The 72,089-nt window shown below is 37.8% G+C and overlaps 1 protein-coding gene across 2 annotated transcripts; it reads right to left on the reverse strand.

Annotated features, from left to right (window-relative positions):
• Window positions 1-21,715: 21,715 nt before the first annotated feature.
• Window positions 21,716-48,816, reverse strand: LOC121319712 (epigen-like). 2 transcript variants are annotated; one of them, XM_041257427.1, is made up of 5 exons: window positions 48,646-48,816; window positions 46,999-47,109; window positions 31,721-31,841; window positions 31,382-31,534; window positions 21,716-22,652 (listed from the first exon to the last, which is right to left on the reverse strand). In XM_041257427.1, exons 1-5 carry the CDS (start codon window positions 48,680-48,682, stop codon window positions 22,598-22,600), a joined length of 477 nt encoding a protein of 158 aa, XP_041113361.1. In that variant the 5' UTR covers window positions 48,683-48,816; the 3' UTR covers window positions 21,716-22,597. The 2 variants fall into 2 exon arrangements, with proteins under 2 accessions (XP_041113361.1, XP_041113352.1); XM_041257418.1 differs by having other exon boundaries at window positions 46,999-47,112; window positions 48,646-48,815.
• Between the last annotated feature and the right edge of the window lie 23,273 nt (window positions 48,817-72,089).

The raw sequence follows: 72,089 nt of genomic DNA on the forward strand, positions 1-72,089 counted from the left end.
TCATTTAGGGGATTAAATATCCAAATTGGTTTTAAAGAGTTCTGTCTCCATCTAATGGACAAGTTATTGTTGGTGTTCATTTAAGCCAATATTTTAACAAAGCAATGGTGTCCTATATGAGACCCCATTATGTAAACTTCTCTGTGGGTGCAAAACAGGGTTTTATCATACAGTACAGTAAGCCAAATACAAATTGGACACATTTGATGAGATCATCTTCAATATGTAATCTGCAGACCTGTATATGAAGGACTACAGATCAATTATTCATTGTAGTTATACCTTAGTTTTAAATCATTACAAATAGACCCAAATATAATGGAACAATCGACATAATTGGACTGCTCCCCTGATTCCTGCATTATTGTTTCTTTCACTGTATTTGCTCCTGTGATGCCAAGTCTTTTTAGCAGCTAGCTACTTATTGATCTTCTATAGATGAGTTTGCAAATTTGTACCCATACTTTCAAGTGCCTAAATCTATAAAATGCTAGATTTTAAGCTGCTCCACACACATGTGCACAAACACACTACACACTTTTAAATGCTTTTATATTGCTGTGTCATCCTTAATCCATAAAAAAAAAACAGATATGTAGACTTAAATATTGGCATATAATGACCACTGGTGGTATATATCACTATATGCGGGAAAACAATATATAAATAAACAGAAACACACTAGAATGCAGATTAGCCAAACACAGTAGAATACAATTACTTCAAATGTTTACTATTATTTAAAAAGCACAAATTCAAAATGATATATAAAAGAAAAGATAGAGTATCGATGTGGGAATAAATATTGAACCCCCAAAAATTACCGCAGAATATCACTTTGATTTCTGTAAAGACTACAATATATCTTACTTGGTTATTTTTTTTTTCTCACTGTAAATTGCTTATTTGTAATTTATCTGCAAGAGAAACTGAAACAAAATCTTCTCATAGATAGTAAGCTTGTTGTTTTTATTGGTACGGAAATTACAATTGAACTAAAAACAAAACAACAAAACCATATAAGAACTTCAGAAGGACTACTGTTCTGTACGTAGTCTAGCTTACATTTTCTTTCAGAACTGTACTGTCATAAAAGAAAATGTGCTTACTATGTGTGTGTGTGTGCATTAGTTTGTAATTTACGTGGTAGACTGAGGCTCCTGTCTCTTCGGGGGCGTTACATGTACATAGTCAGTGTTGCGTGTCTATTTGTTTACTGTGTGTGAGTTTTTAGTAGGGTGGAGAAAAAAATGCCTTACTGTTTTTTTATTGATATCGGCGTTTATTCGAGGGCGCCTCTATTATAAAGCTGATATATGACTGCGGCGTCAATACGAGGGTGTCTTTAATACAAGGGTGGCGCCAAATTGGAGTAATACGGTACTTTTTATTATACACAATAAAACTATTGTTGCTTATTTAAAAGGGCACTTTAATTTAGGAAGAAATAAAGGCAGGTGAATATACAAATACATAAATACTGGTCTCACTTGATATTAATGACACCTGAGTGAACAATCCCCTTTTCTATCGTAATAAGTGCAAGCGAGGAAAATGGTGAATAAAGTAAAAAAATCTACATAGTTTACAAACCCATTGCTCACTGAAAAAATATGCAACAACTAGCGTACTATGGTGCATATGACCCACACAAAGCCTAGTAACATACATGTCAAGATTAAGTCTAATTATGAGTTCTACTTATATCGTGCTAGCCAATAGAAATACATTAATAATTGACAGAGGGTGACTGAAGGTTATAGAAGTGCTTGGAATAAATATAGAATCCCAGCCCATAACCTGAAAATGGATGGGATTCTGACATGTTAGCCAATAGCAATACAGTAGAACTTGGAAAGGATGTTAAGTTTGAAAATGTATGAGACAGGCGGTAGAGGCTAAAGGGAAGCCGCTAGCAATACACAGTTAACACAGATCAGGATGGTTACGTGCTGTGATTATTTAAAAATGTAAAATTACACGTAGGCATAAGCCCGATTCACACAGGACTACAAGCAGTTCCAGCTTTTACAATAAACCATAATAAAATATTAAAATTGTACCATCTATCCTGAGATTTTACAGTTCAGTAAAACACAATGATTCGGCATAACCATTTGGGGATCGGGCAAAAATACAAAATATAATCGGCAATTCTAAAAAAATTGATGCTTTGAACAGTGCATTTGAAGGTAGGTATGGAAATACATATCACTCAAGTGACAATATGGTTATTCTAGCCTTTGGAAAAGAAGATACAATGAAATTTGTTATTTATATCAGGTTCCCTGTTTATGAATCATGCACAAAAGCACCTTCTCTGGCCACATCCCATTTAATTTTGAATTTTGCGACTTTTCTTGATGAAAACTAATCCACGTCTGGGAGATTACTAGATGTCCTCTGATTTTGACCAACTCTGAGGAAACCTGTTTTTCAGTCCTGTGCGAATCATGCTTTAGCCTCATAGCCTCTCATGACGAGCTACCACCAATCAAGGGTATTAAAGTTATGATTAAGACCAATCTAACTCTATAACCACCTGTTGTACTTCTGTAGCACCTTTCATGTTTATGCATCTTAAGCCAATTTACAAACATGAATATACTTACCACATCATTATCGTACATTTAAAGATCTGTTCAGCTGGGAAAAGGCTGAAGGCTTGACTTCAGTCTATAAATCACACCAATATGCAATGGTTATTATAATGTAGGTGTGCATAAATCTAGTTCTCCTGGTCTGAAGTTTAAAGATTAACTCCCTTATTATTAATGTCCTTTAAAATAAAAATCCAGTTCACATGTTCTTGACATAAAGAAAAACACAAAGTGGTGCTGGATCCTCCACTGTTTATATTTTTACTTTTTGTGTAATTATTATACAGTGCTATTATACTATTCAATAATTCACAAATCCAGTTAATCCACAATTAGTCAGTGTTGACAGTAGACTGTACATGTACTATAGTTGTACTATATAAGGGCCCTTCACCAATTCAAAGTAAGACAGATGGTAGTTATGCACTGTGAATAACTTTTGTTTGAGGGGAAATAAATGTTTTTTTTACTGCTCTTTGCTCCTTGGCCACAAACAAATTATATTTCACAGAATAGGATGTGCTATTATATTTGTTTTCACATCTTACACAATATAACAAAAGTGTGGAAGTAGAAGAAAGTTCGTCAGGAATAAAAAAAACTATGTATATTTATATTTAAAATAAGTAATTTATAAAGTGGGTTAATTTTTTAGTATACTTTCAGAGCAGTCATGCTCAGGCAAAATAAGCTCATGGGTTTTTAGTGAACACATGACAGTACAGGATTTTTTTTTTTCTAACTGCATAATGATCAAAGCTGTTGTATGAGTTTTGAGAATATGATGAGGAAAAAAATTATCTGATCCGTGCGTATGCAGAAATTCTTGCACAGTCATGTAATCACTAACAACCAATCAGAGCCCTTCGTTTGCATATGACACTTTTTAAGTAATCAATGACAAATGACAGAGTGTGCAGTACACTACACACCCTGTTGTGTGATTGCTTATGTGCCAATTGCAATATATCCCTCATAAAAGCATAGTTAAATATCTGGCTCTTGAGATTGTGTGGAAGACTGTAACTGCTTTGGACTGAATAATACCTCATTAAACCAAATCACACGGTACTAAGGCCTTTTCAAGCTGCTGGCCTAGCCATATATAGAGAGGGTACATAAGCAGGACCAGCCATATTGAATAGCCATTTTGAGACATGATTTGAATGGAATGAGGAATCTGAGTCCTAGGGAGTTAGACATTTTTCACAGACAGGTAGACAGTTATTGAGAAAAAAAATAACTCTACTGTCAATCAATAGAACCAGAACCATTCAATATAATTGCAAACATCATAAAGGGAAAGGTGAAACATGTCTGAAGCTACTTATTTGCTAATGAACACCTTTTAAATGATACTACTGTTAAACAAAATGCTGTTTGCAATAATATGTGCAAGTATCTTGTTTTATAATGATTATTTTCCTGCACTGAACCAGAAACAACTTGTGAAACATATTGCTTCAGTCAGTCTATTAATCTTGGAGAAATAAAAAGTAAACTATAGTACATCTGAATCTAAGCATACTTTATATTTGTCAATTTTATTTAACTGAACATAGAATATTTGCTCCTAAAATGTGAGCTCCATATACCATGTCAAAATATATTGTTAAAACAGTCATATAAAAAGTTGAAAGTACAGATAAGCAAAGTTTTCTTAAATAAGAGTGTTTTTAGGTTTGTTGAGGTTTTGGGTGAGACTGTAAATGGCAGGGCGTAGCTTTGCATAACAAAACATTCCTATGTGATGCAAATAGAAGCTGACGATTTGTAACTGATGTGATGCAGTGTAGGTTCATGAGAAAATATTACAGATGCTATAACTAGTAGCATGCTGTATATTGTGTATACTTAAGGCAGTAAGATCCGCCACTATCCCTATCATTAAAATAGACCCTCAAGCTGTAATCTGATAGGCTGCAGTTTACAGCATTCAAAGTAAATATACTTTATTTATTGTGTAAATGTTGTTTTTTTTTTTTTTGTTAATGTACGGTAGTATTTTCAGATAAAGGACACTAAATGCTTCTCAACTTATAGTCAACAAAATCAGTGAAACTGGCTAGTTTAATAGCATTTTTGAATAGTTTATAAATAGGTTACTACATATTAACTAACCATTAACAAAAAGTAAGAACATTTGTTAATATATATGTAGTAGATGGGACTGTGTGGCTCTACAGTCAATTGCCCTTAATTAGTCACGGAGCCGTACTAATTAAGGGCAATTGACTGCAAAGCCACACAGTCCCACCTACTACAGCAATCAGGTAAATGAGACACTTGATTCGGCACAGCTGTGGAGACACATTTGGTTGCGGTATCAGAGAGCTGCACAGTCTGCCTGAACTTTAAGGTAAGCTGGCTACATTGTAGCATTTCCCCTTTCTATATTTTTCCTTTTTATTTGTCAGATGTGCTAGGAAGGGGCATGCCATGCTAGTATTTGTGACTGCAATTGACAATATAAGTCAGAGAATACAATCACTGGCCACTTCCATTAATGAATGTTATAAGCAACCCATAATGGATCTGTACATGCTTTAGCTAGATCAGTCATAGGAAGCTGTTCACCCTTGACAATTCTCCCCACCAAAAAATACAATTAAGAGGAACAAAATGTGCAGAAGTTTTAAATCTCTCCCCTCATTTATTTCTTGAGGTGTCTCTTCTAAATATAGAGTTAAAACACACCCATTTGCACTAACCTTTTAGCGTTGGGCAACAAGGAATACCAGACACAAATGACAAAATGAAATTGACGATAATTACAATCTAATAAATGTTCTGAGTTAAAGAACAGTTCTCCTCTGTCATCACTCAGCTGTCAATATTAAAAAATAAAAAACAATTGCCTGTGAGACGATTTAATAAAAGTCTCTAATGATGGGCAGGCTGATTTCTGGTTAATCCAGGTCAGAATGCAGTACAGAGAGTCCAGACATGGACTGTCGATAAAAGAACAGAACAAATGTGTAGTCAAATGCTTCAGACCATACATCGCTGTATCTCAAAAAGTATAGCAAATTAAGGAACCACACTCGGGATACACATAGTCCCAGGGGTGCAGATGTGCAACAGGATATTTACGTTTTTTGGGGGGTCCTAGTTTACAGAAATTGAAACCCAAAGATAATGGTCTGACATCACTGCTGTCTGACGTCATTGCTAGGCTGACTGTTCCATTGCATTGAATAGGGAGACAAAAAGTTGGCATTTTTAACTGATGTTACAGAGAAAATAAACAGCCTGAACTGTGAATTTCAAGGAAAACAAAAAGCAATTGCAGACATGATTAGTGCTGTGAAGGCTTTCAAATAGAGGTTGTATTATTGGGTGCAACACAGAAAATTAATCCAGCATTTTCTATGGAGGGAAATCACTTTAAAAAATATTAGTATGCGTAAAAAGAATCTAGTTGTAATTACAGGTACAAATCAAAACTACAAGTACAACTCAATAAAAATTACGAGTACATATCACAAAGTTATGACTACGACTCAAAAAGTTATGAGTACACCTCACAAAATTATGAGTTGGATAGAGCGTGAAATCACTGTCAAAAATATGTCAGAGGTCACAGGGCAAGCTGTTGATTGGAGGAACAATCGATGAGTATTTAATAGCGCATGCATCCAGCACCTTGCTTTGCTGATATAGAAAGGAAGGAGTGGCTGCATGTTGCTGAAATTTGTAGGAGGAATTTTCAAAGCGGGAATAGCTCAACAGAGGACCAGTCTCAGGTAATGTTGTAATTATTATTATCATTATCTTTAAATCACGGTTACGTAAAACATAAACATAATATTTAGCTAACGGTGGCGTTTCTTGTATCAGCATCATATAGCTACCGGTAGATAAGCAGGCCTGCGTCAAAAGTCGTGTTGCTTAGCTTGGTACAAAATTTAAGAAAAAATAACAATAAAATGTTTTGTGTGTCTTGCACAATTAACTATTCCATTTGCATAACAAATAATTTGATATGATGCAACGATTCAACACCTGCTATGACTTTGTCTGTGTGATACACCTGGCTGAAACAAGTTAAAAGAGAATACTACAGTGTTGGTTAAAGTAAATAAATAAATTACATATCGTAAAAAAATATTTTACAAGTTGGTGGATATTATTCCAAAATGAGTGGTAAACTAATACTTTGATATTTTTATTATACACAGGATTCACAGAGGCGACATGCGCCATATTAGATTTAGATTACTCTAAATTTGTAATTAATCAAGAGAACGTCAAAATGACTTCAGCTTCAAGCATGGTTGGTATCCCATCTGAAATTGTGGACACTCTCATGTAGCTTCACAGATTGATTTGTGTTGCACTTAGCCAGCAAGAGGATTCGCCAGCCTTCAACAGGGAAGGAGGTGTGGGGCGGGGACGGCCTAAATTTGTTTTTTTTTTAAAGGAGCTTTTTGTTAGTCTCTTTGAGATACTTTTACCTGTCTCTTGCGTAGCTAACATTTTTAGGCGCATGAATGAATGTGGCATTTCAACAAGGCAAACCTTCAGTGCAATTTCAGACAGAGACCTGGACACCACTGTATCATCTATTAAAAGAAGATTTCCATGAGCTGGGTACAGAATGATAAAGGGATGTCTGCAGGCAGAAGGGTACTGGGTTCAGTCAATGCATCAAGTGGATTCTGAAGGGATTTTAGAGAGAATGACGCAAATGGGCTGCTTAGTCAGACGAACCTACTTCGTTCTGTCATTAGTCCACATTGACACAAACCACAAGCTCATCAGGTAAAAAGTAAATACCAAAATTACATGTAGATTGTTTTGTAACATGTCTGTTTTGTTATTTCATAATTTACGTTGGTTCATTAGACCAGTGTACAATGCTCCTGTAGTAAAATGCAATTTGTATACATTTGTCATGATTTGTAATATCAATTGATGTCTGTGTCAATGTGCAGATACAGTATGTATACATTATTTGATTTATTTCAGAAAACTATTTTTTCCTGGGTATAACATTGTCATATTTGGGGGAATTGATGGTTTCTCTAGAAAAGTAATTAATTAGTTTTTCCTGTTTGTCATCTCCCTCATTGTAGTATAATTGATTTATTTATTTTTTATTTGAAGATTAAGAAAACCATCACTGTCATGACAAACTGTAATACTTTAAATAAATATTGTGCAGCTGCAACCCAAATATGAAATAATAAATGTGTTATTTCTCCATCCTATTATAATTCCTTCCTTTCATAGTGCTAAGTGTTATTTGACATGTATGTCCTCAGCAATTTAAATGTTTGTTTCAGATCATCTACTTGGATGCAGCAACCAATAATAAATCGACAACTGCCCTCACATTTTTTCTGCAGTCTGTGCAGAGAAATGGTTGGCTTTCAAGGTATAGAAGTTCCACTATCGGTGTACAACTAAAGTCCCATTTAAATATAAAAGACTTTTTTACTACTAAACTAATTGTCCAAGGCTTAGGGCCTACGTAATTTTCAATAATTCTCAAGTCGAAAAATTATATATATATATATTATATATATATTATAAATAGTGGCATATTATATAATATATATATATATAGATATATATATAAGAGTGCCAGGAAATGGCTAAGCGTTGACGTCAGGGCCATGTGGCAGGAAATGGCTAAGCGGTGACGTCAGGCCAGAATGCAGGATGCAAAACAAAGGTAAATACTGCAGTTGAAAAAGTTTATTTTCAGGAACAAAAAAATAAATTAAATATTTAAACAAACAAACACTGCTCACAGAGTGAAACAAAATGATGTAAACAAAAACAAACACACAAAACACAGGTCAGGCTGGGCAATCGTCTTCACTGATCCTATACTTTACTGTACCTTTAAATTAATTTCTCCTCTCACTCTCCTGTTCTCCACTTCCGAACACCCACCACGGCGTCATTTTTACACATAACAAATACAATAAACAAAACACACAGCAGTTCGCCATCATATATACAAATACATAAATAAATAAATAAAATAAATAAATAAATAAATAAATAGGTTCCAAACAAATACGACACAGGAGCAGAAGGGGAGACCCTGTTCTAAAAATAAACAAATACAAAAAAATAAAATAATAAATAACTCCCCAATAAACAAATACGACACAGGGAGCAGAAGGGGGACCCTATTTCCTGCTGGGGAGGACGACCCCACACTCATCCTCCACATATAAACACACTTTAAAATAGCAGTGTTTTTCCTACCACCCTGCTACATATCCCTCCCCACCCTCCCCACACATGGGCCCAACTGCCGCCCACCCCCCCCCCTCAGTCTCAAACTCCCGAAGATGTTCGACGTCACTGATCCAGAATGCAGGATGCATTTAAAGGTAAAACCTGCAGTTGAATAAATCTTCTGGAACAAAAAAATCATTGGCCGGTTTCTCACAGACCAGAAAAATACTTCCCTGATCACATAACAGATAAAAAATTTCAGACTGGGAGACAGTACTTGTTCCGCCTGTAGGATATCTCCCCCAATAAATAAATTTCCACTTAAAAAATCCAGAATAAAAAATAAATTCTCACACATAAGCCCTTGGGCTTCAAGGAAACACCCTGTTCTAAAAATAAACAAATACAAATGTAAAAAAAAATAAAATGTGGCAGACGACATAAACCTCGTTCTGGACATATAAACACAGGAGCAGAGCAGGAGACCTAGGTTCTAAAAATAAACAATACAATGCAAAGCACGGTCAACTCCACTTTGGGAGGGCCAAACAGTCCCCATCCGCCATCTCCCCCCCTTTGTAGCCAAAGCCGCCTACGAATGATGAGGCCCGGCAGCTTCTTTTGTCCTTGAACAGCAGTCCTTAGCCCCCCACCCCCTTCAGCAGCCCCAGGCAACATGGGGACGTAAAATTTTATATCCCCAATTATTAATTGGTGACCTACTTATTACCCCATAATTAGTCAGAGTTGTCAGGGTTCGGAATATCAGTATCGGCAGCTCCCCTTTTCAGGGTTTCAGACACAGTACTTCATGCCGCCTGACCTCTCCCCCCTTCTTTGTAGCCAGCAGCCCACTTTTCTGAGGCGCGGCCCTGGTGCTTCCTGCAGTCCTCCTGGACTAGCAGCTACACCGGTTGAAGCAAGACCAGCAGCGACCCCGAGGGACACAAGCCAGGCAGCAGCCCCAGGCAACGCAAGACAGGCACCCCCATGCGAAGCGGGACCATCAGCACCCCCAGGCAAAGCTGGACCCTCGGCAACCCCAGGCGAAGCGGGACCCTCGGTAACCCCAGGCAAAGCGGGACCCAAGACAACCCTAGGGGATATAAGAGAGACACAGGCAGCTCCAGGCGATGTGGATCAGCTTTTACTGATATATGTTAAGGCAAGTAAACAAACGATCATTTTCAGATTTATGAAAAGCAATGGCACCCTACATTTGTTTGATTTCTGTCAGACTATACAACATAAATTTATATTATTAAAAATGAATTTGGCTGAGGGGTTACATAACAAATGGAAAATGCTTACAGATATTCATCAATGGTTTATTTTTGGCCACCACTAACCCTCGACCAGACATTGTCTTGTGGTCTGGATCAGCATGCCTTGTTCATCTGGTAGAGTTAACAGTGCCATGGGAGGATGCTGTGGATGAGGCGTATGAGAGGAAGAAACTTCAGTATGCTCAATTAGCTGCTGAAGGAGAACAGCGAGGATGGAGAGTCCGGGTTTACTCATTGGAGGTGGGTTGTTGAGGATTTGTGGCACACTCTACAACCCGGTTTCTTAGAGATGTCGGGTTCAGTGGCCAAGAGTTGCGTCGCACAGTGAATAACTTATCTGAAGTAGCAGCAACTGGTTGTGGTTGAGACGGAAAGATTCAGGCTGGGGATCTCAAGCACAATAGAAAATAAGCAACACTGATGTACGGGTAAGTAAGTTGGGCTGAGTTGAGAGGGGGGCGGAGGGGGGTGATGCTGGGGCGCCAGAATCACTGTAGAGCCCTCTTGCAGTGTCGTGGACTAGTCGACGAAACACAGAGGATGGAAGGTGCCCACTTGAAGACCCCAGAGATGTACCCTACTTAACTCAATCCAGATGGTTGTCATGCTGATGCGCTGGGGAGACCGCACTGTGGTTGATCCCCGGAGCCAAGATTGCAGCCATTGCGTGTGCTGATGCACTGGGGAGGCAAAATAAGCTGATCCCTGGAGCCAGCATTACACTTCAACCATCAACACCAGGTAGAAGGATGTCTACATCATCAGATGGAAAGAAACGCAAATGGATTGAGTTGCAGATGGATCACATTAGTTTACTGTAAATCTATGTCTTGGTTGGTGCTTCTCTTGGCGAGAGCCAAGTTCAAGTCAGCATGAAGTTTTAACATCTGCTCTCATGTAATGGAAATCATAACTTTAAAAAGACTTACCATCTCGCCAGAACACAATTCGTCATTAACCTCAATAATGTCACCCATGCAGCTACTAATATGCAGTGCCAGTATTTGCAAAGGATAATTGTTCTGGCACTTGATGCAGTTTACTTTGGGCATCTTTGCAAACTCCTTTGCACCTGGTGGCAATGGGGTAGTGTCAATTTGTTCTTGTAGGGGAGAAATGTACAAAACATTTTCCACCACTGCTGACAATTTTCAAAAGATGTCCAGTGTATCCTTCCGAGTCAGGTGAAACAACAACCAGCTTCCTTTGTCCACCACTACCTGAAAGAGTTTTAGAGTTTCTTAATACATACAGCTTCAAGCAAAGACGCTATAGTATACTTACAATTCATACAACTAAACTACATGATATATTCAGAGACCATCTTAACTAAAATTGAATAATGGAAGTGTGAAACCACAAATCTATTTTGTGAGGCGGATAATGAGTTCTTCATTAGACTTCCTATGAATGCCGTCATTAGACATGCTTTAAATGTGACCTGTGACCTCTGTGACGTATTTTTGACAGTGATTTCATGCTCTGTCCAACTCTTAATTTTGTGAGTTGTATTCGTAACTTTTCTTGAGTCACACTCGTATTTCTGATTTGTACTCGTAATATTTTGATTTGTACTCGTAATTTGTTTTGAGTTGTACTCGTATTTTTTATATTTACTTATTAATTCTTTATTAAGTACAAATTCTTTTTACGCATACAAATATTTTTGACAGTGATCTCCCTCCATAATTTTCCGAAGGGAAATGAAGCCGCTGCAGAACTTTCGGACACCAGTAGGCTGTGTGGTACAGTGGTTAAAGAAACAGCCTTATAACCAGGAGGTTTCCCCGGTTCAAATCCCAGCTCAGACACTGACTCACTGTGTGACCCTGAGCAAGTCACTGTCTGAGTGAGACGTTGTAAGTGACTCTGTAGCTGATGCGTAGTTCACACACCCTAGTCTCATATCTTGTAAAGCACTTTGTGATGGCGGTCCACTATGAAGGCGCTATATAAAAACTATTGAAAAAGTAAAATAATAATGCTATGTCTTGGCCAGATTTAGGAAAGAATTTAAGGACAGATTATATGATTTTCAGCAGCTGGAACCTTGTGTATTGTTTACTTCAAGTGGATATAAGTGACATTTCTGAACAAGTGGGGTCATTGCTTGGATTGTGCTGTACTGGAAATGGATATTCTTAATCTTCAAAACGATATTCAGTTCAATGCAAGATACCCAGTGTCTGACTTGTGGACAAGTACAGAAATCTCTGCATAGCAGCAATTTAAGTATCATCCTTATTTGGTTCTACTTATCTATGTGAATCTGCCTTTTCAGACCTTATCAAATCAAAATTTTGAACCCGCCTGAGTGACGAGTATCTAAATGACTCCATCAGGGTTGTGCTTTCTAATTACAAGCCAGATTATGCTAGGCTTGTAGACAGCATGCAGTTTCAAGTCACACATTGAAATCTAGGTAAAAATAAAATTTTTCTTTATTGTTAGCTTGTAGTTTTTTGAGGAGTGACTCGCAAATGTTTTTGCAAATCAGAAGTAGCTCTTCATAGTAAAAATGTTGGAGACCCCTGCGATAATGCATCAGTTAGGGTTAAAACTCTGCATTCCCTCCCATCCACTTATAAGCAGTGGAAGGAGCAAGGCAACACAAGCAACCACAGAGAGCCATCATCAGTTAAGACGAACGACATACAACTCTGCAGATAACATAAGAGACATCCATCATTATGGTCCACTAGGTGTATGAGATCTACTGCTATGTTAGTGTGTTAGGGGGTAGTGTATATCTGGGCACTGCTTATGTAGGTCTAGTAGGAGATGAAAGCATAACAATGGCACCGACATCGCACTGTACCTCTGAGTTCCACTGCCATGACCAATGTCCACTGTGGCATCCACATATTTGATGTGCATCAGTTTGTTAGGTGGGGGGGAGGGGGGACTGCATGCAGGGCAACATGAGGTGTATATGTATGGTCAGTCATCAGAATGACTACCAATAATGCTGTAATATGAATCTATGTCCTAGCACAGGTGTTCCCAAACTTAGCTCGCTGGCGTACCACCAGTTAAAAAAAAATATATAATCTAATGTACCACTAGCATATTTTTCATATAGCATTCTAAAATATTGTCGACATCAACATTTTGTAGCATTCAAAAGCGAATGTTACAATATTAGTTACAATATCTACAATATATAAAATGTACTATACAAAAATGATAAACGTAGCGATTTAGAGAAGTTGTCAGGCATGTCTTTATGTGAGGGGTGTGCTTGCTTGGTGGAACAGAGTTGATGGATGTGAGGTGAAATCTTGGTTAATTTCAGCTGAAGGACTGGTTCTAAGTTTAATTTTGTTCTGTACTTGTTTTTGATGGCCATTATGGCAGAAAAGCCATTCTTGCACAGGTAGGTTGTGCAGAATGGTTTCACAAATGTCAATGCCCTATCAGAAATCAGGGGGTTGCGATGCACTGAGATGCACTTTTTTGAATTCCAGATGAAGCCCACCAATATATGACAGCTCTATCAGCTCTTTCCTTTCCGTAGCGAAGAAGTCATCTGGCATGGTGTTCTCTTCAACTTGAAATGGGTCTCTGATCCAGTTTTTATTTGCTACATCTTTGGGGAAATATTCACCGAAATTTGAAATCAGACCAATGCAGTGTTCTTTAACGTCAGCAATCAGGTCTGGATGAAGTTTCAATTCAATCGAGAGGCTTGTCTTTTAAGGAGCTGCAATTTGTATTTATAGTAGGTGACGCTGAAGAAGGGAAGGTTTCATAGAATGATTTGATAAGACCTCATAGCAAATAACACATTGAGGAACTGGTTCACTTTATTCACCTCTCCAAGTAAAGCCAAATGGTAAATATCTTGGATCATATATTCTTGTTATGTTGTGCTTAACACTGGTTGTTATAGCAGATGCTTATCAAAACTGCCAAAAAGCGTACTAGGACTTGGTAAATCAACAGCTTCTTCATCGAGGTCTGATTCATCACCGCAGCAGGCCTTTGGTTTGTCTCAGAATATTTTCTCTTCAGGGTACCAAAAGTCAGCCACTTATCCATAGTAGAGAGTTTGAAATTCTATACAAACTAAATATTAACTTGTAAATTCAGTGCATACGATGCAGAAGCCATCACAAATCTAAACTGTTTTTACACATCTTGTATTCTAAGACAGCCACTAGACGGTGCTAAAAACTACAAAAAAGGATGAATTCAGCACAGATTCCCGAAGACAAATTAACACACACAAACTGCTTTGATGTGTCACTTACTTACCACTCTTCGTGTACCACTTACAGACTGCCTACGTACCACTGATGGTATGTGTACCACAGTTTGGGAACAGCTGTCCTAGCATAATTTTCTGTTGTATGGAATTGAAGATGTTCAATGGAATAATACAGTCTTTTGCGAGGGTGATAGGTCGGCATTAGCAATCATAGTAACATGGATATGGGGAATGGGAGCACTTTAAGATTAGGACACCCATGTGACAGATGTATGACACAATGATATTGTCACCTGCAAAAATGGAAGTGTATGAGGTACACTGTTATGAAACTGTTTACATGGATGAGTGGAATGTGCTGTGTTATGTTAGTTTGAGAGTTTTATACTGGATGAGCAACAGAATACCGTTTAATGGGAGGGATGGCCTCACCGTCACAGTTGTGTTGTATATGTTGTGCTGTAATACTAGTATGTTCTGTATTCTCCAGTGTTTTAGGACTATGTTGGCAAATAGCCCACACATGCATTCTGTAAATATCCATCCGTATGCAATACGTCTTACATAACCTCGGCAGCCTCCCAGTATATCCTAATAGTTTAAAATAAATTATTATTGCTAAAGGTTCCTCAACTAGCTATTAATTTAATTTTCCTTGTTAGGGTATGAATACTTTTGAATTAGCATTTTCGGAGTTTTGCAAAAATATTACTGAAATAAATAACTGCAGACAGCTATTTCTTGTAACTTTTTTCCTCATCCAAAAAAGTAAAACTTTTTTTTTTTTTCCCTACAATTCTTTGTTTTCGAGAAATTATACATTTCCACTGGGGTATGTAAACTTTTGACTACAACTGTATATATCCATTCCTTCAGCAGCTTATATGACCAGCATACATTATTTGTCAAATGATTCACTGCTATTTTTCCTCAAATAAGGCAACTTGTCAGTACATTACAGTGAAAAAAAAAAGTATGATGTTAGGGCAAATGTATACCAGAGCAAAAATAAATCAATAAATAACATATTTTTGTAGAACCTTGGTATATTTCGGGGGCTGGAGCCGGGACTCTTCCCTTGTATTATCCCACTAAAATATCTGTCTGTCAACTTTTAATTACCCGTCAGTCACCCTATTTAAACCGTAGTCAGCTTCCTAATTCTTGTCTTGCTTTTCAGTTTGTGGTTACCACGCAGACTTGCAGAACCAACCTTAAAAAAAAAACAAAAAAAACTTTGTTTTAATCAGGATAAAATGACTACTCACCCAAGGCAGCTTTCGTCTCAGATGAAAACAAATTATCCCCTCCTGGCTGTCTTCCTTTAACAAATAATCCACCAAAAAAAACTTTCAAGCAAGTCCGCCCATCCCGCTTCTCCTCCATCTGACAATGCTGCTGCTTCAACCTCTGCTTATCCAGCTGTGCCCGCTGCCATTCCTCGTCGTCGCTCTAAACACATCAGACCTCAGGAGCTTGCGTGTCTACTGCCCATTCTAACTCTTTGTGCCCAAATGCAGCCTCCTCTTCAGACTCCTCATCAGCCCCAAATTATTCTTCCCCCACTATCAACAACACTTTTTTTTTTTAAGAATCATGCATCTGCAGTATAGTCTATCCGTTCTTCAGCCATTCTTCAGCTCCACCTACTTTTTCAACAAGCATCACATATTCTGGTAGCAGATAGCTGTGCAATAATTTCAATTCCTCTGCATTTCCAAAAAATGCATTTTTTTTACATATGTGCAGTTTCTGTGGCGATGCTCATTCACGTTCCATCTGCCGTCTTCTATCTAAAAGCCATTCATCATTACTAATCGCCTCTACCCCGATCAGCATCCCGGCTCTATCAGATGCTGTTCAATATAATTTTTTTGTTAGTTATCTCATTTCTGGCCTTTCTAATTTTTTTTAATGGTTTAAATTCCATCCCTTCTTCCTCTATTGTGATAACCTCCATTCTGCTATAAAAGAACCAGAAGTCGTTGATTTTCTGATCAATTCCAAGATCTCAAAGGAATTCATGGAGGGCCCATTTCTAGCCCCTCCCTTCCCTCAATTAGGAGGAGTGGCAAAACTGTTGCAGCAGCAAAGGCCGTTCAAACTGGGCAGACACAGGGCAAATGACATTTAATAGAGAACCGTGTAAGGTACTGCACGCAGGCAATAAAAATGTCCATTATAAATACCATACGGGAGATACTGAAATTGAAGAAGAAATCTATGAAAAAGATCTAGGAATTTATTGGGGAAGCAATAAAAAAGGCCAACAAAATGCTCGGATATATAGTGAAAAGTGTTTAAATCGAGGGAAGTAATGTTAAAAGTTTACAATGCATTAGTAAGACCTCATCTAGAATATTGTGTTCAGTTCTGGTCACCTCGCTACAAAAAGGATATTGGTGCTGTAGAAAGAGTGCAAAGAAGAGTTATCAGAATTATTCCTGGTTTTAATAAAAAAAACATGTCATATGCAGACAGGCTAAAATATTTTAATATATTCAGTCTTGAACAAAGAAGCCTACGCGGCAAACTAATTCAAGCATTCGAAATTCTGAAAGATGTTGACAATGATGACCTAGGGGACTTTTTCGACCTCAAAAAAGAAACAAGGACCAGGGGTCACAAATGGATATTAGATAAAGGGGCATTCAGAACAGAAAATACGAGGCACTATGTTGTTGCAGTAATGTTGAAGCTGACACCCTGGGAAATCAGCAATCTTCCTCCTCAGCTTAAATCCACAGCCTTACTCAAAGTATTCCCTATTGTCATTGCAGCCTATCTTTGGGGCCCATTTTGGCAGAAAATAAAAATCTATCTTAATTTTTTGTGATAATCAATCTACTGTTCATATTATTAATACAGGCAGTTCCTCTTTCCCTTTAATTATGCAACTTCTCTGCCAGCTAGCCTGGATTTCAGTTATCCATAATTTTATTTTGAGAGCCCAACACCTTCCAGGTATAATTAATAACACTGCTGACGCTCTTTCTCCTTTACAGATCGCACAATTCAGATGTCTGGATCCCTAAGCTCAGCCTTTCCCTCTATCCATTCCTCCATTCAGCGAACTGGTTGAGAGCGTATTGTAGATGAAACATACCTATTGAATGCCTTGTTTAAAGATAAATAAATAAATCACTTCTATTCTTTCCACCGGTCAGAGTACAACAGACAAACCTGCTGTCTGTGTGGTTTATTGACGATAGGGTTGCTGAGGGGCTCTGCAGTGTGAAAGGAGGCCAGTGATTTGAACAAACAGGTGTGTTAGTGAATTTCTTCTGTAGCATAGGCAGATAATCTAAAACCGATAATATCAAACCCTATACATAAATATAGTTATATTTAGCTCATTTGATATTTGAATATCATAAATTGACATGATCTCATTATAGTTACATTTACTTTAATAATGTTAACCCACAGTGTCTATGAAATTCACAGATGCTAAATAGAGTTTAATGTAGCCTACTGGAGCAAAATAACTATGTCAAAACAAGCCAAAACATTAGTTAACACTGTGTCGCTGTTGCTTGATGAGGAGAATAAGTCCCTGCCAGTTTCCCATCCACACCCCTGGGTGTGTCAGAGCCAATGTGATGCCCCCTGAATGAAACAAACAACTTGAGAGTACATTGCAAACCAGGGTTATCTTTTCTTGTGTTGAAGATCTCTTAGTTATGTGCTTGTTTATTTACTGTCATTTTAGAAATACAGTAGAACCTCATTCATCCTCACCTCATTTATCCATGACTTCAATTATCTACAGCTCCCTGATGAGCTATAGCTCTGAAATACAGTATATTATTTCCAATGTAGACATAATGTCCACAGCGCTCGCAAACACATGCGCGGCGCGCACACACACACACACACACACACACACACACACACACACACACACACACACACACACACACACACACACAAAGATGCATATGTCAGACTAGAACAGTGGTTCCCAACTTTTTTCAATGTAGATTGGTCTTTGGATTTTTCCCATTGACCACTTGCCACGTATTTTTTCACAACAGCATTTTGAAATAAATTTGTATGTGGATATGTATTAGTAAAGCATTTATATAACGCACCTAACTTAATGAGATAAATGGGCTTGAATCTTTGCTAACAGTTCTTCAATTCATTTTTGTAGATAAATGGCATCTCAATTTTGTAGGACTAAGAGTTTTGTTTGAGAAAACCTCTTGACAAATAATGCACTGAGGCTTGGGTTGTCCTCGGATACAGTAAATGTAAATACAGGTGCTGGTTCCCACAACAGTTACCTCGTGTAGCAAATTAATCTATCCATTTCTAACACAATTTACTGCATGCACTGAGTTGCCAACTTTGCTCGATGTACATAAAAAAAAAAAAAAAAAAAACATTGGAATACAAAGACGAGGTAACATTGTTTCTTTGTTTGTTTGTTTGTTGGAAAGGAGAGGGTGATGCTCTTAACGTGTGCAGAGCCACGGTTCACAAAAACTCTCACTTGTTCTAATAGACAAGTCACAGGGCCTAAAATACTCTACAAATATCAGCATGCCTACCTGTCGTGTATTTCAGAAAAAATAATTAATGGATGGGTGTGGACATTTTTAAGAACTGGTTTTCCACTCATTTTATACCTGCAGTCCGATGATTTAATGAAGAGCGCGGCTTGGCACAAAAGGCACTCTTATTGCTAGACAAGGCTCCCTCGCATCCCTTTTCTAATGAACTGATACTTAATTTAAATGTTGAAGTAACGATTTCATTCTTGCCTCCTCACACAATGGCACTTATCCAGCCAATGGATCAAGATGTACTGAAGGCAGTAAAAGACCATTACAGGAAAAGGATGATGTTAATGAGTCTCACATTGAAAGATGTGGTGTTCCTGGTCTCCGAGCCATGGGACAAAGTTAAAAGGGGAATATTGTGAAGTGCTGGAAAAATATCTTGGTGAGAATTGAAGACGAGACGAACAAAAGTGTAAATGAAGATAGCAGATAGCACCATGGCAGAGTTGTGTGAAATGGCAAATCAGTTGCAACCCGAACCTCTAATGTTAGAGACATCAATATGTGGCTTGAAACAAACAGATAATGCTTACCCAGGATTTACTGTGCTCTCTGATGCAGAAATTGTGAACGGTGTCCTTAACAACAGTAACTGTGATGATGACAATGACATTGAGGAAGAAGAGACCCCAAAAACTTGTGGAGCAGACGTCAAGACAACAGCACTACAGATGCAAGGATTCATTTCTTGGTGTGAAGAGCAGTAGGATGCCTATTCTGTAAAATTTGATCTCCTGAGGCAGTTACTTAGTGAAGCCCAGCAAACATATTTTGCCTAACTGAAACTATGATGGATTTTCTGAAGGCAAAAGAACAACTTGCAGCAGTGAATTGTTAAAAAAGCTGTTATGAAAAAAAAACCCTCTTCTGTTGGCAGTGTTGGGGAGTAGCTCGCAAATAGCGATGCTACTGTAGCAATCGACTTTTTTCAGTAACGAGTTAGGCAGACATTACTAGGGCTGTGTGAGCACAGAGATCATACTAACCTTATATAAGGAGATCAGATCTGATCAAGAGCCACTTGCAGATAGGAGTCATGCACTGCCAGGCCTAGTGAACACTACATTATTTAGCACCTGGGTCATTTCATACAACCGTGTCAGCAATTGGTGGGATATCGCAACCCACGATCTCCTAGTGTTTACAGCAGGTACTGAATGCCCTGTTGAAATGCACTGGGAAGTATATCTATTAGCCCAATGAGACAGATGATATAAAAGGTGGCCATTTACGAAGTTTCTGGCTTACTAAATATATTGCAGGCTATTGATTGCACCCACGTAGCACTGTCACAACCTCAGGATAGGAAGCATTACCACTCCATTAATGTACAAATGGTGTGTGATGCAAAACTGAAGATTCTTGATGTGGTCGCCAGGATAGCGCAGCACATGAGTCGATTGGACATTGTTAATGCTTGTCATAGGTGATGCCTGTTACGGGATAAGACCCTGGCTTCTTACACCGTTGTCGGACCCCAGAACGCAGGCAGAGATTTGGTACAATGCAGCACACATGGTTACACGGTCTTTAATTAACCATACCAAAAGTTGCTTCAGATATTAAGATAGATCTGGGTGCTACAGCATAGCCTGGGGAAAGCATGTACACTCATTTTGGAATAACATAGCTGTCAACAATGGAATACTAAGGGAAAGTGATGCAAACTTTGAAAAAAGGGTGTATATGAGCAATACAGTAGCCTCATGTGCCACAGAGATAACATGGACAAAACAAAGGAGATAGCTGCTTCCACATCCAGTGCTCAAAGAATATCACAGAGCTTTTTGAGATGTTTTCTCAGGTTTTTTTCTAGGCAATAAGGCATGGGTTGTGCTGGATATTGCCACTTCTTGGTGCGTTGTGTTAGGCAAGAGGCGCAGTCAGACAATATCCAGCACAACCCAAGCCTCCAAGTGCTTTACTGCTTTTATAAAACTAATTTATAAACTTCCACAAAAGAAAATAGTCCCTATGAACGAAGAGCAATATTCAAGTAAAACATTTTCTTTTATTTTAAAAGACTTTAAATAACTATAAAAAAACAGCAAAAAAAAACCAATAACTTATTATTTTTTTTATCTATGAAGCGTACTCAGCTGAGTAACCCTAACCCTGTACTCAGCTGAAGATGCCAGCTTGTACAGAGCAATCACATTCTTTTTTTCCACTGGCATAGGGGGCAGTACGTAATTCCTTTTGGGCTGCTTATCTTCCTTTACCAATTCCACTATAATGCTGAATGTTGCCTTGGTGATGCCAAAGGACTATCCACTGCAGCTCTGAAAGAGTGATGTAGCACAGCCTCTTCCCTCAAGATGGACAAGTATGTGTCCAAACCGTCCTTTTGCTAGCCACTGGCATTAGATAACAAGGCATAAGGATTTGTGGGTAGAGGATGTTTGGAGGTTCAAGCTTCTGAAACAAAGGGAAACATGCTACGTCTCTGCTAGTTTTCAGCCATGCTGATCTACAATAACTGTATTGGTCAGTTTTATTTTATACCTCTCAGTTAAGTTTTAATAAATGAGCCATAAGATAAATTAGTTGAAACGCATCCAATACTAACGACATGCCACCCCGCCAACGATATTTAAAAAACAATTTGGGCAAGAGCAGTAAAACACATTATTAACCAACCAGGCACAAGGTATTTTGCTTTATTACAGCAGCTTAGATTTACTCGTGTGCCAGTTCTCTGCGCATGGAAACCACATTTTCACAAAATTGCACTACTTATCTTCAAAAACAGCATGAGTACTTTACGCATAGCTAATTTACATATCAACCCCCACCCGTCCCATTCATTTGCATGATGTCGGGTGAAAAACCCGATTTACTTGAGTAAAATAAACTGAGCAAATGCAAACCCCCCAAAAAACATTTTACACTAGATATTTTTCAAGCTAAAAAAAAAACATGCATGGAAACCAATGTTACATGTTTGTGCCTGTAAAGAGACTGAGTGCGCAGAAGTAAAGGAGAAGAGAGGCAGTGAAGAAAGGCAAATCAGTTGGTTAAGACATTGCAAGTAGTAATGTAAATAGCATCAAAAAACATTAAAATGTACAGTTAAAAATTAACGGAGTCAGTATAACAAAATGATGGCTGATACCAACTAAAAGGAGGAAAATAAAACTGAATATCTGACAGCTGAAGTTACAGAAAATGAGTGGTATGTACTACAAATAAAATACCCACACAGCGTCTTGTTTAAAATAGCTAACTTATTCATAGTGCAAATGATTATAAACTGGAACATATGACAAGACACTTTAATTTCTCAGTATCTTCCATGACAGCAGGTATTTTGACAGATGTTTTCTTTGATTTTGGTGGTGCAGTGATATGTGGTTAGCACAGGTGCAGTGATTTCCCTTTGTTCCTTAGTAGTTCCTAAATCATAACATTGCTTGGAACACTGATGGACCAATCATCATGAAGCATTCTAACAGTCCGTTTCATAATAAATAATGCTGTAGAGCTCTTATAAACTAATGGAGAATAACTCCATGGGTCAAAACTCCTGAATCCCTTCCCTCCCGTTGAACACATCATTTGTTTAGAGAGACATACTTTCAAAGAGCTGTCACAAATAGTCTATGTCAGGAGCTTTGTAGATCCTTTAAAAATCAAAAGTCATATAACATTGTAAACCTGGCCATGTCAAAACCTATTGAGATGAGCTGAGGATTTTACACCAATTGTTGTTCGCCAGCATCCCCTTCTATGTCTTCATACTGTGCTGTCTGGAAGACATATCTGGTATGGGGACTTTTGTTTCTTGTATCTGCAATAAAAGACAGTTACATTGTGAGGCAGAAGAACATATACTTATATCTCAGTATGGGAAAACAAGTGCTACATCCGTTCAGATTTCCTCAGTCAAACATATCAAATACACTACAAAGGTACAATGCCTATTAAACATCGGCGACTATTTGAGACTCTGCGTTTATTATGTAAGATCACTAACATCTGCAAATACTTCAAGTGCAATCATGAAAAAACTGCCTGCACACAACCTTATAGAAACGAAATAAGTAAATTACAACATTCCATCAATGTCATTAAAGGTTGTGTACCTTGGTAAACAATGATATGCAAAACGTTGGAAAATGAACACACAGAAGAGTGAATCTGTATTGCAAAGCTCAATTGCATCTACCACTGTTAGTAGTAGTAGTAATAATAATAATAATAATAATAATAATAATAATAATAATAATAAAACAGTAAAATCCACTACAGACAGCCCTGTAAATATCAGAACACAAGTGTGTATTAAGGTAGCTTTGCAGCACAATAAAAAACAAACAAACATGGTTTTAAAATAAATAAAAGCAATAAGTAAAATCTTTATTAACACATATTATATTTATTGTTCATCCTCAAAGCATGTACATTGGTAAGCATGGACAATAAATGAAAAATTAACCAGAAACTAACCTTCATTGAAAAACAACAGCACAAAACACTGTTAATATGAAAAAATGCAACCCTGAGAAGAACCCAAAAATTCTTCAGACTGTTTTTAAGATTAACAATAAAAACAATACAAGTACTGGTTTTATCACAAACCAAAGCAAAACTGACAAATTTGTTTTTATAACGTGTTGTCACAAAGACGGCTGCAGTGGGTGATGTCAGACCAGAAACCAGAAACCAGAAAATAAACAAAAGAGGTGGAGTTTGGTGAAGTTGAGCGAATGGTCTCGCTCAGCATTTAATAATGAACAGACAGACAGAAAATAAAAGTTTGGAAGACAAACAAGACACAGAACACGGCACTCGTAGCCAAAACAAAAAAAGACAAGCAAAACGGACTATACAGACAAAACACGGTGAGCTTCTATTTTAATTTTTTCTTCTTATTATTATTATTACAATTACCTCCATCTCCAATCCCGTTCTCTACTCACCGAACATACAACCCCGAGTTGGTGAAAACACATGCTGCTTTTATGCAGCTATACTGAGACTTGATTGCTAATCAGTCATTCAATTGGAGTTGAGGTACAACTGCACGTGAATTAATAAAAGTGCAATTCCCTGTGCTCATATATTATTACTTTTTACTTGCAAGTGAAGTGCTGTGCAATCCACATGCCTAAATACAAATATACATTTTAAACACTCGTGTTACACAGACCCGTTTATATCCCGTGTACTGTACACCAACATTAACACACAACATGTAACACAAAATAAACACAGGGACGGGAACTTTGCCACATATACCCCCCCTTGTGCAAAGCACACATGGCCTCAATGGCCACCTCCCCCCTTAAAATCCCAAAAGTCTCTCTCAAAGTCCTGGGCCAAGAACAGGGACTTTAAGAGGTTGATGGGCGGCAATGTTGCCAGTAGCCAGGCTGCTACTGGCCATGTTGTCAGCAGACGTGCTGACAGCTCCCAGACTGACTCCTTCAGCCGGGACAAGTCCAGCAGCGGAAAAGCTGCTGGGGTTGGTGGTCTCCAGACCTCCCCCTAGATCTCCGGCAGTGAAACTGCTGCGGGGAAAGGTGGTCTCCTGACCTCTCCCCCCTTCATAGCCAGCAGCTCCCTCTGTGGGGACTCCAGCCTCCAGAACTCCTGCAGCAAAATTGCTGCGGGGAAAGGTGGTCTCCTGACCTCTCCTCCCTTTTTCATAGCCGGCAGCTCCCTCTGGTGGGGCTCCGGCCACACTGACCCCTGCAGCCAAGCAGAGCTGACTGTGACCCCTGGCGAAGCAGTTCCAGTGACCCCAGGCAATGCGGAGCGGTAGGCAACCCAGGGTGAAGTGGAGCCGCAGGCAACCCTGGGCGAAGTGAGGTAATCATCCTTGTGCGAAGCGAGGCAGGCATCCTTGGGCGAAGGGAGGCAGGGAGTCAGGACAAGCTTGGGTGGGGGTGTTGGCCCTCTTCTCGGCTACTGCGGCCGGGCGGTTCTTTCCCGTACTTCCCTTAGCAGCCTATGCAAGGGCTGCTGAGGAGGACCAGCATCTATTCCTAGTCCTTCTGGTGAAGGGAGAGGCAGCTCCTGCTCCTCTCCCCCTGATGGTGATGGAGGCAGAGGCAGCTCCAGCTCCTCTCCTTGTGATGGTGGGGGAAGTGATACCAACAGGCATTCATCCTCTGCTGGTAGAAGAATTGATACCAGCAGGTATTCATCCTCTGCTGGTGGAAAGGGACCCAGCAGGCATTCACCCTCTGCTGGTGGACGGGGACCCAGCAGACATTCCCCTCTGTTGGTGGACGGGGACCCAGCAGGCATTCACCCTCTGCTGGTGGAAGTGGCAGAGGCAGCTGCTCTGCTCCTGGAGGAGGAGGTGGCAGAGGCAGCTCCTGCTGCTCTGTTCCTGGCGGTTGAGGTGGCGGAGGCAGAGTCAGCTCTTGCTGCTCTGCTCCTGCTAGTGGAGGAGGCGGAGGCGTGTAGTCTCCTGGCAGCGGAGTTGGGAGCGGCGTTTAGTCTACCCTTATTACAGGGGACTGGTGCGGCTCTCCCTCACTTACAGGGGACTGGTGTGGCTCTCCCTCACTTGCAGGGGAAGGTGATGGAGGCAGAGGAAGCACCTGCTCCTCTCCTCCAGGTGGTGACGGTAGGGAAAGTGATACCAGCAGGCACTCACCCTCTGCTGGTGGAGATGGGGACAGCAGGCATTCTTCCTCTGCTGGTGGAGATGGGGTCAGCAGGCATTCTTCCTCTGCTGGCGGAGGTCGCAACAGCAGTCCCTCGGGTTTTGCTTTCCCACGGTCCTCCTGTCTGGGCGCTGGATGCACGGTCTCATCCCACACAGGCATTACTTCTGTCTCTGTATATTGCATGGCGCCGATGGCAAACGTGTGCCTATACGCCCCACAGCCGGGGCACAGCTCCACTGTGAGATTCTTTAAAAATACCTCCTAACTGTCATCCCCGACTTCCTCCTGCTGTTGCTGCAGCTGCAGATTTTTCCTGCCCCTCCTTCTCCTCACCTTCTTCTCCTCGACTGGTTCCTCCTCCTCCTCTTGGAAGGGGCAGACAGCCACCACGTGCCCGTACACCCCGCAGGCAAGGCAGCCATCTCTCCAGCCTTCCATTTTTGCCTTTTTTTTTTTTTTAAAACACTGCGGTTCCCTCTCTGGTCTGCATCTAGGAGGTGCTGGTAATCCCATGATGACACTACGTGTCACAAAGATGGCTGCAGTGGGTGACGTCAGACCAGAAACCAGGAACCAGGAAATAAACAACAGGTGGAGTTTGGTGAAGCTGAGCGGAATGGTCTTGCTCAGCATTTAATAATGAACAGACAGAGAGAAAATAAAAGGTTGTAAGACAAACAAACCAAGGACACAGCATTCACAGCCCAAACAAAAAGACAAAAAAAATGGATTATACAGACAAAACACGGTAAGCTTCTATTTTAACTTCTTCTTCTTATTATTATTACAATTACCTCCGTCTCCAATCCTGTTCTCCATTCATCGAACACACAACCCTGAGTGAGTGAAAACATTCTGCTTTTATGCAGCTGTACCGAGACTTGATTGCTAATTAATCATTCAATTGGAGTTGCGGTACAACTGCACGTGAATTAATAAAAGTGCAATTCCCTATGCTGATATATTATTACTTTTTACTTTCATGTGAAGTGCTGTGCAATCCTCGTGCCTAAATACAAATATAGATTTTAAACACTTGTGTTACACAGACCTGTTTATAGCCCATGTACCAATGACTATACACCAACATTAACACACAACATACAACACAAAATACACACAGGGGCGGGCACTTTGCCATAGTGTACATTAATAAATTTGAACGCTGGAAAAGGAGCAAAATATGAATATTCAAATAAAATAAATTCTGTTCATACAAAAAAGCTTCACAACTGCTTTTAAAATGAATAACATCACTGAGTTTTCCCAGCGACATTGAGTCTTCCCAGCGACAGCGACTGGAAGTGACAGCGTGGGAGAAGTACAGGTGTGGAAAAGTGTAGAGCAGAGTAGAAGCAGTAAGAAGAAAGTACATCTTTAATTGCTTTAATCAGAAAACACAGGACTTTGGGGAAACACTGCAGCTCAAAGTCAAACAGCCGCGTGTGTTTTTCTGATAACAAACAAGCTGAAACTCAGAGCAGCTGATTCAAAATTAGTGCCGTTCTGATACATGGGCGAGGGGAGGAGCCAACAGCACAGCAGAACAATGCAGCTATAAATGAGGCAGTCTTCCCAGCAACAGAGAAGCGACAGCATGGGAGAAGTACAGGCGTGGAAAAGTGCAGAGCAGTTTAGAAGCAGTTGGAAAGCAGGTTGATGGCTGCAGAAGAAAATAAACATCAACATGGTCTGCAAGCCAGTAATCTGTGACACTTGCATGATGTGGGAAATCCGAGAAAACCCAGAAGAGCTAAACCAAGTGTACGTAAAGTGCCGCGCAATCCAGGACTTGCATAATCTAGTAAGTATGCTAGAAATGAAGCTGCAAGAAATGAGAGAGCAACAGGAACTTGAGAAGCTGGCACACCCACAATCCATGGAAGTCTGCATCACCCCTAACAGACTGAAAGCCACCAGGGAGATAGAAGGTCAGAACAGCTGGGTTCAGCTAGGCAGAAGCAGGGAAAAAAAGAAACTTCGTCAAACACAACCACCAGAAATCAAAACAACCAACAAATTTGAGTCACTTCAAAATTTTGATGAGCAAAACCAACAACAAGAAAATGAAAGGAACAACATCCAGGACCCTATTGACAGTGGTGGCCAGACAGCAAATAGAAGGAAGGTCATGATTGTTGGGGACTCCATATTGAGAAACACAGCAAGTTCAATTCACAGTTTGGACCACCTTACCACAACAATACAAACAACATTGGAAGAGACAGACCAAAATCCCTGCAAAACAAATTCAGAGAGCTAGGAAGGAAATTAAAAGACAAGACCAAAACTGTGGTATTTTCTGGTATAGTACCGGCACCTTGCAAAGGATCATATGGACAGCTGGAAATAATTAATCTAAACGCATGGCTGAAGATGTGGTGCACACGGGAAGGCTTCACCTATCTTGATCATTGGACCACATTCTACAATGAGGACTATCTGCATAGACGGGACGTACTGCACTTAAATAAAAAGGGAACCAGTCTACTTGGAGAAAAGATCCTCAAGCAGGTTCAGAAGCATTTAAACTAGAAAGGAAGGGGGGAGAAATCAACAAAAAAACAGAAGGGAGATCGCATCAAAACAAGGACAACAACTCAGGTAAGACAACCATTAAATGTATTTATCTAAATGCTAGAACTACCAGAAACAAAATTTTAGATGTGATAGGTGTTACAGAAACTTAGTTGTCTGAGAGTGATGGGGACGAATATAATATTTGTGGGTATACACTGTATAGGAAAGACAGGCAGGACAGAAGAGGAGGAGGGGTAATGCTATACATAAGAAACAGTCTTGAAGACCAGGTGTTAAACCTGGACAAAGAAAACAAAGCTGAATCAATATGGGTCATAATAACAGACAAAAATTCAAAGGGCATAATAATAGGAGCATGCTATATACCACCAGATTCAGACGGTGAGCAAAATAATTTGTTTTACAATGACATTAGAAATGCGTGTAGCAAAGGAGAAGCCATACTAATGGGTGATTTCAACTTCACCCATATAAAATGGAAAAACCCAGTGGGTAGCAGGATGGACAAAATTGAAATGGTGGAAATGACAAATGACTGCTTCCTAACACAATTTGTCAAGGCACCGACTAGAGGGGAGGCATGCCTTGATTTAGTCTTTTCAAATAACGAAGACAGAATAACTAAAACAGAGGTCAGAGAACCACTAGCAAACTCAGACCACAACATGGTCTCATTTGAAGTGCTTTTTAAAACCCCAAAAGTAATGACTAAAGCTAAGGTTTACAATTTTAGAAAAGCAAACTATGAAGGTATGAAACAGAGACTAACAGAAGTAGATTGGAGTAAAATAGAGAAAACATCCATAGAAAAAGGATGGCTGTTCTTCAAAAATGTAGTACTACAGGCGCTAAACAATTACATCCCTACATCAGACAAATCTAAATGTAAAACTAAATTGCCAAAATGGTTTAATAGATAAAAAATATTCAGCAAAAAAAGGAACTGCAAACGCAAGTCAAAAAGGAAGTTAGAAAGGCAAAGAGAGAAATAGAAATGAACATTGCTAAGGGGGCTAAAACCAATTCTAAAATGTTTTTCCAATATTACAACAGCAAGAGAACATTCAAAGAAAAGGTTAAATGTCTAAGAGATACAAATGGCAAAATCGTAGATGAAGCAAAAAAAAAAATAGCAAATATTTTAAATGATTACTTTTCACAAGTTTTTACAAAGGAGGATACGGACAACATGCCTCACATGTCATCCAGTTCCTATCCAGTTTTAAATAACTTTAGCATAACTGAGGCAGAAGTGTTAAAGGACTAGGAACTCTTAAAATAAACAAATCCCCTGGGCCGGATGAGATCCTCCCAATAGTACTCAAAGAAATGAAAGAAGTTATTTACAAACCGCTAACCAAGATCATGCAGCAGTCTCTTGACACAGGGGTGGTACCGACAGACGGAAAAATTGAAAACATAATACCGATCCACAAATAGGGAAATAAAACTGAACCAGGCAACTACAGACCAGTAAGCCTGACTTCTATTATATGCAAACTTATGGAAACTATAATAAGATCCAAAATGGAAAAGTACCTATATGGTAACAGGGTCCTGGGAGACAGTCAACATGGTTTTAGGAAAGGGAGATCGTGTCTAACTAACTTGCTTGATTTTTTTGAGGATGCAACATCGATAATGGATAATTGCAAAGCATATGACATGGTTTATTTAGATTTCCAGAAAGCTTTTGACAAAGTCCCACACAAAAGATTAATTCTCAAACTGAACGCAGTTGGGATTCAAGGAATCACATGTACATGGATTAGGGAGTGGTTAACATGTAGAAAACAGAAAGTACTGATTAGAGGAGAAACCTCAGAATGGAGTGTGGTAACCAGTGGAGTACCACAGGGATCAATATTAGGTCCTCTGCTATTCCTAATCTACATTAATGATTTAGATTCTGGTATAGTAAACAAACTTGTTAAATTTGCAGATGACACAAAAATAGGAGGAGTGGCAAACACTGTTGCAGCAGCAAAGGTCATAGACAAGATTCAGAACTGGGCAGACACATGGCAAATGACATTTAATAGAGAAAAGTGTAAGGTACTGCACGCAGGAAATAAAAAATATGCATTATAAATATCATATGGGAGATACTGAAATTGGAGAAGGTATTTATGCAAAAGACCAAGGAGTTTTTGTTGACTCAGAAATGTCTTCATCTAGACAATGTGGGGAAGCTATAAAAAAGGCCAACAAGATGCTCGGCTACATTATGAAAAGTGTTGAATTTAAATCAAGGGAAGTAATGTTAAAACTGTACAATGCATTAGTAAGACCTCATCTTGAATATTGTGTTCAGTTCTGGTCACCTCGCTATAAAAAAGATATTGCTGCTCTAGAAAGAGTGCAAAGAAGAGCGACCAGAATTATTCTGGGTTTAAGGCATGTTATATGCAGACAGGCTAAAAGAATTGAATCTGTTCAGTCAAAGAAGACTACGCGGCGACCTAATTCAAGCATTTAAAATTCAAAAAGGTATTGACAATGTCGACCCAAGGGACTTTTTTGACCTGAAAAAAGAAACAAGGACCAGGGGTCAAAAATGGAGACTAAACAAAGGGGCATTCAGAACAGAAAATAGGAGGCACTTTTTTACACAGAGAATCGTGAGGGTCTGGAATCAACTCCCCAGTAATGTTGTTGAAGCTGACACCCTGGGATCCTTCAAGAAGCTGCTTGATGAGATTCTGGGATCAATAAGCTACTAACAACCAAATGAGCAAGATGGGCCAAATGGCCTCCTCTCGTTTGTAAACTTTCTTATGTTCTTATGTTCTAAAAAAAAAAAAATGTACGCATTAGGTGTACATTAAAATAAATTACATTCAATTTAATCCTGATTCTCAGGGTTTCTTCATTGCTGCTGAAAAACAAATTGGTAAGCTCGCAGTGCAGCTCGCTCCATATGTGTGTATTGGCTGGAACATTCAATATGAACTGCATTATATTATTATTCATAACCTGGCATCTATTTCCCTGCAGCCCCCAGTGAGTACTGGAGACTGGCGATTATTTGAAGTTTTACTGTGTGTGTGTGTGTGTGTGTGTGTGTGTGTGTATATATATATATATATATATATATATATATATATATATATATATATATATTATATTATATATATAAAACACCTATAGCATGGTACTGTAATCTGAAATGATGTTTTATTTAGTCTCTGATGACAAACCTGTTGATTGTATGTTGCACCTGGATTTTGACTGGGTAGTCCAATCTATTATTAAAAATACTTGCCCATAAACACATATATAATTTTAAAAACTAATGAAGATGGTACATTTATTAATATGTTGTATTTTCTCAGCTAATTTATCACTATCTTACCTTTTTCTAATACAACAGTAGAGAATACCCATTGTGCCACCAATCAGCAAAAAAATGCCAACTCCAATGGCGATACATCTTTCATGGACTTCTTCTGTGTGAGAATCCAAAAGCAGATGGTGGCATCTTTCTCCAGTGTAGTCTTTAAGACATCTGAAAAATAAGTTAATTTCAGCAGGAAAATCAATAGCAGTAGTGCAATCTTGAGAATCCGTAATGGCAAAAGGTTTAGGTGACAACTCATACATTCATTTGTTACAGGCCTACAAATGCAATTACAAACATACATTTCTATTTTAATGAACTACACATTGGAGGATATAAATGCTGTAAGTTTACCTGCAAGTTGGTGTATTGAGTTCTCTCTGGTAACTGCAAATGCCATTTATACAGAAGCTCTGGTCATCCTCAGTACACGGACTATGAATTTCTAAAGCACGAGCTATCTCTGAACTGTTATCTGTTGGAAAGGAAAGGGGATAAAAAAAACAAACCTAGTCATAGGTTACATTATCACTCACTGGACATTCTTCCGTGCCTTTAATGTTTTAAATACTAAATTGAGAGGAATGGTAATTCCTCGGCCAAGTTATCAGCAAGAGCTGCCAGAGACTCGTTATACAACAAGGATAGTTTCCGTGTTTTCAGAGTATTGGCGCAGCAAAAGTAAATTCACCAAAAGCACCTTTTAACTTTTAATTTGTAGTTCCCAACACTCTTTTGTGAAATGTAGAAAAAAAGTAAATACCTATGTGACAGAAAGACAATGATTATTGGTGGGAAATCTCCCTCCTGACCTGTGAGGGCACTAAGTAATGGGAACAGAGTACCCTGGACTGTTTGGCCTAACACTTCATTCCTAGGGTTAAAAGGTCAGTCATCTAGAAAGGGGGCGGAGCTTCGGTGCACTAACTGATCGACCCAGAAGGGAAATGATGTGGCAGCCGTGAATTGGAGGAACGGCTGCAATCGTTTACCAAGGGGTCATGTGTGACGGTATAAACAGGGGACGAAGCAACGTAATCTGTTCCTTCATTTTGGTTAGGGAACAAATCTGTGATTTGTGTGGAAAAAGTATCACGAGTGTTTGTTTTTTTGTCTCTATTTGTTTCTTGTTATTAGTAGATGGCTAACATGTTCCGGAGCTGTCACCAAGGACCAGCACAAACCTGGAACAGAACTGCAATTGTATCACAAAACCTGTATTTGCACCATGAGCACTAATTCACTCACTAACGGACATGTGTATGTGTTTTATGTTTTGTGTGGGTGTACAAAGAACAGGACTATTATTTCGGGACAAATCCAGGGATTATTAGCTTCATTTATTGTTTACTGTTTGTTTTGCCATCAGGCACTGGCTTTACAAACCCATTAAAGAACATTGCACCTGGATTATAATTCTCTGTCTGTTTCTTGATCACCTGTACACTGTTAACCACTTTGCCACAACCTGTCATACAGTAAGAGAAATAAGTCACCAAAGTAAGGTAAGAATTTGAAACCCCACTGCCTTTTAAAATACTAGTTTAAAAACACGTACACAACAGAATGGAGACCAAAAGCGCAGGCAGGGAGATCCGCCTTTAAATTTGGCAGCTCTTTTTTTCTGTCTTCTTACCTCCTGCCGAATCAGGGTCCAATTCCTTTACTACTGCTGGCTACACATTCAGCCTCTACTCCGAACAAAACCGGGTTCACTTCACAATGGACAAATCAATCTCTCGAATGGATGAAATCAGGAATACTTATACCAGGTGCTCAGCTTCTCCAAATCAATCAATTTACACTTATGCGAACAGGGGAGCATTAACCGGTTAGTGTAATCAGTGCAAATCTACAAAAAGTAATGTGCCAAAATAAACATGCTTTAAACAAGGTGATAAAATCAAAAAGACATCATTAAATAAAAAGTGAATATACTACAATAATTAATCAAACGTGCCTATTTTAATGCAATGTGAGCAATCCCATTACATTCACCCCAGCTGAAAGTCTCACATTAAAAAAAGGAAAACCTGCAACTCCCTACCTTTCACCAATCTCCTATTTGTACCTCCCATAAGCTGAGCACCCCACCTTCCAATTTATTACAACAGAAGTGCCCAATTTCACCCTCACTCAACCCATAAATACAAACAATCAAACCCACACATACCATTAAAACAGTCTGCCAGAGGAGCCCAATAAAACAACAATACAACTAAAACACAGGAGCGGTCCTTGGGTGCCTCTAGCTCTCGCAGCCTATGTCTGGGTCTCTCCCAGTTTCCCCAGTGCTCTCGTCTCGGCACCTGCCTGTTCCTGGAACCACTCCTGCAATAATACACTCCTCTGACAAGACAAAATTAAACGTAAAGTAAAAGAAAGACATTGCCACGACCGTGCTTTCTGTCCTCATAAATCAGCAGCCCACATTGCAGAACGCTCACAGCAATGGGGGCAGAGTTCTTCCCCCCCACTTCACAACACAACCACTGCACAACGCAAGAGATGCAAACTACGTATCTTCCTTCTGTAGATAGCCCTTTTTTATTCCTTCGCAGCCTTGTGTGCATTACACTTAAGCAAAAAACAAACAAAAAAAAGTCCACAAATAACATTTACAAAAAGCGGTTAATGTTGTTGTTTACTATTCAAATGAGAACAAAGTTTTAATCAGCCTATCAGTGCGTCTTTACTGCTTTTCTGTGACCTGTATTGTGCAGTAGTGGGTGGGACAAAAGTTGGTGCTGAATTGTTTTCATTTAGATTGCTAAAATCTAGTTTTCAGCATTGGAGTTGGAGGTAAAGTAGAAAAGGACGACAGAAAAAACAAAGTATATTTCAGCTAATGATCATTTCAAGATATTTCCTAAAGAAACTGTACATGCAGACTGAGGTCATTGTTTTCTATACGGAACAAAAATATAAATGCAACATGTAAAGTGTTGGTCCCATGTTTCATGAGCTGAAATAAAAGATCCCAGAAATTTTTCATATGCACAAAAAGCTTATTTCTCTCAAATTTTGTGCACAAATTTGTTTACATCCCTGTTAGTGAGCATTTCTCCTTTGCCAAGATAATCCATCCACCTGACAGATGTGGCATATCAAGAAGCTGATTAAACAGCATGATCATTACACAGGTGCACCTTGTGCTGGGGACAATAAAATCCACTCTAAAATGTGCAGTTTTGTCACACAACACAATGCCACAGATGTCTCAAGTTTTGAGGGAGCGTGCTATTGGCATGCTGACTGCAGGAATGTCCACCAGAGCTGTTGCCAGAGAATTGAATGTTCATTTCTCTACCATAAGCCGCATCCAACGTCGTTTTAGAGAATTTGGCAGTATGTCCAACCGGCCTCACAACCACAGACCACGTGTAACCACACCAGCCCACGACCTCCCTTTTCGGCTTCTTCACCTGCGGGATAGTCTGAGACCAGCCACTCGGACAGCTGATAAAACTGTGGGTTTGCACAACCAAAGAATTTCTGCACAAACTGTCAGAAACCGACTCAGGGAAGCTCATCTCTCATGCTCGTAGTCCTCACCAGGGTCTTGACCTGACTGCAGTTCGGCGTTGTAACCGACTTCAGTGGGCAAATGCTCACCTTCGATGGCCACTGGCACACTGGAGAAGTGTGCTTTTCACGGATGAATCCCGGTTTCAACTGTACTGGGCAGATGGCAGACAGCGAGTATGGCGTTGTGTGGGCGAGCAGTTTGCTGATGTCAACGTTGTGAACAGAGTGCCCCATGGTGGCGGTGGGGTTATGGTATGGGCAGGCAAAAGCTACGGACAAGAACACAATTATATTTTACCGATAACAATTTGAATGCACAGAGATATCATTGTCGTGCCATTCATTCGACGCCTTCACCTCATGTTTCAGCATGATAATGCACGCCCCCATGTCGCAAAGATCTGTACACAATTCCTGGAAGCTGAAAATGCCCCAGTTCTTCCATGGCCTGCATACTCACCAGGCATGTCACCCATTGAGCATGTTTGGGATGCTCTGGATCAACGCGTACAACAGCGTGTTCCAGTTCCTGCCAATATCCAGCAACTTCGCACAGCCATTGAAGAGGAGTGGGACAACATTCCACAGGCCACAATCAACAGCCTGATCAACTCTATGTGAAGGAGTTGTGTTGATCTGCATGAGGCAAATGGTGGTCACACCAGAAACTGACTGGTTTTCTGATCCACGCCCCTACCATTTTTTTAAGGTATCTGTGACCAACAGATGCATATCTGTATTCCCAGTCATGTGAAATCCATAGATTAGTGCCTTATGAATTTATTTCAATTGACTGATTTCCTAAGATGAACTGTAACTCAGTAACATCTTTGAAATTGTTGCATGCTGCATTTATATTTTTGCTCATTATATATCTTAATGTGTCAGGAGAAAATACGAATGATTGCTATTTAGCTTCAGAATCACAACAAAAGGCTACTAGAGGCTGCTGAGCAGAACGTAAAATAAACAGCTTTCAGAAACCAAACTGGAAAGTCAGCCCAGACAACAAGTATTCCTGTCTGCAAGTTAAATCAGTATTAAAATGATCTAGCACAGCCACCTCGCCTCAACCTGCTGCTCACTTTTTCGCAGTTGGAATTTTAGACCCGAATACCCAGGTTTTCTTTGTTTTGACTCAGTAAAATATTACTATTACTAGTAAAATAAATTATCGGATGGGAAAGTAACACGACAGTGAACGTGCTGCATACATTGCCTTTATTAAAGTATGGCAGATGCCCTGCGGTAACTGAGTTTTGGGGCTGTTTCTATATCTGTATAACTTTTTAACTTGGCAAAGCTTTGCCTTACACTTCCAATCAATTCAGTGGATGTAGACAATGTATGGTCAACTGCAGGGGGATGCTGCATGCTTGCCTTTAACAAATGACAGTATTCTGTTTTAGTAAGGAAGCAAGTATCACTATTTTTTAGGCTTTATAGTGTTCTGAAATACTGTCTATTTAGGTTTATTTAATGTATAAACAGCGAAATCCTAATTTTATTCCGCAACCTACCTGTGAAAAATACGTAAATTATATTTTATATATATATATATATATATATATATATATATATATATATATATATATATATATATATATATATGTGCTCAAATTTGTTTGTACCCTTACAGCTCATTGAAATAATGCTTCATTCCTCCTGAAAAGTGATGAAATTAAAAGCTATTTTATCATGTATACTTGCATGCCTTTGGTATGTCATAGAATAAAGCAAAGAAGCTGTGAAAAGAGATGAATTATTGCTTATTCTACAAAGATATTCTAAAATGGCCTGGACACATTTGTTGGTACCCCTTACAAAAGATAATAAATAATTGGATTATAGTGATGTTTCAAACTAATTAGTTTCTTTAATTAGTATCACACATGTCTCCAATCTTGTAATCAGTCATTCAGCCTATTTAAATGGAGGAAAGTAGTCACTGTGCTGTTTGGTATCATTGTGTGCACCACACTGCACATGGACCAGAGAAAGCAAAGGAGAGAGTTGTCTGAGGAGATCAGAAAGAAAATAATAGACAAGCATGGTGAAGGTAAAGGCTACAAGACCCTCTCCAAGCAGCTTGATGTTCCTGTGACAACAGTTGCAAATACTATTAAGAAGTTTAAGGTCCATGGAACTGTAGCCAACCTCCCTGGGCTCGGCCGCAAGAGGAAAATCGACCCCAGACTGAACAGAAGGATAGTGCGAATGGTAGAAAAAGAACCCAGAATAACTGCCAAAGAGATAGAAGCTGAACTCCAAGGTGAAGGTATGTCAGTTTCTGATCGCACCATCCGTCGTTTTTTAAGAGAAAGTGGGCTCCATGGAAGAAGACCCAAGAGGACTCCACTTTTGAAAGAAAAATATAAAAAAAGCCAGACTGGAATTTGCTAAAATGCATATTGATAAGCCACAATCCTTCTGGGAGAATGTCCTTTGGACATATGAGTCAAAACTGGAGCTGTTTGGCAAGTCACATCAGCTCTATGTTCACAGATGAAAAAATGAAGCTTTCAGAGAAAACAACACCATACCTACAGTGAAACATGGAGGAGGCTCGGTTATGTTTTGGGGCTGCCTTGCTGTGCCTGGCACAGGATGCCTTGAATCTGTGCAGGGCACAGTGAAATCTCAAGACTATCAAGGCATTCTGGAGCGAAACGTATTGCTCAGTGTCAGAAATCTCTGTCTCAGTCGTAGGTCATGGGTCCTCCAACAGGATAATGACCCAAAACACACAGCTAAAAGCACCCAAGAATGGATAAGAACAAAACATTGGACTATTCTCAAATGGCCTTCTATGAGTCCTGATCTGAATCCTATCAAACATCTATGGAAAGAGCTGAAACTTGCAGTCTGGAGAAGGCACCCATCAAACCTGAGACAGCTGGAGCAGTTTGCTCAGGAAGATTGGGCCAAACTACCTGTTAACAGGTGCAGAAGTCTCATTGACATCTACAGAAAACGTTTGATTGCAATGATTGCCTCTAAAGGTTGTGCAACAAAATATTAGGTTAACGGTCCCATCATTTTTGTCCATGCCATTTTCATTTGTTTTATTATTTACAATATTATGTTGAATAAAAAATCAAAAGCAAAGTCTGATTTCTATTAAATATGGAATAAACAATGGTGGATGCCAACTTATCAAGTTATTTCAGAGAAAATTGTGCATTCTTCATTTTTTGTGGCGGGGTACCAACAAATTTGAGCACATCTGTATATATATATATACACATACACACACTTGTAGTCAAAAGTTTACATACCCGAATGCAAATTTAGAATTTCTAGAAATTTCTCGAAAACAAATAATTATAGGAAAAAATTTTTGTAGCAAAAGTTTTGCTTTTGTGGATGAGGAAAAAAATAGTTAAGAAATAGATATCTACAATGATTTATTTCAGCAATTTTTTTGCAAAACTGAAAAAATGCTAATTCAAAAGTATTCATACCCTTTGATGTTATGATAGTATTGTCTACAAGGTATTAAAAAGTATTCATTCTCTGAAAAGGAAAATTAAATTAAGAACATAAGAACATAAGAAAGTTTACAAACAAGTTTCTCGTAGTTTATTGATCCCAGAATCTCATCAAGCAGCTTCTTGAAGGATCCCAGGGTGTCAGCTTCAGCATAACTGGAGAGTTGGTTCCAGACACTCACAATTCTCTGTGTAAAAAGTGCCTCCTATTTTCTGTTCTGAATGCCCCTTTATCTAATCTCCATCTGTGATCCCTGGTCCTTGTTTCTTTTTCAGGTCGAAAAAGTCCCTTGGGTCAACATTGTTAATACCTTTTAGAATTGTGAATGCTTGAATGAGATCACCATGTAGACGTCTTTGTTCAAGACTGAATAGATTCTATTCTTTAAGCCTCTCTGCCTATGACATAGCTGTTAAACCTGGAATAATTCTGGTTGCTTTGCACTCTTTCTAGAGCAGCAATATCATTTTTGTAGCAAGGTGACTAGAACTGAAAACAATATTCTAAATAAGGTCTTACTATTGCATTGTAAAGTTTTAACATTACTTCCCTTTATTTAAATTCAACACTTTTCATTATATATCCGAGCAACTTGTTGGTCTTTAGCTAGTTGAGGCACATTTAGCAATAATAATCTCTTTTAAAAGACTGGAATATTTTTCAATGAACTTTTGGTATGATTCTTTAGTGATTTTTGACCATTCTTCAATGCACAATTGTTCCAGTTCATTCAATTCCGAGGACTTCTCTTGCGCAGAGCCTTCTCAACTCATACCAAAGATTCTCAATCAGATTTAGACTGGGACTTTGACTAGGCCATTCCAGAACCTTGATTTTATTCATCTTTAACAATTCTAAAGTATATTTTGATGTGTGCTTTGCATTGTTGTTGTTTTGGAACATTCAGTTGCACTTTAAACCAAGTTTTATAGCAGAGGATTTCAGATGATTGGCCAATATATTTTGGTATGCCATGGAATCAATTTTACCATGCATTAGAACTAAATTTCCTGTGCCATTAGAGGAAAAACAGCCCCATATAAGGATATTACCACCTTTGTCCAAACGTATCGACTACCAGCGTGACCAAATATCTTGATTTTCAAATGTCATTTTGCAAACTATAAGTGATTGTCCTTGTGACTTTTTCCTAAGAGTGGCTTTTCCTTTGGCCTGTGACCATTGAGACCTTCACCATGCAATACTCAATCTATGGTTGAAATGGAAACCCCAGTCCTGCTTGCAGCAAATTCACTTGGAATATCTTTGCAAGTCAATCTTGGACTGTTATAAACCTTCCTCACAATTATTCTACCTTGTTCTTGGTGAAAGAGCCTTCATTTTTCCAACTGAGTGAGCACTGTGACAGAACCATGAGTCTTGTACATCTTGATAATAGAAACAATAGTTGAAATTGGGATACCTGCTCTGACTTTGTTGAGGTCTCTCCTTTTAATATAAATCTTCTACGTGTTCACTTGACCCAATTCCAGCTACTCTGCTTAAAGCCAGTTTCCCAGCTCCCTGTCCATTTGTATTCTCAATGATTCACTTCAATCTGAAGTTGTTCCAAATTCTTTTAAAATTGCTGCTGTTACACCCTTGTTAAAAAAAAAAAAAAAAAAAAAAAAAAAAAAAAAAAATTGGATCCAGATGTGCCTAATAATTACAGGCCAATCTCTATTTTATCTTTCTTGTTAAAAATCCTTGAGCGAGTGGTGACATGCGTCCATTGATCTCTATGGCGTCTCTGTGTCACCACGGGCATAGAAATTAAATGTGAACTTAAAGAATGTAATACATTCGATTGTGAGATTCAAACTTGCTCATTTTTATGTTTTTGTTGGAAATGTACAGAATTTCACATTGAGGAAATCGGTGAGTAACTGTTTGTAACTGAAAGCTAATCAGGTGATGGGAATTGTGATCTCAGTAGTTCCTGATGTGCATACTTGAACTCAGAGGGTCTCCACAATAGATTTCAATGAGGCTTACAGAAATCACCCCCATTTCTCTTCAAAATCAAATGTATTGCAGAGCGACACAAACGGGAATTCGCACAGTTGGTGGAGGTGGGGAAGGGGGGGTGTATTACCTGGCATACTGTGTGAATCCCTGTTTGTGCTGCTCTGCAATCTATTTTATTTTGAAGAGACGTACACAACATTTTAAATTCTGCCCAATTTGTGGCGGCATAATAACGCAATAAATGTGATTTCACCTGTAGAATATGATCATATTCAATATACCTTTTGGGTGGCACGAAGGGACCCAGGGGATCGAGACAGCATCATTTTCAAAATGTCCACAGGAACTGTCAACGCATTAACAAAGGTAAGGCGTCTCCTAATAAACAGATATAACAGTAGTACACAAAGACTGAAGAAATGGTCTTAGCGTCTGTGTTTTGTTGTTTTCCTGGTCATATTGCAATGTGTAAATAGCTTTACACAAAGACTGAAGCAGCTTTCTATTTTCTCCGACTCACTCCTTGGTAGTTTGTCATTTTCCATTTCGCAATTTGTTTAAATCACTTCACACAGAGACCGACGCAGCTTTCTGTTTTTCCGCAATGCCCTCTTTGTTGGTATGTCATTTTCCACTTCGCAATGTGTTTAAATCGCTTCATACAAAGACCGTTAAAGATATTTTTGTCTTTGGTTTCGATCTTTTCTTAGTCTGTATTTTACATTTCGCAAACACCAAAAAGCATTTCATTTCGATCATGTTCAAATGTTTATTTTTTTCAGTCAATGTCAGAAATCGCTGAGAGAGAGAGAGAGAGAGAGAGAGAGAATTCAGTGAGTTACAGAAAAATAATTCCATCTCGGGTTTATGTTATGTCATAAACTACGAGACCATTAGGTTGAGTATAGTTTATAAACTGTCACAGAAAACCGAGATGGAATTATTTTCCTTTACCTCTCTGAAGCCAATCTATTATGTTTTAAAATACATGGAAATTAGCATCTAGGGTGTTAAGGTTCAGTTTGCAAGTGCATTTAATAAATAATAATACTGTAAATTAAGTATTAAAAAATCTTAAATATAATGTTCTTTTTGATAATTCAGGAAGAGTGAATTAAACTGTCTATATAATAAACTGCAAAAAAAAAAAAAAAAAAAAATCCTTATTTTTAAGGAAAAGGTGTCTCTCTTAGTCACTGTCAGAGTGGAAGATTATTTGTCTCGCTCGCTTGTTTGGTGCTCCCTTTGTTTTCTTATAATACATGGAAAAAACATAAGGTTCAAATTGCAAGTTAATTTAATAAATAATAATAGTAACGTAAACTAAGTAGATTAAATAATCTTAAATATAGTTTTCTTTTTGATAATTCAGTAACAGTGAATTAAAGTGGATAGATAATAAACTGAAAACAATATTTTAATTATTTTAATTGAAATAATTTCCTGTTCCTCTCCAGTTTCTGAGATACGAATGTACCAGCTTTACATCTTTTTTTTAACATATTCTCATTTTGTTGATCATTAATGAATATTTCTCAACTGTGGGTGTTGTCCAGTGATTGAAAACGATAAATTTGTGTTTGAATTGAAATAGGTCTGGAGGAACTGAATGGGTCAAAGTTCAAGTATATTTTTCTCTAGAGGGATTATGGCATTTTGACGTCACTACTGTGCTATTATCCTGAATGGCTCAGGATGCAAATATAGCCTTCATATATATATATATATATATATATATATATATATATATATATATATATATATATATATATATATATATATACACACACACACACACACACACACACACACACACACACAATGCTGTGAAAAAGTATTTGCCCCCTGTCTGATTTTCTGCATTTTTGCATATTTTTGACACTGAATGTTATCAAATTTTACCAAAATCGAATATTAGATAAAAGGGACCCTGAGTGAACAAATAACACAAAATTTTGATACTTATTTCCTTTATTTGTTAAAGAAATTTATGCAACACCCAATGCCCCTGTGTGAAAAAGTAATCGCCACCTTAGACTCAATAACTAGTTACACCACCTTTAGCAACAATAACTGCAACCAAACGCTTCCTGTAGTTATTGATCAGTCTGTCACTGTGCCGTGGAAGAATTTGGGCCCACTCCTTCATGCAGAACTGCTTTGTGTGACATTTGTGGGTTTTCAAGCATAAACTGCTTGTTTCAGGTCCTGCCACAACATCTCAATGGTGTTTAAGTCTGGACTTTGACTAGGCCATTCCAAAACTTTAAATTTCTTGTTCTTCAACCACTCTGATGTAGACTGTGTGCTTCAGATCATTGTCTTGCTGCATGACCCAGCTACACTTCAGCTTCAGCTCACGGACGGATGGCCTGACATTCTCCTGTAGAATTCTCTGATACAGAGCAGAATTCATGGTTCTTCAATGATGGCAAGTTGTCCAGGTCCTGATGAAGCAAAGCAACCCCAAATCATGACACTACCACCACCATGCTTGATCGTTGGTATGAGGTTTTTACTGTGGAATGGCAAATTTGAGACGAGCATTCATGTTCTTTTTAGTGAGCAGTGGTTTCCGCCTTGCTACTCTGCCATGAATCCCATTTTTGCCCAGTGTCTTTCTGATGGTGGAGTCATGAACACTGACCTTAGCCAAGGTGAGAGAGGCCTGCAGATCCCTGGATGTTGTTCTAGGGTTCTTTGTGACTTCCTGGACGATTTTACATCTTGGTCTTAGAAGGATTTTGAAAGGACGGCCGCTCCTGGGAAGATTGACTACTGTCCCAAACTTTCTCCATTTGGACAATATGGCTCTGTCTGTGGTTTGGTGGAGTCCCAGAGCCTTAGAAATGGCTTTATAACCACAGGTAGTCATCAATAACTTTTTTTTCCAGAGTTCTTCAGGAATTTCTGTTAATCGTGGCATGATGTGCCTCTAGAACCTGTTGAGGACAACTTCACACTGATGGTAAGGGCCAAAGTTAGTCAGATTTATTTTGGGTAGGGCTGGCCCAAATCAGGCCTGATTGTTAACCAAAGTATTCAAACAGCTGACCCTAATTATCCCTTTAATTGGGTTGAGTTAACTAGGGGGGCAATAACTTTTTCACACCTGAAGATTGCATGATTGGTTACCTTGCACACCAAACAAATGAAAGAAGCAGCAAACTTTGGTGTCTTTTTTTCTCTAAGACTCCCTCTACATACTACTATAAACCACAAAAAGATCTGACCAAATTCAATGTGAAAAATGTCAGACAGGGGGCAAATAGTTTTTCATGACACTGTATATATACAGATTAATTACATGATTATTTAACTATGTCTTATTACCAGACCTGGGATAAATATAGTTATAAATATGGTTTGTGAAAAGTAACTATTATTTGAACATATTTAAATATGGTTTGTGGAAAGCAATTATTATTTTCAAATACAGGCATTCCTCGCACTTACAACACAATTGGTTCCTGAAAGTCGCGTTGTAAGTCGAAGCGTCATAAGTCGAACCACATTTTCCCATAGGAACAATGCTGTAAATTGGGGTTACGTTCCTGACTCTTCAGCCAGATAATATAGTTTTACAAAAATTAGCCGTTATATTGAACTCATGCAAATATTTATTTAAGTCTTTACACGCATATTTAAAAGTACAGACTCGGGGCTTTCCAATGATGTATTCAATGTGTGTATGTGGTCCTCCTAGCAGACAATATGATCATCTGAAGTTAAGCCCCTCATCATGTGACAGAATTCACAGCTTAGGTTTCGTTTTGAGTCAATTGCTCTTATCAGACATTGTTAACAGCAAATAAATAAAATAAAAAAAAAAAAAAAAAAAAAACAGTTACATGCATAAAAAAACAAAAAAAAATCCGCTAGACTAAGTCAGGGCGAGCATGGCAGATACTGCGGTTCAAACACCGAGCTGCGCACATGACGTATCGATGTCGTAAAGTCGAAACAGGGTAATAATGCAAAAGAGTCGTAAGCACTGTGCATCGTAAGTTGAAGTATCGTAAGTCGATGATCGTCTGTATTTAAATATGAGTAAAATAGTTGAAATACATTGAAATACTTTAAACTCTTCATAAATATATAACTGTAACATACATCAGACTCAATTACCTTTTGGAAACTTCTCTATTTCAATTAGGTTTAATTTGATCAATCAATTGAAATGTTTTAATCTTTTATTTCAGTGGGTAAATATTTGAAAACAATGAAATGTCTTTTAACACTGGTTTAATGGCCTGTTTTGAAGTTATTGAATCAAAAATGTTAATGTTAGAAATCCTCCTCAGCCACCATGTGGTAATTGCAAGACTTGGTACATAATTATACATTTAGGGTAATAATTAGGTTTTAGTTTTTGATTATTTATTAATAGGGGTCTACTTAAATCGTGGTAGATTTACGTACTCTTCACGGGTAGGTTAGTATGGAATAAAATTAGGATTTCATGGACCTGTTTAAACATTAAATAAACCTTAGACAATATTTCACAGCACTATAAAAGCCTAACAATAGTGGTATGAGTGCTGTCATTTGTTAAAGGCAAGCATGCAACATCCCCCAGCAGTTGCTGCTGACATTCTGTCTGGTGTGGACTTGCCCATACATTGAGACTACATGTGCTGCATCCACTGAATTGGTTGGAAGATAAGCAAAGCTTTGCCAAGTTACACAGATGTGTAAATCGATTAGAAACAGTCCCAAAACTCGGTTACCCAAGGGCATCTGGCATACTTAATGAAGGCAATATATGCAGCACTTTTGTTGTCATGTTATTTGTCTCATCCAATAATTAATTTTTTTTGTACCAAGTCAAAACAAAGAAAACGTGCCTGTTCGGGTATAAAATTCTAACTGCGTTTAAAAAGTAAGCAGCGGGTTGTCTGAAGCTAGGTGGCTGTGATAGATCATACCTATAGTATTGATTTCACTTGGCTACTACTTTTGACTGCGCTGACTTGCCAGTTTTTTGTTTTTTTTTTTTTTTTTTTTTTTTTTTTTTTCTGAAAGCTGTTTATTTTACATTCTATTCAGAAGCCTCTGTAGTAGCCTTTCTTTCAACGTGTGATTCTGAAGATAAATAGTGATCGATTGTATTTTCTCCAAAGACGCATTACAAGATGTGCAAAACAGTTACCTGCATCGCATGTACAGTTTCTTTGGGAAATATCTTGACGCGATCATCAGCTGAAATATACTTTGCTTTTTTTTTTGGTATTTTACCTCCAGTGCTGAAAACAAGATTTTAGCAACCTAAATCAAAACAATGCAGCACTGACTTTGTCCCATCCCCTACTGTAGGTCACATAAAAGCCAGTACAGACGCACTGACACGCTGATTAAAAACATTGTTGTCATTTGAACACTAAACAAGAACATTAATCACTTTGGAGTGTTTTTTTTTTTTTTTTTTTTTTGTAAATGTTATTTATCTAAACAAGTTTAATTTATTTGTTTATTTATTGCCTAAGTGCAATGCACACAGGAAGGTGAAAGAATAAAAAAGTCTGTCTACAGAAGGAAGATATGTAGTTTGCATCACTTGTGCAGTAGATCATTTAAACAAGGTTTCTTTTTTTTTTTCTCTCCGTACTTGTCTGGTATGCATTGGCCCCTTAGACCAGACGTTTCCGGGAATTCTCCATTTATTTCGCCGATTGCTGTGGGGGTAAAGGGGTAAAGACCCCTTTCTCTATATTTGGAACCATTTGATATATATATATATATATATATATATATATATATATATATATATATAATATATATCAACTGTTCCAAAATAGTTCAAGAATGCTTGATTCCATGTTGATTCAGTGCTTGATTCCATGGTACTTGAGGATTTCTAAAGTTTTTGTTTTGCAGCTTTTATGTCAGTAATAATCCAGACCATACACTTCAGTAAGTTGAACACATGTTCACCCTTTTCCAACCGTTCAATCATTTTTAGTTTTTCAGTTAGAGTAAGTACGTTTGTCAGCCATTTTTAATTTGTAAATAAGGCAATTCAGATCAAAGGGGTTCGAAGTATAATGAGTTATAAAGATGGTTGTGTTAATCAAGACACAATTGGCTCGTGGCACTAAAATGAAAAATAAATACATTAATAAATAAACACAATCCAGGAAGTTGAACAATATTAATTTAACAACACAATCGGAATTATTAAACAAATAATCCATAAGATTGTTTATTTTATTTCTGAATGGCGCTAAAACAATGTAATAAACTACTTGCTGTTAACTTGCTGAACACACTGCAACAAAAAAAAAAAAAAAAAAACAAAAACAAAAAAAAAACAATTGAATTCAGCAGCAAAGCCGGGACGAGTTAACAGTTTTATTGTTTCTGACCAGGACAAGAAAGTAAAAGCTGAGAACTGGGTCAATCAGTTTTCCTGGAAAGTCTGGTAAACCTATATGGGATTCTATGAATTCTAACCCTAAAACAGACAAATTTCATGAATTGGGTAATAGAAATCACATACATTCTTTATGTTCCCAAAATTAATGAATCTGTATTTAAATCCAGTCTTGTCTTTTTTCCCCTTTGTTTATTACCCTCATATGGCCACCATAAAGCTAATATGCATTGAAAACAGAAAATGATGATTTCTACTTGCTGTAACGTACCTGTTGTGTCATTATACTCTTCAAATCCCTTGAGTGTGTCAGGGTTTTCAGGAGAGTACTCAGTCACCGTTGTTGAGGATGAGCATCCAACTATTATTGTCAATGCCATGACTGCTAAAAGACAAAAGAAGCTTTGAATCACAGCATATTCCACCTGCATTAGTATTATTACTGTGTACAATAATCACTGGTTAATTGTGGCAACTACAATAAGGAAATACCACAATTGTGTCCCTACACTGCTTACAGTACCTCCTGTATGGTTTACTGACATGCATGGTTAGAAACCTACTGATTGAAAACAAAGAAAGAGCATACTTGGCTTTCAAATACACTATTGCTGCAGAAGTATTTTCTTAAGCTCACAACATACCACCTTTATATTGAACACATTTAAAGATTGTATCCAGTACCTTCAATTGTTGCACTTTAATAAACTAATGTAAACAAATCAGGCCCACTGACCATAACATTTTTAATGTCATACTATATCTATCTTCAAGGGACTCTGGTCTAGATTTCCTTAACTTTTCCTTCAGGGCTCCAACTAGAAATAAATCACCCAAGCTGTTTTAGAGGGCTTTTCTTTTTTCTTTTTGATTTTTCAAAAGTGAAGTTAACCTACCCCTCTAAACCCTAAAACATGTGTAATTAATTTGTTGGTCTGGTAAATGTAACTTAGCATTTAAATATTTCACAGCTCCCAACAGCTTTTAACGCAGGGGCTGTGTTTTTTCTCACAATGGTGTGAACAAACAACACATTGTTCCAAACAGAACTGAACCTATCTCTATTTTTTTTTTTTTTTTTTGTCCAAAATATAAAATTAGTAAAATAAATAAATAAATAAATAAATAAATAAGTAGTATTTTTCAAGCAATGCATGTTGGTCTGACTTAATCAGGAACTTCAGGCTCAGACTTTTTTTTGTTTTCAAATGTTTGTTCAGTCAGGTACAAAAGGGAGTGTGCACAAACTGAAGCTATTAAGAATACAAGCCATTATGTGTACAGACAGGGATTGGATGTCACCTGCAAGAAGGAACGACTGTAATTCTAAGAATGATTGATTATTGTGTTTTCATTTATTTCAAGCCAAGTCAAGCAGCGACAACTAATTAACTTTGTCACAAAGCCCTCTAGTGATTTCTAAAACAAGTTATTTATTATAACTAAAGAAACCTATTAATTTTTAAAACCCTTAACCTATTTCTAGTTTTGTAACTTGGAGGATTGTACTGTATATATTTTTTGTGAAAAGATGTGAACATACAGTTCCATTTTTAAAGCAACCTCTGAAATGACAAAATCAGAATTAAGCAACGCCTTGTTGAAATGCTTTGTACTATAACAAAGTGGGGAAAATTGTCAAAACCTTTTCAAGCCACTATTTTTAATTGTGTCTTTCAGACTTTATGTTTAAAAAATGCAATAACATTGGAAGAAATAGAGCTCTATATATTAACAACCTTTAACAACAATGTTCTGAATAAAATGAAATATACTGTACATATGTTTAACTGTGTATGCCAATACAAATATCATGTCCTCAATCATTTTTGATTAGCCCCTTCATATTACCATATAACAATAATAACAATAATAAAATAAAATAAAACATAAATTAAAAACTAAGACAATAACTTACCACCCAGTAACAAAAATCTTTCCCCATAAGTGATCATGATGTTTCTTTTACTTTGTTTAAAACAGGAGATGAATTAAACCAGCTTTTTCTTTTCCCACCATCTGAGGTGGAATCCTTTGAATTGGAAGTATGACTTGCTGAAATTATATAGCTTTGAAGCAGATTCCGTCACAACATGTCATCTGATGAAAAGAAACCAATGAATCTGTGTTTCATCTTATCTGGCAACAACCTTACAGGTTATTGTTGTTTTCATTCAGCCAATAGCAAGTTCCTAACACAGGTAACACTGCATGTCACACTCACATTCCCTGTTGCCTTCAGCCATAAGCATGTAGGAGCAAAGTTTTGTGGTGACATAAGGTATTCGTCTAAAGCAAATAAAAATGTGCTTTATTGAACTCAATCCAGTTTAACAGAGATCAGAATGGTCAATACAGTTATTCAACTGTAAAAAAAATAAAAAATAAAGCATTCACACTATTGTTCCAAGAGTAAATGGTATACAGTTTTCATTTTGTGTCAGCATATGCATTATGTACACCATTGTGTTATATTGTGTCCTGCTGGTACAGCACCACAGATTGAAAGTCTTTAAATTTCAACTATTGATGAAGAATAAACATTTAAGGGAGTTTCCTTCATTAGCATGGAAGTATTAGCCTAACATTATGAAGACAGGGGGCAGTGCTCTGTGTTGGACTCATTATTATTAAGAGACGACCCACACAGGTAACATCACGCATTCGTACAGGTGGATGATAATTTTGAAACTATAGTCAGACTTTAACCTTTGAGCTGCTAAACAAAAATTAAATACATATGCATTGTGATTTAGAGATAATATATAATTCTGCTAAAAAAATGAATTCAAGATCGTTACATTTTTATTTTTGCATTTCTGAGTCGTCCTGCGTCTCCCTAAGACCCTTAGAAGTGCCCCTGGTTGAAAATCCCTCCCACACCTTACAGTTTCAATGGCATAAACTTCATTATTTTGGAAATACTTGTTACATAAGCATATATAACATATATACTTTCATTTTCTAAATAAATACAACTTGATATATAGAAATATTAAGCTAAAGTATTTTAAGAGATATGGGGCTCTAAAAACAGCCCAAAATAAGGATGTGTTTATGGACTACAACCACCATTACTCTTGGCTAGCCATTATTCCTCAATGAATTGAAGTATTGAAACAATTTGGGAAGGTTTCATGTAATTCAAAGAGAAACACTTTACATGAAACAACTATTCTATTAACTTTCAAGTATTTTACATATATATTTGGTAGGCAAGGTATACCACGATTTTCAACTACAGATCAAATTCCAGAGATTTGTCACCTTCTTTTCACCAACTGTTCATTAGTTACTGTATATTTTACAAGCATCTACTAAAGGCAAAGGGGGGACCCATGTAAAGCAGTCTGTATTCAACAGGAAGACCGACTGGTAAGCTTTACTATGCCTAGTTCAAACTCGTTATGCATTTGGGGTGCTGGACTGAGGGGGAGAACGCCCTCCAATTGGCAGCGGGCTTGACGGCGGAGACCTTGCTGTGTCTATTGACCCTCGTACCGGGGCAGAGGCTGGACTATGGGGCATTGACAGGGGCCATTTCAGGAGCAGCCTACAGCTCGGGCTGCTCCGTAACAAGCTCTGCGGCTGAAGCAGGAAGCTGGGTGAGCGACTTAGGGCTCTAGCGGCAGTCATAGAGGGACTAACCAGGAGGGCCTATGCCCACATGCTGCTAGCAGTCCAGGAGGAGCTGGCTTGGTACCAGTTTTTCGAGACCCTGGGGCCCGGGGAGCTATGTGTGCAGTTCCAGCTGGCCCGGCCGCACACGCTGCAGGAAGTGCTTGAGCTGGTGATTGGGCCCATGTGAGAAGGTCAAGAGAGGGTGGACCAGCAGTCTGATATGCCGACATGGAAGAAGGGGAGGCCAAGGACAACCAGTCCACCCGACTTGGCTCCTGAAACTCATCGCCTTGCACCACAGTTCCAACAGAGCCCACCGCTGTCGAGTGGGAGGACCTCTGTAGGGGACTTCTGCCACATCCCGGTCTGAGTGGAGGTCAACACGGGATCAACGGTGTCCACAATGTGAGTCAATGTGATCCAGGGGTGGGTCCAGCTCAAGCCAACAACAGTGGGTCCAGCTCAAGCCAACAACAGTGCAGCGCCGCACAGTCACCGGGGAGCTGGTGCCCATGCATGAAAGAGGGATCATGGCGATCCAGGTGGGCGGCCAGATGGTAAACCACCCTGTGTGGGTAGCTGCAGTACAGGACTCCTGCATCCTCAGACTGGACTTATGGGTCGCTGATGCCGAGCCGTGGATTCCCCTGCCGACCTAGGCCCTCCCTAGCCAGGCAGCACTCGTCCAATTGTGCGCCACCCCCTAGGAACTCCCGGTCATGGTCGGCTGTGAAATAGCCTGGACTCAAACCTGTGATCCGAAGGCTATAGGGCACATCCACATGGAGAGCCTTTTCTGGATGCGCCACTCGAGAGCCTAGCCTGGACTTTTTGAGAAGCACCAGCAGCCAGTTGGACCTTCAGACAGGGACTGTACACTTCCAGGAGGGCCAGGCCATCGCCATGGCCCACCCAGGGGAACCAGCCACCCCCCGGGGCCCCCTTGCCCAACGACTGTGAGTCAAGGTCTTGTGGGGGACCGCCTTGGTGAACCTTGGTGAACTGAGAACAGACCCCCCTACCCCTGGCCAAACAGAAAGCAGCCGAGAAAGTCCTGAGGGAGATGCGAGAAGCCAGGCTGATTGGGTCGTCAGACAATCCCTGGATGTCGCCAGTGGTGATGGTTCCCAAGAAGGCCAGAGAGTGGCTAAAAAGTATGAGTCCCTGGACCTGGAAGTAGGTTCTCAATGCTGGACCTCAAGAGCTGCTACTGACAGATAGCACCAGCAGCAAGACCGCCTTTTCTGGGAGGTAATATACCAGATTCAGTTACCACCCAGAGGATGGCTGGTGGTGCTGTACCATGATTGGCTCGCCCCCTACCAGGGTCGTGACCCTGTACAGCTCAGCCCGGCAGCACCTGCCTCCCCCTTACCTGACAGTCCTGCTCTGCCATTCTTCAGCCTTGGCCCTGCCCTGCCAGATAGTCCCCCTCCACCTGTATATATACAGTGCCTTGCAAAAGTATTCAGACCCCTTTCCAATTCTCTCATATTATTGAATTACAAATGGTACATTGAAATTTCGTTCTGTTTGATAATTTATTTTAAAACACTTAAACTCAAATTCAATTATTGTAAGGTGACATTGGTTTTATTTTGGGAAATATTTTTAAGAAAAATTTAAAAAACTGAAATATCTTGCTTGCATAAGTATTCAACCCCCACACATTTACATTTGGTAGAGCCACCTTTTGCTGCAATAACAGCTTTAAGTCTTTTGGGGTAAGTATGTACCAGCTTTGCACACAGTGTCGGAGTGATTTTGGCCATTCTTCTTGGCAGATTTGCTCCAGGTTGTTCAGGTTGGTTGGATGATGCTTGTGGACCGCAATTTTCAAATAGTGCCACAAAGTCTCAATGGAATTGAGATCAGGACTTTGACTGGGCCACTACAGGACATTCACCTTTTTGTTCTTGATCCACTCCAATGTTGCTTTGGCCTTGTGCTTGGGATCATTGTCCTTTTGAAAGGTGAATTTCCTCCCAAGCTTCAGTTTTTTAGTGGACTGAAGCAGATTCTCTTGCAGTATTTTCTTGTATTTTGCTCCATCCATTCTTCCTTCAATTGTAACAAGATGTCCAGTCCCTGCTGATGAGAAACATGCCCACAGCATGATGCTGCCACCACCATACTTCACTGTAGGGATGGTGTATCTTGAGGCATGGGCAGTGTTAGGTTTGCGCCACACATAGCGCTTTGAGTTTTGGCCAAAAAGCTCCATCTTGGTCTCATCTGACCACAAAACCATTTCCCACATCGCAGCTGGGTCACTCTCATGCTTTCTGGCAAACTCCAGACGTGCTTTCAGATGGTACTTTTTGAGTAACGGCTTCTTTCTTGCCACCTTCCCATACAGACCAGTGTTATGCAGACCTCTTGATATGGTTGACTGGTGCACCATTACTCCACTCACAGCCACTGAACTCTGTAGCTCCTTCAAAGTGATTGTTGGCTTCTCTCACAAGTCTCCTTCTTGTTTGAGCGCAGAGTTTTGAGGGACGGCCTTTTCTTGGCAGTGCCTGTGTGGTGTGATGCAGCTTCCACTTCCTGATTATTGATCCAGCTGTGCTCACTGGGATATCCAAACACTTGGATATTATTTTGTACCCTTTCCCTAACCTATGCATTTGTATTACTTTATCTCTAACTTCTGTAAAATGCTCTTTGGTCTTCATTTTCCTTCAGATTCACAGCCTTATCAATGATCCTTCAACAGTGGGGTTTTTATCCAGAAAATGTGTCAGGAACTTTAATGGTTCACAGATGGAGGCCAATGGTAAGGTAATTGTGTCCTCGTTAGGGCAATTTCTTTCATCGGGGCAAACTGGGAGCTTCCACAGCACAGGGGTTGAATACTTATGCAAGCAAGATATTTCAGTTTTTTATTTTTCTTAAATATTTCCCAACATAAAACCAATGTCACCTTACAATAATTGAGTTTGAGTTTAAGAGTTTAAAAATAAAATATCAAACAGAATGAAATTTCAAGGTACCATTTGTAATTCAGTAATATGAGAGAATTGGTCAGGGGTCTGAATACTTTTGCAAGGCACTGTGTGTATGTGTATATATATATATATATATATATATATCTATATATATATATATATATATATATATATATATATATATATATACAGAGGATATGAAGCATTTTCCTAAATAGTTGGTTATCTAAATGGTGTACATTTGAGAAACTGGGTTTTATCGATAATTGGGATAATTTTTGGGAGAGGCCGGGGTTCTTCAAAAAAGAATGTCTCCACCCAGATTGGAAAGGACTACTAAGATTAACAGAAAACATTGGATATTAATGTAACAATCTGTGACTTAGTGGACCATTGTTTGGGTCTCAGTTACCAAAGCAGATTAAACAATCAGTGTATCCTGTAAAAACAGTAACTGTCCCCCTCATAGAAAGGTTTCATCTTTTACAGGGGATGCATGTACTGAAAATGTAATTAATATTAAAACACAATCTCGGAGTACACCGAAGAGTATTACACAAAACCCTTCATGTCAGCAACCTGATCAGAGTGAGGTAGTTGTTGATGAGGGTAATAATAAAATTGAAATCCTTATTGCAAATTTTAGGGACTATTCTGGTAGCTCTATCAGCACTCAAGGACTGATTTCCAATAATCTTATTAAAGTTTCTTTAAATACAGCTACTCCTTTATCTTAGTGCAATAAAATACATGTAGCTCTACTTAATGAGCGGTCCCTGTCTAATAAAGCTATTTTCATTAGTGATCTCATCACTCGCTATAAACTTGGATTTTTTTTTTCTTTTTTGACTGGGACCTGGCATGGTGTGTATGATAATACCTCTTTAATTGCAGCCTCACATGCTGGAGAACAGGGAGGTGGACTAGTTAGCATTTTCCTTGATATCTACAATTGTAAATATAATAGTTTTGGAGAATTTTTATCCTTTAAATGTTTATCCAATATACTTGATAGTTGACTCCCTGTACTTCTGGTAAATATATATCACCCACCTAAACCAAGACAATCTTTCTTACTAGAATTTTCAGAATTTCTGTCTATAATTTCCACTAAATACAATAGGATTCATATACTTGGAGAATTTAATTTGCACACTGATATTGTATCTGATTCGACAGCTATGGATTTTTTTAATCTATTAGATTATTTTGAGTTTACTCTGCATGTAACAGAACCTACACAGACCAAGGTCATACTTTAGATTGAGTCATATCTCGAGGACTAGAAATTATGATGTACCCAGCTATGGACCCTACGTTATCATTTCTTAATTTCATTTGAGGCTATATTGCCTCAATGTAAAAAGACTGTAGTGAGTTCTGTTAAAAGACGCTTTATAAATCCTGCAGTTGTTTAAAGTTTTCTGAAGAAGTTAGTCTATGTCTACCCATCTCAACAAGTTCTCTATCAATTGATGACAGATACAACCACACTATGTAACACAATTTTTGTTCCTGGGTAGTAAGTCTTATTTCCTAATTGCTTATGCCTCAAAAGTATAGAAAATGGCTATTATTCCCCACAAACTTTGCTTTTGTGACCAGGACAGTGATATTTAGAAATGTACCTATTTCCAATGAGAAACCGAGCGAATTTGTGTCTTTTCGTTCACATAAAGTCAGAAAAAAACAACATATGAATCCAAATGAACATGTATTTATACTAAAGTAATACAAAAATGACTACAAAAGATTTAGAAGTGACTTGATACTGTAGCTCCAGTAAAAATAAAAACAGTCTCTGTAAAACGTAGGACACCGTGGATGAATAATGATATACATCAAATAAAAAAAATTTGTCACAAAGCAGAGTGTAGATAGAGATACAAGACTACAAATACATTACGATATTTTAAAACACTCCCTATCAAAGTATCATGCAGCATTAATGTCATAAAGAAGTACTTACTTCTCCAGTCTTATTGCAGAAAATAAGAACAATGCTAGAGTCCTTTTCTCAACTATTGATAGATTAATAAACCCATCTCCTTCACCTGAATATTGCATTCTGGCCCCACCTATCAAGTGTGAAGAATGCTGTGCTTATTTTGATGGAAAAATACTTAGTATTAAGGATCAAATTCCACAAAATGATTTTGAGCTCTGTGTGCACCAAAAACAATCAAAACAGAATTACTTTATTTTTCTCTGATTAACTTACAAGACTTAAATAAAATAGTTAGGCACATAAAATCCTCTGCGTGTCTTTTGGATGCTATTCCAGTTTCTTGAAGGAGGTGTTTCGTAAGCTGTCCAGTGAAGTCATTAATATAGTTAATAGCTCTTTGTCATCAGGAAGGTTTCAGTCTTCAAAAACAGCCTTGGTGAAAACCTTACTTAAGAAATCAAATCTGGATAGTTCAGTTCTAAGTAATTTTAGACATATTTCAAACCTTTTTTTTTAGCAAAGGTACTTGAAAAAGTCATTTTTAACAAATTAATAGTTTCCTTGGACGTAATAATATCTTCAATAAATTTCAATCAGGATTTTACGCTAACCATAGCACTGAGACTGCATTTGTCAAACTGGTAAATGATCTATGTATAAGTACAGATTCTAAGTGTTTATCTGTACTGATCCTTTTAGATCTGAGTGCTGTTTTTGATACTGTGGATAACAAGATTTTAATTAATGGTCCTTGAGAATAGATAAGCCTTTCTGGTAGTGTCCTAAATTGGTTCATATCCTATTTAATGAATACAGTATTTTTGTTGTGTAAATGTGGACTAACAAATATTACATATGGGGCCCGATCTTCGATCTTCGCGCAATCCCGTTGCTAAATTTGTGACTCGCAAAAAAATAATGCTTTGGCACAAAATGAGAGATATTCCAAAACGGCACAAAGCAGCTGCGAGACATTGGAATGTAGCAGTTTTTTTAACAATTCGCAAATCTGTTTGTGCCTCACAAAACCATCTGCGCATTCACTACCAATATAGCAACTGCACACAACAGCCAAGCAAGAATACAGAATGATGGACAGTCACCATTAGTAATGTGACATGCTGCTATCATTGGTGACAGCAGATGAGACCACACAATATATGGTGCATACATACATACGGACCATTCAAATACACAATTGGCTCCCTAGCTAGGCGAGTTTTGATTTTTTAAATTTGGCTTTGGATTCTGTCTTTTTTTTCTGAATTTTATTGTATATAAGTCATGCCGTGACAAAGTCTACTGTGGTAGCACATTCTCTGATTTGTAAATGTAATGAGGTCATTCACCTGCAAAGTAAACATCACAAGCATTTTTATATACACAGTACACATAAATGTGTTATGTTATTCATTTTACTCACCCATTTGAACATCATGATTAAGCCCACTTTGTAAGGTTTTGACTGTCGCCGGAATGGATTTTTTTCGTTATGCCATTTTTCATAATTAATTCTAAATACGCTCCTAAAAAGTTAATTGTAGCCTACTATGATTTCTCAATAAATGAACAGTCTCTGTACAATTAGCAACACCGACATTCAGCAAACTGGACAAAATTACAGTTAACAGAACTGTTTGTGCTGCCTCAGCTAAATGATGATTGGACTGCTGCAGAGAAAATACAGATCTTTGACTGGTTGATCGTATCACTGGTCTGATTTTAGGAAAACTTTAAGTGCAGCTGCTCACCCCTCACCCGTAATGCACAGCAACCTATGGAATAGCCAAATAAAGCAATGGGCCAGAAGATTGGTGTATGACATATTTATACAGTTAATTTACAGATGTGTGGCAACACACAGCAAAGATAACAGGCAGGACCCCCCTCCCCTCTTCATCCTTCTTTCAATCTACATTTCCATACTTTGATGGTACACGTTGGATGCCGATATGACTGTGGAGCAGTGATGAACACATATAACTGTATATGTAAACATACTACCCTGTCCATCATATTAATACAGTGATAAAACACATAACTGATCCACCCATCTGGTGTGTGCAGATGCGATTTGGGGAGGGGGGGGGGGGGGGGTGTTGGGGTTCTGTACTATTGTACGTTTGTACCATTGTATCCAAATCCAGAGTGGACTGTTACTCTGACACTATTTGAGCCAGCGGTGCGTAGTTATTGGACCTAGCGGTGCACAGTTATTGGAACTAGCACATTGCAATTATCGTGCAGATATTGGTATATTCAGACGAATTAGGGCTTTCGCCCAATAGAAATTTGATTGAGCTATGTGCATATTGAATGTCCACCTAGAATACATTTGCATCTCGTGTTTCCATTTACCGATGCATTCCCATATGCCAATAGGACCGTATTAAAGGAACAGAAGGAAGGCAGTGTGCCGGACAGAGGTGAGAACATGTTTCCACACTTGTCTGTTGGGTATGGGAACACGCTATAAATGTCACTATGATATGCACATGTTATACATGTTATGGAAACAAAAAAAGAGGCTTATTGCTTGTATGTTTTTATCGCAAATTGACTATGGTGATTCAGTATATAGGTTTGCATCACCATCAACTGTAGGTAAACTGGACTCGCTATATCATGCAGCATTGAGGTATAATATAAATACAAGATTCAATACTCATCATTGTATATTATAATATTATATTATATTATAATATAATTATAATTTAAGAGTAAACTGCATGATTCCGTGACTGAGAGTTGTAATTGTTTTAAATAGTTGACTACTTTTGTGTATTTTGATTATTGTTTTAAATGTGATTTGCCTGTGTCTTAATTGTATTTTATTGTGTATTGTTCTTGTTCTCCGATTGACTTGCTGCTATCGGCTTGGCTAGGTCTCACTCGTAAAAGAGATTTTAATCTCAATGTGACTACAAGGATAATAAATAAATTATATATATATATATATATATATATATATATATATATATATATATATATATATATATATATATATATATATATAATTTTTGCAAAGGCTTTGTTGGGCACACAAGCCGTCGTCTTAAATATTACAGATTATAAAACGATGACTCGTGTGTCTAGATGAAAAAAAAAAACTGGTTTATTCAATAATGTGTCTAGAAGGACTAGTATTCTGATAGTATCCTAATACTTAGTGGGTTTTCTATACCACATTTTCGGAATACTGGTATCCAGAATACGGATGGATTCATTCCAAATTCCCTGTTTACATGGCATGGAATAGCTATTCAAATTTCCCACTATTCCGAATACAACTGGAATCCTAATAGAACAGGACAACTGGAACAGGAACCTGGATAGCAATATGGGTGCAGTCAATTGCATCTACCACGCGGGCGACCTCATAAAAACCCTGCATTATCTCCTCATTGTTTGCTCTGGTGCTGGGGAATTTAATATGTTCTTCAGCACGTCGCAGCAACGCGGTTATGAACCGGTCGAGGTGGCGGACACGGCTGACTGGGTGATCCCCACTGTATCACCTGCTACCTTCTGGCAGGTCCCGGTAGCCAGGATACACATACATACAGACACTACCAATTGCTCAGACAAGGCATGACTGCACAGGTTTGTTCTAGCCAGGTCATCATGCAGCATGTGCCATAGATGAGTCGAGATAATACCTGGACATGATTTGCTCATTGCTGAGCTCCTCATATGTGTGCCGAGGCCAGTGTACCTTTTCAGCATATCTTCGCCTATGTTGGAGTTGCTGTTGCTAGGTGTACCTTGCATCATTCACATCCACATGTCGATGGACACGCTGCATGCTATCCAAGTTTCCCATAGTTGCCTGTTTGTAGTCAGTGCTGGAATGGTAGTGTGCGCGGAGATAACGCAGTCTTTTTACAATCCTTATTCTGCGAGTTACAAACCCGGTTTTGTGCTTGGTTCATATCTTCGAATATACCAGAATCACGCATATTGTCGGCCACTCCCCCCATATTGCGCAATGCATACATTTTATTTCTGCACAGCGTAGAATGGATTGTGACGCGCAAAAGGACGTTTCGAATATGGTAACTTGGCACAATTTCGGCACAACGGCCATTTGCAACGCGCATACCCCTCTGCGCAGTGCGCAAACCTTTCGAATATCAGGCCCGTTGTGTTCCGCAGAGCTCCGTTCTTGGTCTCATGTTATTTTCTCTATACATGCTGCCAATCAAGGAGGTTATTCGTAAACATGGGGTGAATGTCCTCAGCTGTGCAGTTGACACACAGATTTATATATCTGTTAAACCAGGTGACATAACATTAATGCCCTTTCAATTTTCAGTTGCCCTTTTCCTATATTAGAAGCTGGATGTCACAGAATTCCTTACAGTTAAATTCTGATAAGACAGAGGTCTTACTTTCAGGCTCTAATCAACAGGTGGACTTAACAAATATTGATCTCGGTATGATAAAATCAAATGTAAAATCTGAAGTGAGTTTTAGGACCCCCATAAAAAACTAAGACGTTTAAAGAAACTTGGTGTTATATTTACATGTATGATCTCACAGAATACAAAATAAGACTCAAAATAACAATGAAAACTATAAAAATTATTGATGAGCAAAGAATCAAATAACAACATAAACATAAAAAAAGACATACATTTCGCGAAACTTAACATAACATGTAATATAACACGATATTTTTTTTAAAATAATATATATATATATATAAGATATAATATATATATATATATATATATATATATATATATATATATAACTTTGATTATACATAGATACATTGAACTTTGATATGTACATCAGACTCTGATATATATACATTGAACTTTGATATATAGTACAGTATACATTGATATTATTTTTATATTAATTTTACTTAGGCAAATCATTTATCAGCAAATACTGTGAACTATTACAAGCATTTCAAACCACCATTTTACAATATATTAATAACCCTATACAGGCCAGTTACATTTTCAAATGTATGAATACAAAGTTTGAAGAAAATAATTCAAAATGTATTTCATGTAGGTATTTTTATGGACTTCAAAGGGGTCCTTTCTTTATAGGTCCTGTCAAGAGAACACAAAGACAAAAAGCCTGTTATGTTTCTGCTTTTAATGGTTGGTATAATTAAAAATAAGTCAGTCCATCCTAACCACGTGAAACTTGTTAACAAGCCTAAATGTATCATTGATAATTGCTCCTAAAATGCCAAATGCAGATATAATGCCTGACCTATATGGTTTTTGTGTTCGTGTTTTGTTTTATTTAAACTTTATTTTTTCTCTGTGAGCAAAGAAATCACAAACAGCAAAATCATATAGGTCAGGCTGGGCAATCCATCCATCCATCCATCCATCCATCCATCCATCCATCCATCCATCTCCCTCCCTCCCTCTCTCTCTCTCTCTCTCTCTCTCTCTCTCTCTCTCTCTCTCTCTCTCTCTCTCTCTCTCAGAGAGCTGCAGGCTTTTATACAGGTGACCAATTAGCAATAAATGAATCACTTAATTCATTTGGGAGATGGCCACCTTCTACACAAGGTTTTTAATGTGGATGGGGATTCCACATTAACAATGACAGAACATACAGCTTCGCTGTCATATATATATAAATATATATATGTGTGTGTGTGTGGGTGTGTGGGTGTGTGGGTGTGTGTGTGTGTGTGTAAATATAAATAAATCAAAATACAAAATAGAAATGCACAGGGGCAGGGGATGCCCCATTCTAAAAATAAACAAATACATGTGTTTTAAATAATACCATACAAACAAAACAATACCATACAGCTAACCAGTGTTTTAGAAAGCAAATAATGTATAAACGTGCATCACAAAAGCAGACCATGTTTTGTTATTATGTTTTGTCCCAGTTCTATGATTACATAAGTCCACATCTGTAATGTAGTACAGGAACAATGTTTGTTTGTTAAAATGGATCACAGGACTAGATGTGGCATTTTAAAGGAGGCAAAAGAATGCAAACAACACAGTTACATTTGCATTATGTGATCAGCTGGGCTTTAGATTTACTGTTTTAAATAAATATATATATATTTTTTTTCTTTTCTTTTGAAGATACAGCATAAGATAAGCTCATGTTGTTCATTTGCATGATTTGGGTTTTCACTGGACCTTTATTTCACAAATGTTGTGGGTGCATTCTGACTTTTATAACCACAGAGACGACTGGTCTTATTGACTATGGCAATTTCAATACTCTGAGCTAGATCAAGTCATTGTAGATATACTATCATCAACACTGTATTCTTTCAAAAACTATGTATGCGGCTCATAAGAAGCCGAGGGATCAGAATTCAATGCTGGAGAATCCAGGAAAAACTTAATCCTGTAGGTAGAGCTCTACGAAGCCATTCAAAGACGAGTATACACCATTCATGTTCCCAATCAGCTTTGGTAAATTCACTGGTAGTTTAAAAGCTATACCTGATAAAAAAAAAAAAAAAAAAAAATCTACTGGAACTGCCTTGCTCTTACAATAAATATATGTAGCGTATGAGACAGTCAGATCAGGTTATTTGCTGAATGGTAATATGCACGGTTTAAACTTGTTTTTGCTAGTTGCAGTTAATGTTTTTTTTTTTCTTTTCCCCTTTCTCGTGGTCAAAGGGAGATTAGATTGAAGATTAGCTTTGAAGATGAGCTGTAAAAATTCCTTTGCGTTATCACAAACTGAAATCTCTGCACAGGCCCTTCTGGCAGACTTTAACTAAACACAGACACAAGGGTGAGTCACCCCTGCAACCCCCGCCACCCGCAATAAAAGGGGTGGGGAGCCATCAATCATCTTTTGACAATATAAAGGAAATTTGGTTGAATTGTCTATCATACACTGTGGGCAAAGGCGAAGAAGTGGCTCCAAGACAAACTAACCAGTGTTTAGGCATGTTTTGTGATGTTGTGAAAGCTGTTTTTGTTCCTATGTCGCGAACTGAAGCAGAGCCAGCAGCTGGGCCTAAGGTCATGTACTTGCCAGACAGAAGAACTGCAACGAGAAACTAAATAACTTTTCTATTGCAATGCATTCTTTAAACTGTGAGTTTACATCTGATCAGTAGACCTATTTCCAGTCAGAAACCTTCCGAGTCGAAGATAATGTTCCAAGACTATTGGAAATCAACAAGCTACTTCCTTTGAAAATAATTATTGTTTGCTGAGAGCAAACCCTACCAAACCCTACGACAAGAATGACCATCTCTGTTACTTTCGGTGAACATAAAATCCAGAGAAAGAAGAAGCTGCAGTGTTCATCACCGAAGAAGATTGACTTCTTTGTTGAAAATCGATAAGCACTCAACATATCAAATATTAAACATTTTAGGACTCGAGAGAGCTAACAAGATTTAAGTTTTTGCAGATATCAAGTAAAGGCCTTGGTCACCCACACCTGTGATGTAAAACACTTGGATGCACAGACCTGTTGTGGTGTTCACAGATCCACTTCAAGCTGAGCCAGGAGGAGAATTTGAATCTTGCTGTGAACAAGCTGACTTATTAGATATGGATTGCATGCTATAGAATGAAATGCGTTGCTAGGATCCTGCATTTTGTATCCTTTTGAATAAGTTTGTGTAAAATCTGAAAAAGAGAGCTCCTGGTATCAAAAGGTCAGGCTGACCTGCTGAAAGTGCCAACCTTCCCTTAACAGGCAAAAGCATCTTTTTTAATTAAACTCAGAACCTTAAAACATTCTAATCCAGCGAGAGCAGAATGGCAAACTATATGGAACGGAATTAATATGCTAGAAGCAATTGAACTAGGTTTGATTATAGTAAAAAAAACAAAAGTATTTAAGTAAATAAGAAACCTAATATAATAACATAAAGTAAATGTATGAGCAGTTTTAATATTCAAGGTTGCATTTGCTGCCAAGCAGGTGCCTAATTAAAAATTAACCTCTTGCCTTCTGTGTATATCAATGAAGTAAAATAAAATTACAATTTATAGCAGATTGCTATATTGAAGTATCTGAATTAGAACTATAAAATCATTAAAAGTATAAACTGTAACTTTACATATACAGTGAAACGATTTGTAACCTCGTCCATACCTGCTGGTAATAAAGCAATGTTGGAAATGACTCATTGGCTTTGGCCAATGTAGCTAGGTTTTTTGGTGGTCAGCAACTTAAAAGTCAAGATCCTCTCTATAATGAGCAATCTTTTTAATATTAACTAACAAAATACCTTTCGGATAACAGAAGATAGGAGTTTATATTATAATAAACATTTTCTATATATAACAGAAATTAATTAGAACCTGTCAAGAAAAAATGGAACGAAAAGCATAGAACAGGTTTACTGCATTAAGTTAAAATTAGGTCTAAAATAATGAGTATTTAGAAATGTTTACATTAGTGATTCGTATTAATCACCACCAAAAATTGGCAAAAGGCTAGGGTGTTTTAAAACCTGCTTCACCTGGATTTTGTATGAACAGAGAGGTTTAGTTCAGTCACTATAAAACTATTACATTCTAACATGTTAATAATAGATGAAAATAACTGGACCTTCTATTGAAAGTTTAAATGACATCATAACAGATCAATGGAGTAAAATAAAACGAAGTATCTGAATAGGGAATATATGTTATAAGGTCGATTAAAGTTAAACTGTATTCGAATGTTATTATAACAGAAGCTTGACATTGACAATGTTGTAGACAAATTGATAAGACACATTTCAGATAATATTAATTTAATTTAATCAATTTAAGAAACTCCAACTACATGTAAAGCAGTTTAATGAACGTTACACAATTACCAGGGTAAACCCCCTAATAAACTTGGATTTTCCGTATAATTCTCTTACAACCCAAATCTATTTTAAAATCACTAGGAGTGGTGCACCAGAGCTTAGTCTCATGCACAATAGTATGGACAATATGCCCTATTTCATTCCACTCTCACCAGTAATACAGTTATCACAATCACTCCAATACCTTTACAGTTTCAATCAACCCTATTGCAGTAAAAACACGGTATTTATAAACAATGCACACTTTTACATACATTGAATATCACGGCAGTGACCTTTTATATTTCTACTTGCTTTACTGTCTGTGAGATAATGAAATGCCTTAGTTCCAATTACAAAAAACAACAAAGAAAATAACAATAACATGCATTTAACCCAGCCATAAGAAACAACACGATTAAACAAAAATAATTTATTTTCACGATGTTCGATTTGTTTTAAATCTAAAACCTTACTCACTGTGCAGTGTATTTCTTATAACTAAATAGCAAACTAACTCAATACCCTTTTTGCTATGGCACATTCATGTGTGCAGTCCATGTGTAGTCCAACGATGACTCTAAACGACCCAGAAATGGCAGATCTCTCAGCAAATAGGAAAGTAATTAAACAACCTTCTTCTGGAGCAACAATATCTTCTTCTAGGACAACTAAATTTTCTCAGGTAATAGCGTTTAAAGTCTCTATATACTATCTTCTTTAACTTGTTTTACTTTGTCACTGCGTACATAGGCCCTGATGCGTCACAATAAAAAAAAATATTTTCAGAAAATAATTTTTAAACCTGAATGTCCACTCAACCTAACTCAAATGCTCAGTTAACTTTACTGTTCAGTATCTGACTATACTGCGTCTGGAAACTATACATTATGTAAAACTTAGATTTGAACGGTTAGGAGCATAACATTCTCTATGTTCCATGCAGCACCATCTTTTCTTCTTCACTCTTCATAGCATGCAAAACAATCCTATAACCCCTTGCCGAATATTGTTAGCATGACTCTATATTCTGTGTTCTGCTTAGAATCTAGACAACAGCAAAAACAGTTATCACTAGGTATAGTATCTAGGGACCTAAACAGTATAGCAAATATAGTAAGGGCTTTGTCCCTTACATACACAAAATGTCTTTGGAGAAAGGAGGGGTTGAAAAAGAGAACTATGAGATTATGTTCAAATATTTTGGAAAAGAGTTACTGTATATCCATTTAATATACAATTTTTATATAACTCCAATTAGCTTTAAAAAGATTGGACCGGATCCTTCTAGAATATATCATTAACTCAAAGATAAGAACTCTCAAGGCAGATTGATTATCAGATTTAATTGGGACTCCTGAAGTATTCAATGGAGGAAAAATCCTATATAAGCCCAGAGCAAAAAATCACCACCATTGATCTTGATCTTGCAAGCTGATGTGATCCATGCTCTGAGGGTCTCTGAAAAACTGATTGCTGTCATAAGTAGTAAAGGTATGAAACCTAGTGTCAAACTATTTTTTATGACCCCTTTTTTAAGTTGATTTATGACCTCTAAGCCCCTCCCATATCCGGTGACGTGTTTTATCCCTCCCATATCCATTGAAAGATCCTAGGACAGATCTGAGCTAGTTTTTATTGTTCCGCAAGTGTTTGTCTTTCAAACCTGACAAGAGGAGTAACACACTCTCTTCTAAAAAAAGAAAAAAAACAGTTACAAAGACAGTCTTCTGAAAGCTTTAGATATTTTTCAGACAATGCCGTTCTTGAGGTTGTTGACATTTTACAAGAACTAAGGCCGGAGCCCTACATAAGAGAGAAACTACAGCAAATCCAAGAAGATCTGGACGACAAGACCAAAGCCGTTGTCAAGAAAATAACTCAGTCCTACTGTCATCAAAGTTTTACTTATCCAAGAGCGCCTTTAGCATATTACAGTGCTAGTGACTTTGAATATGGGCTCTGTACAATGTAATAATCCTCTAAATGAGTTCCTAAAGAGAATGATACCTCAAATGTTTAATGAGATAGAATCCTATAAGTGTGTGCATATAATTGTTTTGTATGCCTATGTATCTGAAGTATGTCTTTACCAGATTGACTGTGGTTTACATCCCGATATACCACAGATTGTACAAGACACTGTATTACGTTTAATGGATGAAGAAACCCTTTTATGTATGAACGTTATAAAACTTGTAAAGAGTTCTGTGTTGATTGATAAACTGTGTATAAAAACATTTTGAACAGATAACACATTGCATTTGTTATACTTTTTCTGAGGGAATGGCTCGTAATCGCATGAAAAATATATATTATGATCCTTCAAGTCCTGGGAGTTTTGGGGGACCTCAAGCCCTTCAAAGGGCCCTGCGTAATGATGGTTTTAAGGTGGAAGGGCCCCTGTTAACATCGTGGTTATCTGAACAAGATACATATACCTTGCACAAACCCTCCAGAATCAGCTGTGATTACCAGTGGCAAGCTGATTTAATGGATATGATTAGTTTGTCAAAAGAAAACGGGGGTTACAAATTTATATTAACATGTGTTGCTATTTTGTCCAAATTATCCTGGGTACTACCATTGAAAAATAAAATGTCTAAGACTGTAACTGATTTCAAGAATATCTTGGGTTGAGGACGGGTCCCTAAAAAACTGCAAAAAAGAATTTTTAAATAGAGAATTTCAAAACTTGCTAAAAAAATACAAAATACATCATTTTATAGTGGGTAGTGAATTAAAAGCCTCTATTGTCAAAAGGTTTAATACGACTCTTAAAACAAAAATGTGGAAATAGTTTACAGCCTTCAACACCCATAAATATATAAATAAACTACAAGAAATGGTTCAGGCTTATAATAACTCATACCATCACAGTATTAAAATTGCCCCCTCAGAGGTTAAAGAAGAAATTTCATTCAAAGTCTTTAAAAACTTATACTCTATGGAGGTTACTATCAAAGCTCCTAAATTTAGATTTAGGGTAGGGGATAATGTCAGAGTTTCAAAGCTAAGAGCACCCTTTGTAAAGGGTTATGAACAGACTTTCACAGGTGACATTTTTACTATTGCCGAATGTCTGCCAAGAGACACCCCAGTGTATAAACTGAAGGGCTATGAAGAAATTTCAGGGACCCTTTACGATCCCGAACTGCAGAAGATAATTGCAAAGATAATGTTTAGGGTTGAGAAGATTATGGCGTCGAAAAAAGAAAATGGTAAAAAGGTTAATCTTATAAAATGGCTCGGTTGGCCAAAGAAATTTAACAGCTGGGTTGATGCTCAACAAGTGGTAAATATTATGAGTTAGAATTGTTTAAAGAGATTGTTTATCCAAAAAAAAACGTACTCAAGATGGACCAAAACTTTTTTTATGTGACTCTCCGTAGCAACTCTTCAAGGGATGTATTCCCTAAAAACACTATATCTGATTTTCCTATGAAGGATTCTAAACCCCTGAATCTACCAGGAAAATGTGAGATGAGCTTAGTGGAGATTCAATACCCCCATACTTGTGATAACATAGGACCCTCAGACAACATTTTATATTCATAACTTGACTTCTCAAGTTATGCATTATTTGGCCATGCCCACTGGCTATTATGAGAGTGTTAATGACTTAATAGGGGCTGTGAACACTGTTTTGAGGGTCCAGAAAGTTGATATGGAATTAATATACAATAATGTTGAAAGAAAAGTATATATAATCAGCGCTAACAAATGCTAGATTAATGCTGACAGACAACTCGGAAAGATCTTGGGATTTTAAGACCCTGAAATACAAAGACCCCATAAGAAGGCTCTACCCCGCAGACATCAGAGCAGGGTTTTATACCTTATATGTATACACTGACATAATTTCGCATTTGGCTGTTGGAGATAGCTATGTTCCTCTTCTAAGGTGCATCCCTATTGAAGAAACAAAGACCAATATAGTTACAATAACTTATGATTGACCTCATTATGTGCCTATCAGTAAGTCCAGTTTTGATACTATAACTATACAAATTATGACTGATCAAAACACTCTGGTACCATTTCATATGGGGAGGGTTAAGCTGCATTTTCGACCTGTTAAACAACATTTTTATACATAATTGAAAAAACTAATGTCATGAGACCATATGGTGGATCTAATCCTTATATAATCTACTACAAAAATCAAGCCAGAAATAGATTGCTGGGATTTAGTGGGGCCCCTCTAATGAATGGGGCTGGTATTGGATGTAATTTTAGAGGTCTTTTCAGAAAAGCACTACCTTTACTTAGATGTGGTTTTGAAATAGCTAAACCGCATTTTAAATAAGCTGCTAAAAATATTGCAAGAGATGTGATTTGACTCCAGCCAGTCAGGATATGGTTTAATGTTTATGTCAAGAGGACGTAGGAGAAAATGTTATAATCCCCCGGGAACTCGCTCACAGCCTCTCAAAAAGGATAGACGCTAAAGATCTAAGTCATTTAGCACCCACTCGCGGAGAAGCTGTAATAAACCAAAGACGCGGAGATAAAGAACTAAAAGAAAGAAAACTAGTAATACTTTTAAATCATGGCTCTTGTTCACCATATGTCTCAGGAATGTGTCAAATTCGAACTGGACTTATTTACAGTACCCTATACACAAACAAGTATAGATAAAAGCATTTATGTGGAAATACCTACGCTATCATCTCTCTCTGACACAGCACCCCTCGAATTTTATATAGCCGGAAATGGTGAAGATGACCTTGATTTGAATAATACTCTTTTAAGGCTTTTATGTAAAATTACTAAGGCTGATGGCTCAGATATAGACAATGCTAGTCAGGTAGGAGTTATTAATTACCTCGTAGCTACAATGTTTTCACAACTCGATGTAACTTTAGGAGACCAGCTGATTAGTCAAAGCAGTAATACATATTCCTACAGAAGTCTTATTGAGGTGTTGTTCAACTATGGCAGAGAAACATTGGAGTCTCAATTTACTGTGGGATTGTTTTTCAAAGATGCTCCGGGAAACATGGATGTAACAGACCCCGCAGGGGGCAATACAGGTTTAGAAAGAAGACATGCTTTTACTAGAAGAAGCAATATATTTTAGCTTTTAGGACCCCTACACACAGATTTTTTTTTTCAAGAAAAACTTGTTAAATGGTATTGATATCAAAATGAAAATAGTTAGGGCCGGTGATAGATTTTGTTTAATGTCTGACGGAGTAGATCATTACAAACTTAAAATTTTACAAGCATCTCTCTACGTCAAAAAAGTTAAACTTTGAAGGTGAAAATAGGCCATGCACAAGCCCTGATGAATTCAAATGCTAAGTATCCCATTGAAAGAGTCGCTGTAAAGGTTTATAGTATACCTCGGGGTAGTCGATCTGTAATCAAGAAAATATGTTCCTAGGTCAATTACTGAAGTTTGTGGTTATAGGATTAACAGATAATGATTCCTTTAGTGGGTCATATGCTAAAAATCCCTTTAACTTTAAACACTTTAATGCCTGCTTTATAGCTTTGTATGTTGATGGTGAACAAATACCCTTGAAACCTTTTCAACCTACATATACTTTAGAAAACAACCCTGTTCGTGAATATTACAGTTTAATTCAAGCCACTGATAGACATCTCAAAGACAAGCCTCTAATTACACTATGTAACACAATTTTTGTTCCTGAGTAGTAAGTGTTATTTCCTAATTGCTTATGCTTCAAAAGTATAGAAAATGGCTATTATTCCCCACAAACTTTGCTTTTATGACCAGGACAGTGATATTTCAAAATATCACTATTTCCAATGGGAAAACAGGCAAATGTGTGTCTTTTCGTTCACATAAAATCAGAAAAAAAAACAACATATGAATCCAAATTAACATGTATTTAAACTAAAGTAATACAAAAATGATTAAAAAAGATTTAGAAGTGAGTATTTTTTCGAGATTTACGATTATACTGTATATGACTATAAAATCTTTTGTAGTCATTTTTGTATTACTTTAGTATAAATATATGTTAATTTGGATTCATATGTTGTTTTTTTCTGACTTTATGTGAACGAAAAGACACACATTTGCCCGTTTTCACATTGGAAATAGTGATATTTTGAAATATCACTGTCCTGGTCACAAAAGCAAAGTTTGTGGGGAATAATAGCCATTTTCTATACTTTTGAGGCATAAGCAATTAGGAAATAACACTTACTACCCAGGAACAACAAAAAAAAAATTGTTACACGGTGTTATTGATCGCATTGATTATCCTCGGGGTTATACACTCTATGCTTTTGATCTAACTCTGGACCAGGAATCGGGTGATCATTTTTCATTAGTAAAATCAGGAAATATGCACCTTGAGATGCGTTTTTCAGCACCACTCCCCAACATTGTGAATTTGCTAGTATATGCAGTGTATGAGAATGTTATAGAGGTATCACAACAACGAGCAGTGCTCTTTGATTACTGAGAAGCATGCTGAAAACACCTTTTGAGGATTTAAAATGAATACCTTACAATTGGCATCCCTAATGGCTAACAGTCCTTTTACTGTGAAGTTTTTTTACGGGGTTTTAGCCAGTGACCAACTCCCTAAAGGAAAAATTAAAAAAAAAACTGCAATGTTTATTGTTAACACATACCCTCAAAATCAACCTGGCAAACAATGGCTGGCTATCTATTTAAAAGAAGGTGGAACTGGAACAGTTTTTATTCAAGAACTCTAAGCATACTGTGTATAATAATCAGCAGCTACAAGGAATCCTGACATCAACATGTGGATGTCACTGTGTATTTTTCTTACATCACTGATCAAGGGGTCTTTCTTACCAAAAGGTCCTGAACCTTTACAGTAAAGAACATGATAAAAATGATTCGATGTCTACAAATTTATTCAACGAATGTATACATCTAAAACGGCTATTGTAAACCGCTTTTTATGTGTTCAATGTGTAAATTCATGCCATGTTTTAATGTTTTAATGTACTGAAAACAGAGATCCTTTAAAATGCAAAAACATGTTTTTATTGTATAACAGCATAGAATAATGATAACAGAAATGAAAACATATATACATACATTAAATACATACTAACAATTGTCTAACCTAAAAAAATGATACATTTTGTAAAAAAACATACCAAAAAATATAAACTTTTTTACAATTTAATACATGGTCCATATTGGTTGTCTTCTTCTTTTAAGAGGGGGTTCATCAGGGTTTATATTTTTACATTCTTGCAAGATTTTACGGTTTGGGGAATTGGGTACAACAGAATTAGCCACATTTATACAAACAGGCCCTTTAGGAAAGCAGCCCATTCCAAGGGTCTTCGGTGTGCTGATACATTACTAAACCCTGTAATGCTTTTGACTAAATCAACCATGTGCGAACCTTGCATGGTATTACCCTTTAAAATAAATTCCCCTTTATCATTCCATGATGTAATACTAGAGTTCTGACCATCGCTTGTAAAAGAAATTCAGCATTCCTCTTAGACCTATGGGGGACACTCCTCATTACATAATCCTCAACCTGTGATCCTTTTTCTGGAACAGAGTTTACAACTGGTTCAATAGGAGGAACCATCAAAGTTTAAGTATTAGCCTCTTTTTCGTCTTGTTTAAGCAGGGTGAGATATCGCTGTAAAATGACAGTATATAATTAACTTTTTTCATAATCGCTGATGTCTGTTCTGAGTAGAATGTTTTTCATTTTTGAGTCAAGACGACTTCCCACAGCCTTTCTAATGGGATCTGATGCTGAGGGGGGTTGCTGTCTAAGTCTGTCAAGCTGTTGATGAGGTACTAGGAACATTTTGTATGATCCATTTTTAGCTCTGAGATGCAAAGAGATTTGATAAAAATGGGAGCGCAATCCCTAGAAATGATCCTATAAAACCTCTTTTCTAGTTAAGTCTTTCTCTTCTTTTTAAGAGTATGTTTCTCATTACATATATTTTTTATAATGAGTTGTTATTTTTTTACTTGTTTTAACTGTTTTGTAGTCAAGGAGATGTTTCTCCTTAAAGTGTTTAATGCTATTTCTGCAATAGAGTTGATAAGATCGTCTGAGGCCTCTTGTAAAACAATTCTCCTCTGCTGAGAAGAA

This window comes from Polyodon spathula, chromosome 1 (genome assembly GCF_017654505.1).
Source record: "Polyodon spathula isolate WHYD16114869_AA chromosome 1, ASM1765450v1, whole genome shotgun sequence".
Lineage (NCBI taxonomy): Eukaryota > Metazoa > Chordata > Actinopteri > Acipenseriformes > Polyodontidae > Polyodon > Polyodon spathula.

Excerpts from the sequence above, each read along its gene's own strand:
- LOC121319712 (XM_041257418.1), bottom strand. The coding sequence starts at position 48,682 with ATGATCACTTATGGGGAAAGATTTTTGTTACTGGGTG. Across the intron at positions 31,535-31,720 it reads CTCAATACACCAACTTGCAG|ATGTCTTAAAGACTACACTG; the intron begins GTAAACTTACAG and ends CTTATTTTTCAG. Across the intron at positions 22,653-31,381 it reads TACTGTTGTATTAGAAAAAG|ATACAAGAAACAAAAGTCCC; the intron begins GTAAGATAGTGA and ends CTTTTATTGCAG.